The sequence below is a fragment of the Ziziphus jujuba genome, chromosome 1 (assembly GCF_031755915.1).
Source record: "Ziziphus jujuba cultivar Dongzao chromosome 1, ASM3175591v1".
Taxonomy (NCBI): domain Eukaryota; kingdom Viridiplantae; phylum Streptophyta; class Magnoliopsida; order Rosales; family Rhamnaceae; genus Ziziphus; species Ziziphus jujuba.
Genome location: NC_083379.1, coordinates 13548744 through 13620832, shown reverse-complemented (window position 1 = coordinate 13620832; position 72089 = coordinate 13548744). Strand labels below are relative to the sequence as shown.

The following is a 72089-nucleotide window of genomic DNA, read 5'->3' as shown; positions in this document are numbered from 1 at the left end:
AGACTTTAGGCTATGATACCAGATTATGTTACAGCTAATCCTAAAAGTTTAAGCTTATAGGAAGGGGACTGACACAACAGAAAGTTAAAAAGTTGAATTCAGGGCTGTTCTACGTCTGTGAAATTGAAGTAACTTCGATGGTGGTTATGGTTGGTTGAAGGTAGGTAGAAAACAGCAGGCGTCCAAGAATTTCATGAGGCTTGAACTAAAACTTTATACGGCTGGAACTAAATTAAAAAAATAAAATAGATGCATAAGCAATTTTGTACAGAAGTCATGGGAAAAAACAGAGACCCTCAAACCAAGAACCAGCAGACCTGGAAACTAAGATTACTCTTTGCTCGTAAAATTTAGGAAACCACAACTTAAACACAATTGGAAGCTTCCTAAGGGTTGCAAACATAAACTAATAGAGTTAGGGGCGATTCCAATTAGGCCCTAGTTTGGATCTGAATTTTATTTCTATTTTTCTTAGCCCTTTAAATGCTCAACCATTTGTTAAATAGTTTACATCTCACCAGAAATAAATCTCAATCAAAAGCAAGAAACTAACACACAATTCCCATCCCAAAGCCTGGAGATGACATTCAGGCATTCACACCTTTAGACCTCCCAAGTAAATTAGGAAAAGATCAGAAGATAGAGAACATACCAACATTCGCCTGTTCTTTTGCCAGTGCAATAATTGTTCCTGCTGGGTCCTTTTCCGTGCAGTAGGCAGGTTGGAAGGATTATCATTTTCCAACACAGATTTAAAGTTTTTTCCAACTCCCTGATCATTCTCACTAAGATTCGGAAAACTACTACAGTCCAATGGTTTACACAACCCAAAATCTGAAAGCTTCATATGGCCATATCGGTCAAGTAGTAAATTATCAGGCTTGATATCCCTAAAAGAAAGAGCAAATTTATAATCATAAGGTGATTAAAGTAAACTTATCAAACAGGTGTATATCTGTACACAGTATACACAAACACGTTCATATATGGCACAGGGCAGAAATCAAACACAAGCAACACATACAAAATTAGAACCCAACAGCAAATTACAGGATTGTACAAATACATGATGATTAAAAATATAATAGGATAATTATAAATTACCATAATTTTACATCTTAATTTATCACCATTCATAGAAAGAAATACCAGACAAATAGACTGAAGTAATTATCCAAAAATAAAATAAAATCTGACAATGTAAATAAAAGACAGATGTTTAAAAATCAAATAAATTGTAAAATATACACAATACAAATTGCAAACCGTCATACTACCAGGAATATCTCCATAAAGTTATCACAGAATTCCATAAGATTAAACTATTAGAAAGTATGTCCAACAATATATGTCAAGCTAAATTTTAGTAGAAATAGAGGCCATTGAAATTTCAATTCAGGAATAAATATACAATCAAGAAACTAATGCCACATCGATTACCATCAAATTCCAAAGCTTAAACTACTGACAATCAGACCTAACTATTCCTATTGAACTAATACAAATGTATGATTTTTTTGTTCTTGTATTCAAATCTTTACGACCTAAGTCTAGAAAACTATTGTTCAACACACGTACATTCATTTCCATTGATTGGGCCTGTAAGAGAGAGGAGTGATAGTGTATGCTACTATTGGCTTGATACAAAAAATCTGGGTCCACTTGCTAACAACTGAAGCTTTTGGGATTGTTAACAACTCATCAAGTTATGCATCACAGTACTATAACGTTGTAGCTTGTGGAATATCATAATTGTTGTCTACGATGTTTAATTCATAATACAGATTTAAATCAACACCAGCATAAATAAGTGATATATAACCTGTGGATGTAATTGTGTTTGTGAATGGACTCAATTGCAAGCACAGTCTCCCCAACATAAAACCTGGCTTCATCTTCAGTCAATATATCTTTGCGCATTAGTAATGTCATCATGTCACCACCAGGAAGATATTCCATTATGAGATACAAAAATTCATCATCTTGAAAGGAGCAGTATAGCTTGACAATGTAAGCACTATCAACCTCAGCAAGAAGATTTCTTTCAGCCTTAACATGTTCCACCTTCAGAGACAAAAGACTAGTAGTATGAAAATGAGAAATATACACGAAGATATAACCAAGTAGTTCCTTAAGAACTTCTTATTAAAATAAAAAAAATAAAAAAAGAAAAGAAAAAAGAAAAAAAGAAAAAGAAAGAAAGAAGGTGGTTTTCGAAGAACTAGATAAATTAGAAGTATAATTTCAGCATGATTAATATGACAGTCATACTAAGGCAAGGAGCTGCCAAATTCAATAAGAAAGTCATGCTCTTTCAATATAGCTGCATATTTACAATTCGTATCTTGGAATTTTCCAGAAAAAAATGAGTCACACTACAGCATGATACAAAAACCAATGGAAAATTTTTACCAGGCTGCTTTGAATAACAATGTCAATCATTTAACATGCAATGTATCAAACAGTAACACTGGCCAACCCTGAGTTGAATATAAAGTTTCAAGCAGTACCTGGCCTCTGCGAAGCATCTCAGATTTCTTAAGCTTTTTCATGGCATAAACATTCCCTGTAGCTTTTTCTCTGCAAAGTCTCACCTGCATTATTCATTTATTGAAGCAAATAGGTTCAGAATACTGCCATTGTGGTATTTAAATAAAGGCAAAAGATTAATGATTGTTCAGTTTTCTATGTTAGTGATAACGAAAGAAAAAATTTACTTCAACTTCAGACAATGTGAATTGTTATGACACTGGATGGGTTGCAATATCTTAGGTTTGAAAGCTTGGAAACAAAAGGAATAAAATAATTACAAAAGGAATTACTGACTAAAGAATCAAAATTGAAAACATGAGTAAGGCAAAACATCACATGAGGAAATTGTAAGGAAAGTAAATTGATAAATTTATATTAAGGAAGCAGAATAGAACCTCCCCAAATGCACCCCTTCCTATAATGGTCAAAAGTTCAAAGTCTTCAACTCCCATTTTGTGTCTTTGAAGACGCATGTACTCTGTCTCTTTCTGTTCTAAATATTTGAGAATATTCATTTGCTCTTCCTCTGAAACATCAGCATCAGCAAGCCGCCTCTCCAAGATCCAACGTCTATATTTAGGGCAAAGAAACAAAAAAAAAAAAAAAAAAAAAAAAAAAACAAAAGGATGTTAAAACCATGGAAGTGCTTCAAGAGAGCTTGCACTAAAGTCACAGTGATTCCTAAAACTCAACTATTATGATGCTAGAATCCATCCTTGATTTGCTTAATTCTTTTAATCCTAAATCACACCTATGCGCAGCTGAACATGTAAGGAAACATACTGCTCTAGCAGCAAGAAGATTGCAATAAAAGATTTAATTTAATATCAATACGGCATTTACAATGCACATTTCTACACAAGCCAGAGATTCATAAGCCCTAAGAACCAAAAATTGGCCAGAACTTTTACTCAAATTCAGAAATAAACTTTAACTCAAATTCAGAAATAAACTTTAACAAGCATATTATTGAATTTTACTTACTATTTTGCATCTTGAGAAACCAAACATTTAGACGCTGTAATTGCATAATTTTCAAACCTACCGCATGAACCCAAGTGAGCACATTAAGCTTAAAAGACAAGCAAACTCATACAAGCTCAAGTCCTTGTCGAGTTCCTGCTTTGCTAAGAGTGTATTCCAAAAAAGATGCAGTTGCATTATGTGATTATAACTCCACAGTTAGAATTCATGTTTTTCTATTAGCAACTTTTTATAAGTTGATTTATGAATATTTTATCACACCCAACAGACCAAACCACAAAGAAGAAAAGAACATGCATTTATAAATTTTGTTCTCTTATCAAATCAACTAAAAGCTTAGTGGATAGAAAACAGGCTTAGGAATGTTATTCAAAATATTAGAGCAAATATCCACAAGTCAGATAGGAAAGAAGGCTGTCATCTATATTAATTAGTAATATAACATGCCAAACAATCAATTACCAGCAAGAGGAATTATTATGTTTGAACTCAGAATGGTTTTCCTTGGCATGATTCACAAGCATAAATAAAATGAATGATGTACCATCAAATTCAAATTGTATTTAGTTTGCCTTACTAACCTCTCCTTCCTATCTTGCAAACACTTCATTTGAGCTTTATAATGGTTTTCTATATACTGCTTGGCTGCAGCTACCTTCTGTTTTGTTACATTTGAAGGTGCATCATCAACAGGAGGCTTACTTGCATCCTTTACATTTTCTGCTTCCTTCTTTTTTGTGGCCACAGGCTTTTCTCTATGTTGCAATTTATGAAACCAACTTCGTGCTGAATCCATGGCTACCGCTCAATCACGATCATGCATTCTTCTCTATAATTCTACTAAAAATATATAAATTCAATACTCATTCTTCATGTCCTGGTTCCACACCGACAGCTAAAACACCTATAAATATAGTAAAATGAATCAATTAGCATATAACAAATGAAGCAAGAAGCTTGTAAGCACAAGAAGTTACCACCAATGCTCAACCCTGCAAATCTCAAATGATAAAACATTCATCGTAAACTATAGCCATGTGATACAGACCAAGGTTTCCAGGATAAGAAAACACAAAAGTAAAACTTGTATCACTCATAAAACAAATCACAATCTTCTCAACTCTTTTTAACACTTAATAAATCTCAAATAAAGTTTAAAATCTACTAGCGCTAACTTTATATTCATGAATGAGAAACAGAAGAACAATAACAAGAATATATAAACTGAGTAAAAAAGTAATAATAATAAAACAAAATAAAATCACACAGCACATTTTACGCTCCTATATCCCTTTCTTTTATTCCAAAAAAAAAATCTCTTTCACTAGCAGGAACACTTTTGATTCACGATTCCTCAATTTTCTCAGTTCAAAAATCTGAATTAAGGAGAATTTACCACATAACAAACGAGATTGCTCATAATTCAATCAAATTTAAAGTAAAAATAAATAAATAAATAAACGATCTAATTCACCAGGAAAAAAAAAATTCTAACAAAATCTTGATCAAACCAAATAAAACAGAACAGAAAAACAAGTTCTAATATTACTTACAGAAACCATTATCAAATTGAAATCGTAACTAACTACCAAAACTCAAAGCCTAATTTTATGAATGTTCCTTAACTTCTGAAAAACAATACAATTTCAGAAAAAAAAAAAAATTTAAAAATGCCGAACGATCAGAAACAAACACAATCTGAAAATTGAGAATTGGAAGTACTACCTGAAACTTACAGAAAGATCGCAGACGAACAGTTACACTCTTTTTTTTTTTTTTTGGGGGGTTTGAAAATAGAGTTCTCTCTTTTACTCTTTTTATCAACCAGAGCACCTTCTTTACTCCTTCCTCTTCGGGCTATCCCTCTCCAACAAATTTGTTTCTTTTTTTATTTTTATTTCTATTTAAATTAATAATCGAACTTCAACTACGAAAATATCCTTCCTTTTTAGGCGAATTAAGGGCAATAATTAAGGGGTATTATCGGAAATTCGAACATTCCCTGTGGTGATTAAGCATCGTGCAGGACACGATGACGTTGACGCGGAAATAGCCATCGGGCTAAGTTGCCTCTTGGCAACCGGCGATTCCACCGGCATCCAGACAAAGGAGTGTGATAGAATAGAGGTCATGACCGACACGTGGCGGTCGACGACGGGCATCAGCCGGCACCTGATACAAGTGGGACGTGATTCCACGAATTTGGAAGTGGAGTTCGCCACGTCGGATGGGCACAATGGCGCGCAATTTTTAGTATTTAACGCGTTTTTGGGGGCTGGCGAATTGGAACGTCGCACGTGTCGGTGGAGTTGTTTGGTTTTCCATGGGTTTGAAACCGTGTGAAAATCTGAAATCACAGTGAAAGAGATTTATGGCAATTAGTATATAATACCGTAAACTTTCGAGCAGTTGCTTAGCTACTTTTGGAACGGAAGGCAACGGTAGCCTAGCTATTGGACCAATGTTCTACCTAATTTTTAAGAGCTACAGAATGCTTTTGGCCTTTTTTTAAATCAAAGTAGGAAATAAAATTACAATAATATGCCTTAAGCATATGTTACAAAGATGGATGAACAACATTTTTAATATTAATTTTTTGAGTAAATTACATTTTGCCTTCCTAGTTATTGTTTCTTTTGCACTTTGCTTTTAAAAATTTTAGTACATTTTTTTGAAATAAAATTATTTTCATATCTATTAGGGTTGTACATAAAAACCAGCTAGCCGAAAAAATCGACCAACCAAGCCGCACCAACCAAGATTTTCTAGTGACCAGCCACCATTTGGTTGGTTAATTGCACCTATGAGAAGGTGACAATCAATTTTGGTTTTCCGTCTTGCAAAACTATCAGTCCTCGAAATCGATCGAATATATCACCATTTGTTCTTATATTAATTATGCCTTAAGGTACAGGTTAGAAAGTATCAAAATTGAAAGAAAAATTAATTTTCAAAATTTGCTTTTGAAATTTTTAGTACATTTTTTGAAGTACAATTATTTTCATTTCTATTAGGGGTATACATAAAAACTAGCTAGCCGAAAAATTGACCAACCAAGCCGCACCAACCAAGATTTTCTAGTGACCAGCCGTCATTTGGTTGGTTAGCCGGCACTTGTGAGAAGGTGACAATCAATTTTAGTTTTCTATCTTGTAAAACTATCTATCACCGAAATTGATCGAATATATCACCATTTGTTCTCATATTAATTATGCCTTAAGTTTCCATCTCCATTGCATGACTCACCAAAGAGTAGAGACACTAAGAATAAGCCTCTGTTTGGCAGTTTTTTCTTCTTCTTTTTTTTAAAATTTTTTTTTATATTTAAAAGCTCTATTTAAGGGTCAAAAGCTCTTTTATAAAAAAATAAAAGTATTTGGCACAAATTAATAAATACTTATCCATTAAAAAATGAGCTTTTTTAAACTGTTTTAGATAAGCCTAAATTTTGAGCTTCTCTAAATTTTTTTTTTTTATACTTTATATGAAAATTTAATAAGTATTTATTACAGCTTAATAAGTATTTAATGCAGTTTTTTTTATTTATAACCAAACATTTATTAGTTTTTTAATAAAAATTCTTTTTCAAAAATATCTATTATATAAAGCTTTACAAACTAAAATTCTATTCTTATCAATTATACCAAATGGTCTCTAAGAAAGAGAGCAAAGATGTAGAGAAAGGGATAATGAGAGCGTTTTAAATTTGTCTTTAAAGAACATTCACAATCACTTTACAAGTCACTATTAACCTTGTTTGATTGTATATTGCGATTCAATGCATATATGTTATTTGATGTCTTTGCGTTATTTGGATTCATGATTTGCAAACAAGGTATTTATTATCTTTCTATATAACAAATAATATATATGTATTTTTCTTTTTTTCTTTTTTCTTGATAAAGAATAAAAATAGAAAGCTAACTAGGTATTTATCACTCTTTCACTGTAGAATAGAATCCAAGGCTTTTTCTAAGACCATTACTTTCCTTTTCTCATCTCTCTTACTTCAATTTTCTCCTCGTCTCTTCATTTTCTTGTATTGCAGAGAAACAATTGAAACCAACCGAATATACGCCGATCAGTTTATGAAACTTAAAAAATGATCGTCAGTGATATAATTGATCAGCTGATTGCATTTGTTCACTAATCGAAATTGACTGATGAACACCCCTAATATCTATAGTCTAATTGGTGATGCATATTTAAAATAGATGATGAAAATAAAAGATACACGCATATCATTTTCTAGATATCATTCAAATTGATTTATATGTGTATCTTAAAAAATAATATGCATATATCGTTTAGGATATTTTGGGTTCCATTGCCCGGGAGAATAGAATATATAAATGTAACACATCTTTTTTTAATATATATATATATATATATATATAGATGTATATTTATATTGTGTTTTTTATTATTGTTTATATGATTTTATTTATTTAGGAAATTATATATTAGTTATTTATTTTGTTTTACTAATTTAAGTTATTAATAATAATAATAATAGATTATTATTATTATTATTATTCTTTTAGTATTAGAGTTGGATTAGGGTTAAGAAATCTAAGTCTATTTTTATATATATACTTAAAGTGGGAATATAATTTTTAACCGTAAGATTTAAGGTATGTAAACTTTCTCTTTTCGTTTTAGTAGTTCTAAAGAATTTATTAGGGTTCTAACTTTTAAATTTCTCATTGATTGATTGTTTAGAATAATTTAATTTTTCCTTTGATATTGGAGGTTCTAATTGATTTTTGGGTGCTTATAGTGTCAAGAAGAAGATTTAGAAGTTTCCAAGGATTTATGTTTATATGTTTATTGGATCTTTTTAGGATTTATTTGGGTTATAATATAAGTTCTAGGGTTATATTAAAGTTTAGATTATCGAACCCCTAATATGAAATTTTTTGTGAGAATCTGTACAGCATTATTGTTCAGATTTATTTTAAATATCTAAAAATTTTCTCTAACTTCAAAATTTTTATGGATGACACTAGAAATCTTCATGAATATGTACAAATTTATTGAGTCCATTGGGATCTGTTTTCAATTTATTTTGCAATTTTGAATTTTATATTTGGTTTTTCCATGCAGCAGCAGTATGGTCGAACTATAAAATTTAAAAATACATCCAAACAAAGTTTTTTTGCTTGAAATTTTATATTGGTATCCTCTATTTGTCTAATTTTACTGTGTAAAAATTTGGCTTAAAATTCCTGATATTTTATCTGGAATGATTTTCTTAGTGATGTGTGTTTGCTCTCAGGTTTTATTTTCTGGTCAAATCTATTAAGAGTAAAAATTTATTTTAAATTACTTTTTGGTCTTTAATTAATATAATAATTTTTATATAGTATTTCTAGTATATGTAGTGTAATTCTGTAAAATTTCACCTTATTTGGTTTCATATTTTATTCATAGGGAATTTTTCTTTAAACTAAGCTACCTGTGAACCTCTGTTTTTCAGTTTCTGTCAATACGATATTACATTAATTTTAATCATGTTTTCAGTCTTTTACTGTTCTATAAAATTTTAAGTGAAATGATTTTTTTTTAATGAGATACGGATTGAATATTTAATGTATGTTTATAACAAAACTAATATTTTCAATATTTTTTTGTCAACTTTTTAATAAGTTTTGAATGGATTTCATTTCATTATTATTTTGACTTGAAATTTTCAGTACAATCACTTATGCATGTGTATAGTATCTTCATAATTTTTAGATTTAGATGATATTGTTTGATTAAAGAATTAATTCTTGTTTAGTGGCTAGCTTATGATAATCAGGTTTACAATTAAATTTTGGTAATATGATTATATGATAGAGGCTTATGATTTTATAGTTAGTAATTTATAATTTGCATATAGACCTTACAAGGAGTTTTGAAAGGTCTCCAATTGTTTTAGCAAGTGAATATACATTTTGATGATTCATAATTTTATCTTAGCTTAGAAGAGAGAGTTAAAAGGTTATTTGGGTTGCCTATTATTATGGTTTTTGCTTTGTTGGATATGTCATACTTATATGATATTTTTAAACTTGTATTATAGATTGAGAATCAGTATTGGAGTTTATTCAATATTTTTCTTTGTTCTTTGATCACGTACAAGGTAAGTTCGTTAGACTTTTTTCTTGAACCATAACAAAGCCTACGTGTTTATTTGATAAATGTTTGTTTTGTAAATTATTTATATGTTTGTAAACAATAATCATGTTTTGAAAAGTGATTTTTGAAACTTTTTGTTATGTTTATGAGTTTGAAATATTTTTGTGAAATAGTTTTTTAATATTTGATATGTTATAAATTTGTGAAGTTATTGATATGAATTTTGTATGGTTTTAATAGTTTGTTTTATTGTACCTAGTAGGAAAATTCGGTGGTGCTCAAAAATCAGGTATGAGAGTTCAAATTCCATCTCCATATGAAATTAAGGAAAAATATCTAGACATGTAATATAAAGAGATGCAACAGCATATTGAAAAGTTTAAAGAAAGCTGGAAGACATATGGTTGTACAATTATGTGCGATAGATGGACAGGACCAACTAAGCTGTCCATATTGAATTTTATGGTCTATTGCAAAGGGTCATCAGTATTTCTTAAGTCAGTTGATGCCTCAGATAAAATAAAAAACTATAAGTATATAGACAAACTTTTGAAGAATGTTATCAATGAAGTGGGCAAAAATAATGTTGTGCAAGTAGTCACGGATAATGGTTCTGCATTCGTAAAGGCTGATAAGAAATTGATAACACAGTACAACTTGTATTGGACACCATGTGCTGCGCACTGTATTGATATTATATTTGAGGATATTGAAAAGCATAAAAGTATTGTAAGGATCATTCAGCGTACAAGAATGATAACCAATTATATTTATAATCATAATTAGTTACTTTCTTTAATGCGAGATATATATAAAGGAGACATCGTTCGACCAGGAGCAACAAGGTTGCAACAAACTGTATTGCTTTAAATAGTCTCCTTAAAAAGAAAGCTTCTCTAAAATATGAGCATCAATTGAGTCGAACAAAAGCAGGTAAAGAAGTGAAGAAACTTATCCTTGATAATCGTTTTTGGGATTCTGTTACTCACGTTGTTAATTTATATGAGCCATTATATAATATTTTGCGAATTATTGATGCTGAGTTCATACCTACGGTGCCAATATTGTATGATTGTTTTCAAAAAATGAAATATGCAATCAATAACCAAAGAGGAACTCAGTGGATTATGGACATCATAAATGCTCGATGGAACAATATACTTTCTCATCCTCTCCATATGGCTGGTAATTTTATGTCAATTACTTATTATTAATTAATATTTTGTCTTATAATTTATATATTGGATTTAATTTTTATTATTATTTTGTAGCATACTTTCTGAATCCACGGTTCCAGTATAAAGAAGGAATTGGCACTGATTCAGATCTTGTACAAGCTGTTCATGATGTCTTTGCAACATTATATCCAAATTCGGATCGTACATCTCAATTTGAAAATGAAGTAAGATTTTGTTTATTATTTTTTTTAACTAACATAGTAATAACGTTTTTTATAATTTTTTTCATTTTTACATATAGATAATATGCTTTAGAGATGCATGAAAAGGATTTAGTGATCGTACAGTAATTGCCGCCCGAGCGGAAATGATACCTAGTATGTGCATTTCAATTACTTATTATAAAAAAATGTGTGTAATATCAAAAATTTTATTAATATTTAAAAATTTTTTAAAATTTAATATATTTTGATTTATAATGTTGAAATATACAGTTGAATGGTGGACAATGTATGGTAATAGCACCTCAATGCTCAGAAAATTGGCAATGCATATTTTGTCACAAACTGTATTATCATCCGCATGTAAGCGTAATTGGAGCACCTTCGCTTTAATACACACAAAACAACGAAATAGGCTCGCATATGAAAAACTTCAGAAATTGATTTTTTGCTACTATAATATGAAATTGCGGATACGTGATATGGAATTAACAAATCAACCGCAATTAGATTCTGATTATTTGGATCTTCTTGAAATTGGAGCTGACCCTGGTGAAGATGAAGATAATCTTATTATCCAATGGGTTAAGAATTTACACTTAGATGATGGTGAAGGCAATCCAGATCCTCGAGTCGCAATGCATGCTTCACAATTAGGGATAAATGTTAACAATGTTATTGCTGAAGAAGTTATGAGCAATGATAGTGGAGGAAATTATTCATTTGAAGTAGTGACAAGGCCTTCAACTAGACGATTTAGTCCTCGTGTAGAAACATTTGGTGGTGGTTATTCTCAACCAAATGAATATGAGGATGAAGATGATGATGATGATGATGGTGGTGGTGGTGGTGGTGGTGGCAATAGAGGAGTAGGATACAATAAAGGTGGAGGTGGGAGTGGAACATACTATCGAGAACCAAGCCAACGACCATTAAGCTCATTTACTGGTGAAGATCAATATACACATGCAATACAGGATTTTGATCATGGAGCTCAAACAGCAGGTACGAGTTCAAGAAGGCACTATGGCACTTCGATGATGAATCAACATGATGAAGATTATCTTTCTAACTCTTTGGATGCAATGAGTTTAAATACACAAGTTAATTCTCAATCTGGAAATTCTGAGATTCCAATTGTGTATCCAATTGGTCAAATGAGCTCACATAATCCTCATAGAGATTACGATGTTGATATCTTCAATCATCCCATGTCTCAAAATGAATATTATACTCCTCATTAGATAAATCCACACTATCCTCCACTTGGACAATTGGTTGGGATTGATAGAGAAAGATACACTTGGCACATCCACAATTACATGGAAAATTTCTCTAATATGATGAGTTGGAATGCCTATTGTTATACACGTGAAACATCAAGATATGATCAATAATTTGAAAAACCAAGGATTATATTTGAGAATTTCTTGTATCTTACTATTATCTGTTAAATTTTTTATATTTTGGTGTGAATTAACTTTATATTTTATTCACTTATAAATAATTTGTTATAGTTATAGAATATTTTATGATTATTGTATTCTAATTAATTATCTCATATATAAAAATTGTATTCTAAATTAAAAATTTATAGTTTCCGTAACTTTATCGATATTTTTATCGATATCGACATTTCCATCGATATTTCCGTAAAATCATATCCTCAACATTTCCATCGACATCGATATTTTCTTCACTGTTCCCATGTGATTCATATATGTAAGTATCTATGTATCCATATGATGAGGTGAATCATGCTAGGGTCTTCCTTAATGATATTACGGTTTTTCACCTTTGGATATAGACATGTTGTTATACGTGGTAGGACTTACTGATGATTATAGTAGGGATTCAACTTTTACCTTCGGCCATAAGTGTTTGTCTATTTTAAAAAATTCATGAATTTCCCACTTGAATTTGCCTCAAATATGTTGATTTTGTTATGTGTCATGAAGGAGGACTATTTGTTTTGAAAGTCCTACTAATGATAGGACCGCTTCAAGGCCTTTACCGAGTATCCAAGATGGCTTAGCCTAAGGAATTCTACTGAACCGGTGTCAAGAGTTCAATTGGACCTCCTCGTAAATTGGATATAATTTAATAGCATAAAAGAAAAAAATAACTGCTTTTAATAGAAATTTTAAAATGATAGTATATTCATCAAAGGTTCCAATTGACGATAAAGAAAAATAGAAATAAACATAAATATTAGGTTAATCCACTATAATATATTGAAAAAAGAGAGTAAATAAGTCCAAAGATAAATAAACAAAATATATAATAGTCTCATAAAAAAAAAAACAATACATAAACAATGGAAAGTTGTCGAATATGAAGATACAATAATGATGAAATATACGAAGGTCATGATAATGAATCGGTTTCCAGATGTAGCACGCACCAATTATTAACTGAGATCTAGAGAAAACAGTTTAAAAATACAAATATGTGAGACGAACTAAGTGAGTAAACAAGTATGGTATTATTAAAATAAATATTATTCTTAAAATTCATTTACCTCAAAACCTCACTTTCAATTTTTGAAAGTTATTCTATTTTGACAAATAGTTTTCACAAAATGTATAGTTATCTCCAACACGATAATTTCATAAATCATAGGGTAAAGAAGTTAAAACCACATAATATCTGCCACCTTATAAAAATAATATTTTGATGAGTTATTATTTAAAAATATCGGTAATCAAAAATATAAATAACCATACATGAAAGAACAATAACTTTATGTATCATATGTATTACCATAAGCTGTCACATGACCACATTGGCATCCCAGTGTTTCATCGAATATCGAGGAAGGGGAAAATTGTCAAAGTAACCCTCGGCGTCACATAGGCATCGTATATTGGGACTTCCCATCCAATCTCAAAAATCACGTGATCAAGTAATAGATGATCAAATAAGTGCACGTAACCTTAGTCCAATAAATCCATATCTACAGTATGGTACACAATAATCCACAACTCAATATATTTATATAACTATTTTAATAATATCCATAATCATCTTATTAAAATATTCCCACATATATCAACATAAACATATATATATACACTTGTATAACCATAAACCAAATATTTAAGTTAAACCATTCTTTTTTATATACTATAATATGATAAACTAAATAATTATTTCATAGTATGTGATAAAACATATAATTCAAATACTTTAAAAATAATAATATTAGAGTAATTTATATCAATATAATCAAACACATAATTCCTAAAACCATTTCAGGAAATAAGACTCATAAATCATACTTCAAATTAGCTCCTCCATCGAATTGCCTCCAATATCAGTCTGGATGCCAAAAATAATAATAAAATATTCTTTAAGCTCTAAAAATTAAATCAAAGAAATTGGGTGTATACCAATGTCCTAAAATAACTATAATAACTGTAAAATTTCTAAGATTGAACACCTAACAGTCTAATTATACAGTGAGCTCTAAATACCTGATATCCAGAATTGAAAATTTTCACCCCAAGACCAATTTGTTGGAATTACACCTTCTATTAGATCCCACTCACATAATTACACTAATCCAACTTTAATTTTCTCAAAATTTTCAATTATATCCAAACACAATTCAAATTTATCCAATATTAAATTAATTAGCTCAAAAATTAAAAAAAAATTATTAAATGACATTCAAAATTTACGAACTTTATAATGGAAAACTTGTGGAATGGATAACAAGATTTTAAGATCACCTTGGTCAAAAAAAGTTGCCAGTGGCCATAAAACAGATCGAAAATTTTGACTAAACTGGATATTGATGAATCTCTTAAATCATGAAGAATTTCGACAAACCAAGGGTAACAATGGATTCAAAGAGTCCAAAATATGAGGGAATGGGGCATCTTGGAATGGTAGGAAAGTGGCCGAACTCTGGCAAATCTAGCAGCCACTATTGCTCGATTGGATGGCCAATCTCGGCACGTCCGAGGATGATCGGTCATGGGATTTGGCAATTTTGGTCGCTTGGACATGGTTAATCCCAATGGATGGTATGTGCCATTGTCCAATGGTTGGATATCGCTCAAATTGATATTGAATTGGTTTGCCGTTAAACAAGTCGTGAGTAAGCTTAGGTCGAGTTTGTGGGGTTTGGATTGAGCCTTTTTGTTTTTATGTATTTTGTAATTTGTTTACTGTTTAGTATGCTCCCTAATGCATAAATATAGGTCTAAAATCCACTAAATGACAACATCTAAGCCTGGACTAGACATAGATAAATACTGATACTTAAAAACTTAAAACTTGCTAATCGTATCTCAAAATTAGATGTACCACCAATATACAAACTTGTATTGATGAACTCTATGTCATGATGTACCAATCAAAGTAAAATTCTTATCCAATAAAAAGTCAAATTTAGTACCCACTAATAGTCTAACTAGTCAGTCTCAAACAAATTAAATAAAATTTGAATTCGAATTCTAATTTTGGGATGGGTCATCACAACTAAGTATTCGATAGTAAGATAAATATGAAAATATGATATCTTAAGTTTTTAAAAATAAATATGCATGATTGTTTCGAATAGTTTTGAGATATTTGACCTATGAATTGTTTTTGCATGTAAGATTATTTGTTACGTGTAATGAACTAATTGCATTTATATTAAGATATGTTTTAAATGTGTTTGAATGTTTGGTTTGTATGCTTATAAGTATATGTTTCTAGTTATTTTATTATGTAGGTAAAACCTAGTGGCTTAATTAGTTATCACTCACTTAGTTTTGTTATGATTCTAGATACTCATTTGTTAAAGTGACAAGTAGACAAGGACAACATAGTTTCAGACTTCTTTCAGTTATCCCTATTTTATTTTTGGTTTAGGATTAAATTTTTACTACATGTCTTTTGTTAGTCTTTTTTGAATTTCGATTAGTATGCCTTCACATATTGATAAGATACTTTGATACATTACTATGTTTGAAATAAAGTTTTTGCTTTCATAATTTTGAATTCTATCATAAAATTCTTTTTAAGATGTTCATTCACATCCCAGGTTCACATAATTTAGGATGTGACGGTTTTGGTATCAAGGCAAGATTATAAGATTCTGTAGATATTTAGATAGAGTCATGGGGACAAGTTACTCTTTTTCTTAATAAGTTATTGAACATTAACTTGTCCATATAAACCATGCTTAAATGGAGATCTTAGTACTAAAAAAAAAAAAAAAATGGAGAAGAAAAGCAAAGTTGGATTTAGATGGAAAGACATAGAAGATGGATAGAATGATTTAAATGATAAGAAATGAATAGTGTGAGAGTCTAAAAGAGATTTATGTCAAAGTTAAACAATCCAATAAAAGATAATCACGGTTGTAATTGTTTTTAGAAAATTATAATAGCATTTAAAGATATTAATTCTTTTTGGTGAATCATTTAAAGATATTAATTTCCATTTAAAGAAACATCTAAAATAATACAAGGGTATCCTATTTTTATTTTTACTTAGTTATCTAATATTTCAATTTTTTAAATTATTTTAAATATTTTAAAATATTAAAAAACATTAATATTCCTTAAAATATTGGACCTTATGCCATTGCACACCAAGTCCATGGTTCAAAGCCAGCCTTGATTTAATGTCAAATCCTTAAGACTTCTGTTTTTTGTCTTACGATAGGGTATTTGTGCATATCTTTTGTGTATATATGGTCTATTTTACAGTATGCCTCATCGTGGTAGAACATTAACAATCTTGAACATGCTTCTGATGCTAATCAAGAGAATATGCACCAGCACCTCGAGGAAATGACCCTGCAACTATGCTTCAAAACTTAAGGCAGGCCAATGATTAATGCAGATGAACAGCCGTATGTGGCAATAATGGTAATCATAATGTAGTGGAATAATTTTGAAAATTACAACCATCATCTTTTGAGGGATCAATTGATCCACTAGCTACTGAAGATTGGACTTGAGAATTGAAAAAGGTTTTTCAGATTAATGGAGTGCATTGATGCACAAAAAATGACTTGTGCAATTTACATGCTTAAGATGAGTGCCATTCATTGGTTGGAAATGACTAGTAGGGCATGAGATGTGGAAAATAATCCAATCACTTGAGAAAGATTTAAGGAATTATTCTTTGATAAGTATTTCCCACAAACTTGGCGAGATAATAAGAATGCATAATTTATCGAGCTGAAGCATTGTGAGATCCCACATCGGTTGGAAAGGGAACGAAGCATGCCTTAAAAGAGGGTATGGATATCTTTCCCTTGCAACGCGTTTTGACAAAACTATACGGGCTGGGCCCAAAGTGGACAATATCGCATGCGGGTGGATTGGGCTGTTACAGATGGTATCAAAGCCAGTACCTGGATCAGTGTGCCAGCGAAGATGCTAGGCCCCAAGGGGGGAGGATTGTGAGATCCCACATCGGTTGGAAAGGAGAACGAAGCATGCCTTAAAAGAGGGTGTGGATACCTTTCCTTTGCGACGTGTTTTAACAAAACCGTGCGGGCTGGGCCCAAAGCGGACAATATCGCATGCGGGTGGACTGGGCTATTACAAGCATGGTACAATAACTTCAGAGGAACTTTCTAAATATGCACCCAGCCTTATGAACACTAAAGAGAACAAAGCTGAGAAGTTTGAGAGAGTCCTCAAGGATGAGTTGAGAAGGTCAATTGGTCAATTTTTGCTACACCTACGAACATATAATGAGCTACTTAAGAAAGCTCAAATACTAGAGAATGATGTTAAGATTACTGCTAAAGTTGAACATTAAAAATAATAATAATAAAAAAAAAAAAAGAGAGTCCATCCTTTAAAAGAACTAGAGATAAAAATAACCATCAAAGTTTTTGCAGAAAAATGGGGAACAAAAAGGACAAGGAATGAAGATGATAAAAAGTTCACCTTTCATGAATGTGAGACTTGTGGTGAAAGACATAATGATATATGTTATAGGAAAACTAGTGCATGTTTTGATTGTAGGAAAGTAGAACATTTAATAAGGAATTATCCTAAATCAAGAATTCATGTACAAGAACTTGACAAGCATATTGATAAGTGAGATTTTTACTCATTATTTGACTCTTAATGATTGATTAATGACTTAAAAACTCAAGCTTCATTTAATGTTTAATGCTTTTATTTATTTTATTTTTTTTAAAGGTAAGCTTTAGATTGGAGTTAATTATGTGTTACTGAGAAAAAGACCTAATATGGAGCAATTTTGGCAAACATGAAATGCTCCATGCTAAAATGGAGTAAACCCAAGGTCCACGCCATTTTACCATGCCAAAACCAACCTTCACGCCTTTTTTCCTTGCTCTATGTCAAAATAAAGTAAACCCAAGGTCCATGCCATGCTCTATGTCATTTTTCCCATGCTAAAGCAAGCTCCATGCTCTTTCCTCATTGCTTCACACTAAAATGGAGTAGACCCAAGGTACACGCTAAAATAGGGTGAACCCTTATAGCTCCATGCCAAAGACAAGCTTCGCCCTTATTTTTCACAAATGCAGTAGAGTTGCCTCACTCCCACATACTCGTTATGCTTCACGTCAACTTCAAGGCTAGCACTAGAACTCATCACTTCACAGTGAACATGGCGTCAGGCTACGCCAAGTTGGCTTATAGCCCTTAAAGCTCCATGACGCCCTCATTTTCACTCTTCATTATTTTTCCTTTCTCTCACATGAGCATAAAAAAAATGAGGATGAGATGTTAAATGGGAAGAGATTTTAATTAAACTGGAGGGTGGATTTTCCATTTTTAGTAGGGTTTAAGAAAGGAAGGAGCTAATTTTTGGAGGAATGAGAAGAAAGGAGGCACAAACATCAAGGAAGATTTTAGAGAGAGAAGAAAAATAACTAGAGAGAAAGCTTGGATTGAAGGAGATTGAAGCCTTTCAAGATATTAAAGCATCAAGATATTTCATCTAATTAGTTTTTTCTCTTCTATCTTTTATTCTCTAAGTTGTATTGGGTTTATTGAAGATTATATCTTCTTTTATAGATTTTTATTTAATTTTGGTTATGGTTATTACTATGAACATATGTAGCTAAATTTATATATACCTTTTGATGGAACCTCTACTTTGATTATATTTGATTAATGGGTTGATTTTTATTTTGCTTTTATCCAATTTTTTTGTGTGAATCTTGTGTTTATTATTTAATATAATCTTGCATTAGGGAATTTACTTAGGTGTTGGGTCGATTTACTATTTTACATTTGAAAAAGTTTGATTTAGTAAATTGGTCACTAGATTTACACAACCTAAGTCTTTATTGATATTGGAAAGTTTGATTAAGAATTGAATAGTCACAAAAGAGAAGGATTAGGGCATGAAAACTTAGGAATTTTAGGAAGAAATTTCTAATTTTCATTAGAAACTTATAGATTCTAATTTCAATTTGGAAAAAAAGATCAGATTAAATTGAAAACTTTCTAGGCTACAAATTCGATAAAATTTGATATTTTATTAACATACTGAGTCAAATATAGGGAAGGTAGAGAATACATCAAAATCTTACACTTCTAAGTTCATTATAATTCCATTTTAAGTGTTTGAATTGTATGTTTGTGACTTGAATTTCTTTTCTCTCATTATTTATTTGGGTTTAGTTTACAATTCCATTGTTTAATATTTTGTCTTGTTTTTAATTCAATTGTCTCATATTCATTATGTGTTTAGATAAAAACAATTAATCAAAATTTTGATAATTAGTTAAATATTAAAATCAATTTTTGTAAGAACGTTACTCTCTCATCACTTTATTACTTGATACGATCCGTATACTTGCGAAAAAATCGATCATCACATATCTATAGATGCATATATGCCACTTCAAGAAATAAGAGAAAATTCTAAAGATCAAGATTAATTAAATTTAGAGCATGAAATTTCTTTGAAAGAGGGGAGTATTCTAATGCAAGGGCTTTTTTTTTTTTTTTTAAATATATATATATATATATTAATATTTTGTATTTTATGTGCTGTTTATATACAGGAAATCATAGAAATCATATATTAGTTTTTTGTTTATTTAGGAAACTATTTATATATGTTTAGAATTTTATTTTTTGGGGGAAAATTATATGTTTAGAATTGAAATAGAAACTTTAGCCATAAGATTTAACGTATGTAAGTTTCTCTTCTCTTCTTAACAGCAGTAAAGAATTTTCAGAATTTTATTTTTGAGATCTTTCGTTAATGGTTTAGATTAATTTAGTTTTTCCTTTAACATTGGAGGCTTTCATTGATTTTTGGGTGTCTTGGAGCATAAAGAAGAAGATTTAGAAAATTTAAGAGATTTTCAAGATTGGAATTTTAATGTTTATGTGTTTATTGGATTTTTTTATAATTTTTTTAGGTTATGAGTTGAGTTTCTAAAGATTAAATTGAAGTACTTCAATCATTCAATAACGTAATTCAATAATAAAACTACTGAAAATATATTTATTTTCAGATCCAAGGTGAAAATCCTTAAATGAAAATCTTATCTCTCCATTATGTAATTAAAAAAAAAAAAATTACCGATACAGTTACCAAAAACTTTTCTAAATAAATTTTTACCAAATAATACAATAATTGATCCGACAATAGTCTTTTTTTTTCTTTTTTTTTTTAATTTTTTGGATTGGGAGAATGTTAATTATCAAAATATTTTGTTTCGAGGAATATAATTATTGCAAATGGGCCCATAAAAAATTAGTCCTCCGAAACATGTGGCCCAACTTCACTTTGCATTCAAATTGGCCTGACCCACTATGCAACCTAACCTAATAAACGTACAATCACGTTGGAATTATAAAAATATTTATTAAATTTATTTATCAAATAAGTTAACAGTATTCAATTGGTTTTTATATTAAAAAAAAAAATTAAACATTATATTATTTTATTTTTCACTTATTTTATTTATATTTTTTTGGTTACATTTTAATTTTTAAAACTGCTTTTAGTATATTTTTTAACAGTTTTGAGTCAGTATCACATTTCTCGAACATGATTACACAATTAAACAACCCGACAAGACTTCTATATGCTATATTAAGTGTATTGCACCATTTATACTTCAAAAATGTTAAAAATTAAATCAAAAAATAATTTTAAAAATTAAAATGTAATGGAAACTGAAATTTAAGGATCAAAAGTGCCATAAAAAATTTAAAAATCAAACTGCAAATAAAATCTAGATAAAGACTAATGGAAATAATAGTCCTATAAGAAAACAAAAAGAAAAAAAGTATTGCAGGATTAAGCAAAACATGAAAAAGCTTAGGGTCCAACAATACGTGGATAAGATTACTGTGAAAAAAGTAGAATGTTGCAGAGTTTAAGATTACTGTTTGTGTAGGATGAACTCAAAAGGCTTTGGCACATACTAATTTATCAATATAGGATGTACCTTTCGGGTTGAAGGAGGAAGCAGTGTTTCAATTCATAAAAAAATTTAAAATTTAAAATTTTAAAAAAAAAAAAAAAAAAAAAAAGGAAGAAGAAGAAGAAGAAGAAGAAGAAGAAGAAAAGATAGAAAAAAAGAAAGAAAAAAAGAATATTTTAACAAAAATATTTAAGAATTAAATAAAAATAAATAATATGTATGTATAAATATGTAGCGTAGCATAGAGACGTTGATGACCCACGTGCAAAAGGCCACCTGCTAAATCTGGCAAGAATATTAAGAGGGTATTGTGATTGATGAAATCTCAAAGAGTAGACAAAAAAGAAATGAAATGACTCATTGGATTTGACAACATTGACAAGATTTAACATTGCAGATTGCTTCCGACTTCCCCCCTTCCCTACCCTAAAGCCAAAAACATCGATCCAGAGGTAAAAAGGCAAGCGTCCAAAATCTTTTATCTTTCACAGGCTATCTGTTGCTATGTTCTTAATTATTGTTGTTCTTTTTTAGGTTCTACTTTTCTATTTTTGTTTGCTTATTGTGGATATGCCACTCTTGGCAAGCATTCATGTTAAGTGTTTCTACGTTCTTCTTAAGAAATGGAAAGTGATTATTGTTAGTTATTACTTTGCAAATGTTTGTTTTTTACAACAAAATCTTATATATATATATATATATATATATATAGATTATGAAAACAATTAGGTTCTTCCTTCGGGATAATTAAAATATTAATCAATTAATATTTTAAACATATAATCTTTATTATTATTGTTATTAATATTATTATGATTATTATCATACAGTTTTGTTATAAAAAAATATTAAATTTATTTTATAAGATAAGAATTTAATGTAAAATATTGTTTCAGAAATATCAATTTTATGTTAAAACGAACATTTCTTTATGAAACATATATGTATAGTAAACTTGTCTATTTTATACAAAATTGATCATGCTAAAATAATATTCAAAATTAAATTCTCACTACAAAATAAATTTGGTATTTTTTATAACAAAACCATATTATTATGATGTTGTTACAACATTTTATTTATTATTATTATTTTTTAGATCTTGGTGGGTGAAAATCAGGCTTGGCTTTCCTACTTTATAAATAGGGATTTTACTAGGATAAATTTGATGGTTATTATTATGTTCTTCTTGTTCTTATATATATTCAGGTTGAAAGTTTTGAATTCAGACTGTTGTCCCAAAAAGTCATGACGTCTAGTTAGTGCATATATTAATGCTAGAAAGTAAAATACTAAATTGCAATAAATATGTTTGCCAAATCTTATTTAAGGGGTCTAATGTACTAATTTTGTTTTTCTAAAATATTGTCACTATCATTTTTCAAGATCAGTTGATGCAATTAATTTGGTAAATATTTATTTAAATATTTTCTTAATATTATATTTTGGTTACAACAAAGATTTTGCAATCAAATGTTATAATTTTGTAACTTTTTGTATTTAGAAAGATGTATATATTTATAAAAATTTGTTATAAAACATAATTATGTGTATGATATCAAATGTGTGCACGAATAATTACAAGTATTTGTTATGATTTACATATAACCGAATAGCAAATTACATGCAATTTGGTATATGCATGCATTTGATACCATATGCATGCACACATTTTATGATAAAACTTGTATTATAATATATATATATATACATATATAATTTTGCTATAATAGAAATTTGTCCAATACCATACTAAAGGCATCTAACTTTAAATAATTTGTTATCTGATAAAAGACTTTAATGATAATAAATTATCTTACATGTAAAAATGTTAAAATGCTTATATTATGATTGAGAATATACACCCACTATAATGAATATAAATATATAGTTTAAAGTGATAAAAGTGGAATAAGTAATACAAATTCAATATGCATGCCTTTAAAAAAAAAAAATACATTATCCATGTTTCAAGCATGAATTAAAGGATCAAAGAATAAAAAAATATTATAAATGATAAAAACGAAAAAGAATAAAGGATGTAACATTAGTTGCCATATTCATTTCTTTGAGAGAGGATCTATAACCTATTTTCATGGTTTATATTGGGCCACAATTGTGACTTGGTATAAGAGCGACCTACTATATGGCTTTATAAATAAACAAATAACATATTTCTACACGGAAAAAACTATGAATCTTCGCGCAAGTCAGCAAATTAATCTATCCTTCGTATGAATATTAAAAGATGACTTTAGATTTTTCATCCCCTTTTTCTATTTTCATCTTTATCTATGGTTGATATAATATAATATAATCATTTGATAACATCAACAAAGAAATACTTTTATCATAATTATTGATTGGTTAGAAATGAAATTATTAATTGGATCAGTAATATAGACAGAAAAATAAAAACAAAAGATCTTCATCTTATATCTTATATAAATATAAAGGAGCAATCCAAATGATATGTGATAACTCACCCCAAATCCTGGGTTGATCAGCCTTGGTAAAATATAAAAGAAAAATAAGGTGCTTTCTTTTTAGTTTTAATGATCTAAACATTAATTCTTGGTGTATTTGCTTTTGATTTTATCAATAAATATTTCTTCTCTTCTTGCATTAACGTAGTCCTAAATGTTTACATGTCTTTTTCTTCTTCTTTTTTTTTTCTTTTTTTTTTTCCCCCTCATAACGGAAAAAGATCTCGGAGGTAGAAAGATTTGAATTTGATGAGATCTTGGCTATATATTTGGCTTAATTTGTTTGGAACTTCTTGTTCTCTAATCTTAACCATCTATTCCTTTACCATTTGATTTAATATGCCCAACGCTGATGACTCATCATGCAATCTAATTTATGCCTAGAGTTAGATCTAATGATTCTTGTATACTCGTCTTCGTAGCCCTTGATCACTCTACCACTTAATCAAATGTCTAATACTTGCACATTGTCATACTCAATGTATTTTAAAGATTGCACCTATTATACTAATTTTCATGTTAGAGGTGCTTTGAACACTGAATTGTCATTTGAAAAAATAATTATTTTGCAATTAGACTATTTCTTTTAGCCACTAGATTAACCACTAAATTGTCCTTACAAAACTAATTGTTATTAAAAAAATAAATAAATAAAGAAAAGAAAATCAGCAATAAAAATGAAAATGATCAGTAAATAAAAGTTGATGGGCTGGCAATATTGTTGAATTAGTGGACAAATTGTTGAGATTATTGGTGAAAAGCATGTGATATGTGGGGGTAGCGTGAATTCATGGGAAAATAACATTGGGCCATACATTGAACGTAGAAGTAGTGGGAATAGGAGGTAGTAGCGCATAATTAAGGCAGTGACTTCGTAAAGTTTCTTTTATTTTATTTTTTTTTTTGGCTTTTGCAGCACCGGAATTAGGTCACCAAGAGGTTTTCCAAACCAGTCACCTCAATTCCTAATTATTAACTTCATTGCCCCATATGGTCAAGTAGCTATTAGCAGCTAGTCCACTGTTCATGTCTTTCAGGACTACGAATTATGACTTCAACTTCTCCAATCCCCACAAGCAAAAGCAAAAGCTAAGAAAGAAACAAACAAACAAAATAAAGAAAGAGAAAGTGTAGAGAGAGAGAGAGAGAGAGAGAGAGAGAGAGAGAAAGCAGGGGAAAAAAAGAAGAAAAGTATACAAGACATGACGTTGTGAAGTGATATTCAAACTGTCATCACTCTCCCGACGTGGGATTTCTTTGCATGGGTCCCTCCTTTGTCTCCTTCCTTCGTTCACTCATCCTCTTCATCGATCCCCTTATAACTCCCTCCTCCATTTTCTCCATTTCTCCTCTTTCTCTATCTCTCTCTCTCTCTCTCTCTCTTTGCACCTTATATCAAACAACAAATTATGAAACTTTCAACTTATTATTATTAGAACCCAGTGTTTTAATTAGCACTCGATCGGAGAAGCGAAGTAGGTACTAGCTATATATAGTTAATTACCTTATCAAAATCATTAAAAATTTTACCAACAACAACCAACCAACCACCCATGTCAGCAGTCATTGCAGCAGCTGCAGCCGTAGCAGCCGGGAACTGTAGCTCCACCGGATCCAGTTCCGACAACCAATATCACCAAGCTTACAACAACAACAGCGGCAAATTATGTATCTCACCAATTCCGTCTGCGGTGGCCGCGGCGGCGGCTGCAGCTGCAGCAGCACCGCAGCAGCTTAGCCGCTACGAGTCTCAGAAAAGGCGAGACTGGAATACTTTCGGACAGTACCTCAAGAACCATCGCCCGCCGTTGGCGCTATCCCGGTGCAGCGGAGCTCACGTGCTGGAATTCCTCCGGTACCTTGACCAGTTCGGGAAGACAAAAGTTCACACCGACACGTGTCCCTTCTACGGCCACCCGCATCCCCCGGCGCCTTGCCCTTGCCCTCTCCGGCAGGCTTGGGGCAGCCTTGACGCGCTAATCGGCCGGCTTCGGGCAGCTTTTGAGGAGAACGGAGGGCAGCCGGAGACGAACCCGTTTGGTGCACGCGCCGTGAGGCTGTACCTGAGGGAAGTAAGGGATTCGCAGGCCAAAGCAAGGGGAATAGCTTATGAGAAGAAGAAGAGGAAGAAGCCGACTACACAACAGCAGCAGCAGCAGCAGCAGTTACCGTCTTCATCATCATCATCGTCGTCATCAAGTTTGAGATCAGATTATGGAGGTATTGGAGGTGTTGTTGCTTCTGAAACCAATGGTAGTTTGCTTGGAAGGGCTCCTTCATCATCATCAACTGGTAGGGGCTCTATGAATATTCCTCTACCGGTACTAAACTAGGCCTTGGCTAAGCAATGTTCTTTTATATATTTTGGGCAAGCTCAATTTGGTGTAATATTGTTGTTAGGGTTTCTTTTTTTTCTTTTTGTGTGTGTGTGTGTGTGTGTGTGTGTTTATAATGGTGTATGTTTGAGCAGTCTGTGTAGCTCTACAATTGTATTGCACTTTTGGGTTTTTCAGGAAAAAAAAAAAAGGAATTGGACTTTTGGTTGTATGTATATGTTTATGAACCGCTTTTTATGTTTCCTCTTGTTGATGATGTTTTGAGGCAATTAAATGTTGCATTTCTTCCTTAATTAACTCTTTTCCTTTGTCAAAAGTTTGTTTTAATATATAATATATACTGATTTAGGCATCAAGATTCTAGGGTTTATATCTTTTAGCTATTAGCAATATTAGTAAGGTGTAAAGGGTCAGTTTAATTTCTTGGTTTTTCTTGCTTTTTTTGCTGGGATAAACTTTACATCGATTTTCGCATATGAAACTGTTTAGTGTTTTGAACCCATTATATGTTTCAAATAGTAGATAAATCCAACATAGACCTTAAAAAAGGTGCTTAGTTTTTCTCTGAGTACTTGAGCTTTGGGTTTGGTTTCCTCTCATGGCCTGATTTGTCATATTCAAAAAGGATTGGTGTCATATTTTGTGTGTCTCTATAAGTTTAATTTCATTTGACACATAATTTATGTAACACAAATTATTGAATCTGTTTTACTTATCAATTTTAAGAACGGATTTAACATATATGTAAAATGATAAACAAATAAACAGTTTCCAAAAAAGAAGACGAAGAAGAGGGGGAAAAAAAAAAGGAAAAAGAGTCCAACATCTAAATTTATAAACCAACCTCCATGTTCTAATAATACTCATATTGGAGGTTGGTTTACATAATTAATCCAAACATTAATAAATAATATGATGTAGGTTTTTTCTTTTTGTTTTTGTTTTTGGAGAAGGATAGGGAGAAATATTTCCAATCCACATCTTCATAATATGCATGCATTGTGGATTCTATCGTTAAAAAAAAAAAAAAACCTTTATAAAAATAGAAGTTGTTGTACATTAGTCTGTTTCAAATGAGGAAAAGTTAGATATTCAGTTGCGTTAGACCATGATGTAGGTATTTTTTAGTATTATAACTATGTCAAACCTAGTCAAAAACATCTATTTACATGAAATAAATTTGGTAACTAATTAATTAGCTGAAAACTCGTCTTCCTTCCATTGTCTTTTTGGTGATCAACCTTTTTGAACATTTTCCTGAGCTTCTCATTGTGAATATGATTAGCTAGATTACCAGACGATCAAAGACTTAGCGTATAGCCTAATACTTTCTTCTATTTTGTCAACTAATTTTAAGTTGTCATTTTTCAAATTTCGGGGGTATAACTGCATAAAGGAAAATCTTAGCCCACCTCAGAATATATATATATATTTTTTGTTAATAAATATATCATTCAATATATGGTTAGTTGTACTTTGGTATATTTGATTTATAAAATTTTGTGATTTATGTCCTTAACTTTTAAAAATTTTCAATTTAGTCAAACAAATTAATAACAAAATTGTCCAAAAACTTTTGATAGAGTTTATGTGGAAAAATAATAGTGTTGATCAAGGAAAAGAAAATAACTTTATGATTAAAACTGTTTCCAATTTATTTGGCCGAATTGGAAATTAATTTGCGTCATATTAAAAAATTAGGAATTTAAATTGCATAATTTTAAAGTTAAAAGTATTAAGTACAATGAACCCGTGATAATATACTAAGCAATACCTAAAGTAGTGCCTTTTGCACAAATATTAGTAATTATTCAACTTGTGACAATTTTGGATGAAATGATGGCAATTAAAATTAGGTTTTTCTTGCAGCCAGGTGTATATGCAAATTTGGTTCCGTCTGCTGCCAATTTTAATGTAATGGATTTGTATTGTAACGGAAAGTGACTAACAATATAAGGTATCAATAATTTGTTTCAAAGCATACGAATCCGATTGAAATGGCATCAAACTTTATAAGTAGGGTGTGGATAGTGTATTAACTCTTATATTTATTAGCTTTGACCAAAATTTTAAAACACCATATTATTAGTAATAATATGATTAAAAATTTTTTTGTAACAAACATTTAAAGACATAATTTAAATTTAAAAATATAATATTTATCATGATTAGATATCATTAAAATAATCTAATAATTGACCCTATAGAAAAGATCTCGATATTATAGCATTTATTGTAAAATCAAGTCTCATATAAAGGGTAGTACTCTAGCTATTAAGTTAACCTTTTCAAAATAATACCATGATGAAACATTTAGACTATCAAGTATCAAAAAGTGAATTACCATAGACTTCTTATAGAGCCAACCTTAACCTTTAATCATAATCAAATAGCTAACCCTACCGTAGACTAGGAGACTATCAAATAGTGTATTACAATAACTTTTATTTTTTCCCCTATCTTTTATATATATAATATAATTTAATCATGAGATACTCTTTCCTTGTTGTTGTTGATCGTTTAAGGGATAAGATATAAGGGCTGTCACTTATAGTGAGACATTTTTCTTCGTCCACATATTTTCTTTAGGGAGACCAAAACCTCACTTTCTAATCGTGGTCAAGTAGTAGTGGTTGAGAGAGGTTTAAAGTTATAAATATGCTTTTGTTAAGCCACATTTTCTCCCTCCCTACAATTCATTCTCCAACTTTAATCATGACTCTAGTGGTGTATTTTTTTACCACTATATTATTCCATTCCATATCTCTTTAATTTCTTTTTCCTGCACAAATTGCATTCCACCACGCTCTCATCATGCATATAAAAGTTTGCAGCACAGCCAAAAGAAAGTCCACCAAACGGAGGCTTTTTTTGTTTTTGTTCGGAAAGAACAGAAGATTTTGGAAATTCCAAAAACCACCCACTACATGGTGGTTTTTTTTTTTTTTCCTAAAAGGATGGGATTCATAGAAACCAAAAGAAACAAGCCAATACAACACAGCCTAGAGTCGGGAGGCTTCATACGGTATACTCTTTAGAGTCAATCAAAATAAAAAAAATAGCGCCAATCAATTTGGATCTATAGGCCTATATATCTCTTGATTTGCCACCATTGACAAGTTAAGTGGGCTAAATTATTCATACATCTAGGGGTCCAAAAGTCACTAAAATTAAAAAAATTATCCAAAATTTCTTTACCAACAAGCTCTGCAGCCCAGTGCAAAGTGCTGGTGTCATTCTTCTTTAACGCATTGATAGCTGATAGAGCATCTAATTCCACCTGCACATTACTCGACATAAAATGCTTGGCCAACTGTAAAGCTTTTAGAATAGCTTCTAATTCAACTTCTGGAATAGTTGCTTCCGATTTGTAGGCATGGATAGGAGCACCTTTCCTTTATCATCTCTCGCAATCACTGCTAGATGACTCCTATTTGTAAGCGAATGTGTCTTATATTATTACAAAGTTAACATTGGACTTTAATACATCTAGGTCATCTGAGAGATTAAAAGATTGGCATATCCCTCATATTATTATTATTATTTAAAAGTTTTTAGCACCCATGCCCTTTTAATAGTTGGATTTTGCAAGTTGGTGACCAGGATTTTTTTTTTTTTTTTGGCATTTTGCTCCTGTACTTCAGTTATTAATGCACTGTTGGCTTTTAAATTATTTTGTAATCTAATTTTTAGCATTTTTAAGCGTGGAGTGAGTTTGCTACAATAAGACGATAATAAAATTACAAAATTAGATAATCCTATAAAACCTTGTATGTTATATCAAGTGCACCGCATTTGCACTCCTCAAAATTGCTGAACCATAAATAAAAAATAGTTTAAGAACTAAAATTAAAGGCTAAAATGCCATTAAAAAAAGAAGTTCAAAGCCAACGTATAACTATAAAATAATTAATTAAGAGTGCTGTAAATAACTATAAAATAATTAATTAAGAGTGCTATAACTTTATTTTTTTAGCACCCATGCCATTTTAATAGTCGGCTTTTGCAAGTTTGTGATCAGGATTTTTTTTTTTTTTTTTGGGGCATTTTGCTCCTTTACTTCAGTTATTAATGCAGTGTTGGCTTTTAAATTATTTTTTAATATAATTTTTAGCATTTTTAAGCATGCAGTAAGTTTACTACAATAAGAAGATAACCAAATTACAAAATTAGATAATCCTATAAAACCTTGTATGTTATATCAATTGCACCGCATTTGCACTCCTCAAAATTGCTAAAATGTAAATAAAAAATAGTTCAAAAACTAAAATTAAGGGCTAAAATGCCATCAAAAAGAAGAAGTTCAAAGCCAAAGTATAACTATAAAATAATTAATTAAGAGTGCTATTACTTTATTTTTTTTAGATTAATTACATTTCTGTATCTTTTAACTTTAAAATATTACAATTTAAGCTTTTGATTTTAAACCCACCTGATTAAGCCTCTTATGTTCCACTTAAACCCCTTTTTTTTTTAAAAAAAAAAAAAAAAAGGTTTGTTTTCAACCATTATTTGTTTGTATTTGGATCATATCATGCTTGTAATGAGCTTATGTCATGTTTAGCACTTTCCACCTAAGAATTTATTTGGAAGTAATATAATTAAAAGGTTAATTACACTTTATTATCTTATATTTTAGAAAAGTTGTATTTTCAATCTTCAAATTTGAAATGTTTCAATTTTAACACTTAAATTTTAATTTATTATATTTTAGTCCAATTAAATTTTTAACTATTAGTGATTAATATTTCTGTCATATTTAATCAATATTAATATACAATTTGTTGCACATTAGGTTTTTTAATTTTGTTTTGTAGCAATTTAGACCTTTTATTGTCAAAAAAAATTGTGTTTTAATACCTTGAATCATTAACAATTGTTTGTCAAAAAACTAATTGAATTCAAATAAAACAAATTACAACTTGTTTTAAATCTGAAGACTAAGTATATGAGTAAGTTCAGAATTCTAAAATAAGTAAGTTCAGAATTCTAAAAAAATTGATTTGGTTAGCATTTTTAGCTGAAGCTAGATGGATCTGAGGAAATTCAATAAAGATGCTCAACGTGTGTTGTTCTAAGCATAGTGTCTTGTATTTAATTTGTGTCGGTTTTGTGTTTGCCGTATCTTAGAAACAAATATGTATAATGATTATGAATATGAAAAATTTTATTTAAACACTTTGAATTTTATCTTAATTACAGTTAAATCCAAATTTATGAAAAATTTATCTCAGAACTCATTTAATAGTTATTTCCAATTAATTTTTACAATTAAAAATTTTAAATGTAATTATGTCAAAATTGAAGAAATATAAATGAAATTTACTTTTATGAATATAAAAATATTAAAAATAAATTCTTAGCAAAAAGAAAAAAAAAGAAAAAAAAAAACAGTAAAACTAATACAGTAATTAGTCTACGTAGGCTATATGTATTTATGGAAACAGATGGTACCGTTTTCACATATATAATAAATTCATATTACTTGTTTTTCTGTGTTTTAGTGAATATAAATTCATGCAACTTGTGTGTGTAAAAAAGCCTGTAGAGAAAAATGGATGCGCTACTGTAACATTGACATAACTTTTTGTGTACTTCGTAAATATGTGATGGATGTGAAGGAACATGTCCAATCGACCGTGTCGACAAAAACTGAACAAAAATAAATACATAAATAAGTACTCCAAATCTTTTTGGTAAATTAGGTACTTTGATAAGACCAAAAAATAAATAATTCCAGTATGTATTTTTTTTGGTAAGGATAATTCTAGTATTAAAGATAAGGAGATTAGATCCATGAAATATGGGTCTTTGTTCTAACTTTAACAACCTAAGGAGGTGGCTTGTCTCTACAAGAGAACTCTACCTAAAAGATATAAGATCAGCCAAAGATCTATGACGTTATACCAAAAATACAAATGTAGGGATTCAAAAAAACCCAATAAATGGTCTGGCCTACATCCAAATAGGACTTCTCTCAAGATTTGCTAGCAAACTATGCTTTGCTGAACCATTCCAACTCGGAGTCATTTTTTCTCCTGATCTTTTTGTGGCTGAATTCTTGAAGTTACTGATTCTTATCAATGAGAGTTGTTAATTAGCAACCATACTTTACATTTCTTTTTCTTTTGTTTTTTGGTTTTTTCACATTAAACAACTGAGTATAATATAAACTCAATCCAAAATCTTTTAACATCACCTTCCCCACACAAAACACTCTCGTTTTCATTTGTTTCTTTTTTCCTTTTTGCGCACATCCACAATATGAAGACATCAACATAACAAAACACACTAGGCTCCTCCACGCTATGAAATGTATACATTTCTTTTTTTTTTTAGAGTAAAATGGTTACTAAGAGAGTAAGCCATGATGGATATGATTGCCTCTACTTCTTGTTAAGAAGATGGGCAAGATTGCGTAGTTCCTCAAATGCATGCATTGTTTCTGCATCAAATCCCCCGGCAAACTGCATCAAGGCAAGAAACATCCTTAAAATTCTTATACAAAATATACTAAAGGAAAACAACCTCTACTAAGTTCGGTAGAATTTTCCAAACAGTTAAATTATTAGCTTCAACTTTTACTATATGTTCGATGAAATAAGAAAAAATACAATTGCTTTTTGCAATGCAAACCTGGTGGATTCTGAAAGCAAATCTCACTCCCTGAAGTAACATGTAGTCCATTGCGGGATCTTTTTCGTGTGCTGCCTTGGAATGAAGTTCCATAGCCACCCTCTTCATGTACATTTTCGCTAATTTGACCGAGCCAAACTTTATCTGCAAGATATAAAAATTTCTTAAATCAAATTTTTAAGCCAAGGATCTTAGAAAAGGCAAAAAGAATAAAAATAATGGGCATCTGAATTTAAGAATTTTCAAGGGACAGAGTCAAATAAGAGGTGCCAAATGAAACATAAATAATTAGCTCTAGAATTTCTTGGTGTCAAAGTTCTAAGAACCGTTCCCTGGCCTTGAAGAGCTTTCATGTTTTATTAAATAAATTTATGCGGAAGTAGGACTAAATTTATAAAAATAAAGCCTCAATGAACTAAACCTTGCTTATTATTCCATTGTCAAGCATCCAGTCTGTGGGTATCTGGAATTCCTTGCAGTTACGCATCAAAAAGTCTCTTGTCCGGTGAAGGTTATAGACCGTACGTTCCATCCTGCAAATGGTATAGAAAAACTCTTAAGCATTTGCCACTTGAACATAATGAATTACAAGAAAAGTATTGGTTGGATAAAAAAGCAAACGTTTGGGACAATATTTCAGGTCCTTACTTCTCAGACAAAGCCACCATTTTCTTTAGGGCAAGATCACAAGGCAGACAGAGATCATCCTTGTATGAAGATACTTCAGACTCCAATCTTTTGAGATCTCTATACCCAAATGCTGCTTCTCGCAATGTATCAGCTTTCTTTTCAGGCCAATTGAAGTGCTTTAAAACTGCCCTTTCATCCACCTTTTTATAAGGACACAAGCATAATAAGAAGAATACACAATGAGCAAATTAGTTGTTTCATAATCATTCAAAATTATGGCTAAGAAGAATCTTCCAAGTCCACAGAAAAGAATTATATTATAAACCCTGCCATCCAACCCAATTCTTATTGTGCTATCAAGGACAATGGGATACTCCCCAACAACAGGGGCTTTGCACGCAGGACAGTGGATTTTCACAACTTGAGACAGATAGCTTTTAGCATTTTTCTTCTATTATAAGGGAAAAATAAATAAATCCTCCTAGTGAAGAACAGTAATACAGGTAATTAACTTACGAAGAAAGGCACGAAACTATATGAAAATCTTGCACAAAGTAATTAGTCCTGCTGTATTTGTTCTTTAATTAGTGACAACCATTTTGTTTCATCTATGTATTTGGTGTACTGAATGCTTGGTAAAGATCTACCAATTTTAATCAAACCAAAGTTCAAGTTATTTGGCAAACAAAGTCTAAGGAAAATAAAATGACTATGGAGGTATGGAAAGGGATCAAACTGGCAAGAAAGCAAAGTTCAACCATATGCAAATATTGCACAAAGTAATTAGCCCTGCCATATTTGTTCTTTGACCAGTGACAATTATTTTTTTTGGCCTATGTGTTTGGTACACTGTGCTTGGAAAAGATCTACCATTGTTAATGAAACTAAGTTCTTCAAGTTATTTGGCAAACAAAGTCTTAGGAAATCAAAATGATTATGGTGGTATGGAGAGGATCAAACTTACAAGAAAGCAAAGTTCATCGTCAAGCCACTTGACAAATGCCACAACATCTTCAATGTTCTGATAAACTGCATTATTAACCTCGCGTATCAACGAATTTACAAATTCTCCTTGAGTCTCAACATCTGCCTTTATCTACAAAAGAAATCAATATTGTTTAGAAATTAATTTCTTAAACCAGTTTAAGAGGGATCCTAAGATTGATTTGAAACATTAACTGACTTCATTTGCAGCTAAAAGATAAGAGGAGAAACAACAAAAGCAAAATCATAGCAAAACAAAACAAAACAAGCAAAAATAACTTTAGGCTTTTCATATAATATATAGTTACTCCAACGCAACATAATAAGAAGACTACTTTCTTTATTTCCCCATCCCATCACTGCACCCACAGAGTTCTAAAGCCTGAAAAAAACAAATTGTAGAACAGACAAAGCAGCACTTACTGCAAGCAAATGGGACGATCGGTTCTCAATTTCTCCAATCATGCTGCTACGAACATTTGCAACATCCGGTGCATCACAGACTCCTCCATTTGAAGAATCCTTCCTAGAATCTCTCTTCATAAGAGAATGATAAAATTCCACTACTTGTGGTGCTCTCTGTACAGTTCCTGTGGTACTCCTCAGTGCAAACTTTGGTGGAGGTGGAGGAGGAGGTGGAGGCGGTGGTGGGGGACATTTGGTTGAGTTTTCATCTTTGGTTCCATTAAAAACTGAGCAGGAAGGCCTTGGAGGTGGATTTGGAATCCTTAAGGCCCTTTTCTCAACATCCATAGAAGCAGAAAATTTGCTAGTTTCATGGCAGTTTCCAAAGAAGTGGGATCTTTGAACCATTCCCAAGTCATATTTTTGAGAAGAAAGCGGCTCTGCTGCTTCCTTGTCCATTTCTACTGCACATATAAAGCCATCAGACTGCCTTCTCTTACTTGGAACCAACTCTTCTGGACAGCATTTTGATCCACTTATGGAGTGTCTTCTTCTTGGACTCCTTACTTCCTCTCTATCAACCCATTGTTTATCCAATTCACCATCTGGGCACTCCATGTTTGTCAAATCATCATCAGTCAGAGGCCATTTCTTCAACTTCTTTATCAGATTTAATCTCTTTGCACTACTATAGTCCAAGTACTCGTTGCTTCCACAAGACAAAGACTCAACAGATTCACCACCACACTTTTCAATAGAAGGTGGGCTTGATGGTTTTTCAAAATTCATATTGTTGGAGCACGAATTGCGCAGCTCGTTTCTTAAGCATGAATTCACCCACCTCAGATACGCAAGCTCCTCAACCTCATTCAATCTGCTCATCTGTAAACCTTCAACTTGTTTACACAAATCTTCATTTGTGTGTCTTAGCATTGATGCCTCAGCTTTGATCTTTGCAACAATGTCATTCTGATATATAAATATAAAATATTCAACTAAAATCAACTTTTGAAATATAAATATATAAATTCTAGCAAATTAATCTAATTAAATGAATTTGGAAGTTGGAACTACAAACCTCTGAAGCTTTTGGTAAAGAAGCCAACTGGGCTTCAACGGAAGAAAGCCTGCAAGCAAGATTTCTCTTCTGAAGCTGTAGCTCCTTGTTCAGGCGCCTCAGTTCAACAACCTCCATTTCCAGACTACTCTTTGACGACGGTGCCATTGAAATCACTTCGTGTTCTTCTTCGTCTCTTTTAGGCATTATCTCCTCGCTTTTTTGTTCAGAGATGCTCGATTTCTCTTCTTCAAGGAGTTCGACTTTCCTCAAAAGGCCAACGATTTCACTCTTCTTCATCTCAAGTTCTCTCTCCAGATCAAGAACTCTGGGGCTTCTCTTATATTCAGCCAACTCTGCTTGGAGCTTGAACTCCCTTTCCTTGGATTCTTGGAGTAAGCTTCTCATCTGGTCTAGCTCCATGAACAAGTCCCGGGATGATTGTCTCTGATGGTGGGTCTGTAACGATTGGGGATGAACTTGACTGGCATTCGCGGAGCACGACAAGTCTCCGATAAGCGATCTCTTCACTCTCGAATGGGAAGGTACAAATGGGTTCTTCTGGTTCGCCATGTCCGAACCCATAAGCGGCTGTTTCTTGACAGTCACCGTCGCCGTAGTCGCCTGGAGCTTCGTTTTCTTGTCTCCGGCGAGTCCTTTCACAATCTGAGAACCCCATGAAGAAGCAGACCTGAATTTCGAAGAATTGCTGTTTCCTTTGGAGTTCTGATGATGGGGTTTCGGTATTTGATTTTGGTCGCTGAATTTGGATGCTTTAACTACTCTGGTTTCTGATAATGGGTTGTCTTCTCTCATTTTTGAAATGTAAGTTTTTTTTTTCTCAAAAAGCACCGAAACAGATCATGGGTGGTCTTAAATCGAATCGAAAGCTAAGATTAACAGAGACATTTCATGTAACAACACTGAAAATTCAGAGGATAGAGACTAAGAAGAAGAAGAAGAAGATAGTGGAAGAGAGAGAGAGAGCAGTGAAAGGGTTTCGAAGATTTGAAGTGGGAGATGGAAGATATTCATTGAGTGAGTGAGGTTGAATTGAAATTGGAAAAAAGGAGTAAAAAAATGTGTAATGAAAAAGCTCCGATTCCAAGACTCAGAGAGTGAGGAAAGTGGCAGCTTTTTCTTTATTGCTTATTTTGCTATCTATGTTCTTTTTTGAATTTTTGAAATTTGAATGCTGCTTAGAGAGGACACCCGTTGGGTATACAACGGTCGTATTTCGTGCCCGGTGGGTCCCACACTAAAACAGGTTTTGGAATTTTTTATTAAAGATGGAAAATTTTGGAAAATTGTACTAATTAATTGCTCTAATAATCACTTAAAGACAAAAAGAAAACGAAAAGGAAAAAAAAAAAATAGTCGAGAGTTTGGTACCAAATTACCACTAAATTGGAAATAATTATCATGCTTTAGAACAAAAAAGTTTTTACTTTTCATTATGTGTTTTCCTTTTCTCTTTTCTTTCTATAAACGTGAACTTTAGAGTTTGGACTAATAATGAAAAATTTGATCCTTTTTTTCGTATTTTTTTTAAACTTATATGTGCATAAAATTCGATTCTTTTTCAAGAATTTTGTTTACTAACATGCTAAAATATACGAATAATGTATACGGCTAATTTTGACATATTTATGATAAAAAAAAATTACATGATTAGACTTGACTGAGAAAAAAAAAATAATGGTTCAAAAAGTAACATATTTTGGATGGTTGGAGCGGAAAATGCTAAGAGATATACAATTCATAAGGAGAAAATGTAATTGCACCAAAGTATGCTAGATCATGATCTTGATAAAATAACATATAGATATATATATATATATATATATATAGAGGAAGAAGCTACAATGTAATCGATCTATATGCAAATTCACATCAAAATCAATGTTTTTTAAAATGCTTTTTTTAAGGTTAATATTTTTTTAAAAAAAACATCAGTTTTGATGCAGATCTATATAAGAACATATCGCATTGTAACCTTTATATATATATATATATATATGTTATATATACATATACAACATATATACCAAGGATGCTAACTTAGATGAATGAAATCTCTCAGCCTTTACATCTATGAGTCCGAGAGTTAACATTCAAGGTTTGACAAGCTCCGTTACTATCTCGGATGATCCTATATCGCATGGCGCAAAACTATAATCTTTTACTCATGAAACTACCATGAGGTAACTTTTTATTATTCACCAAAAAATATATATATATATATATATAACCATTGAGCAGTAGAATTTCTACTAGGTAAACATTATCATAACAATTTACTGAAACTTCAAATCAGAATCAATTTGGGTTCTGGAAAAAGTTTCTGTTGGCTTAATGTCGGCGACTATTACACCAGTCCTACAGACTTCTTTACAAGATGCTAAAACATTATCCAAAACGGGATTCGGGCAGTCTCTTCCCGATATAAGAATGCTAATCTCATGAATTAACCGAATAAGACTATCCTTGGAGAACCTTTTGGAATCTTCCTTCAACAGTTTCAACCAAGCCTTCTGCGAGAACTCCTGCAAGTTGCCCAGATTATGATAGGAAATACAGGAAATGGCAGCAACAACGTCACCTTTCTCCAGCTTCAAGCAAAACCTTTCTTTGATGAGAGGTGGTGGTGGAACCCGAGCAGCCTCCGTCAAATGGATCCAAGCCATGTCCAGCAGCTCACCCTGAAAACCATGCATGATTCCAAACAGTTAAAAATATTAGAAAATTTATATGGAGAGAGAGAGAGAGAGAGAGAGCATTGGCACATAGACAGAAAAATAACATGTTCAGTAATTTGCAGTTCATATATTTTATGTTGTATATTGCAGTTCATATTCAATGAAATGCAGGTCATCACAATATCCATGCAAATGCAACACCATGCAGGCATATAACATGAAAAACATTAAAGAGAAACAAAAAAAGACATACCTTTCCAGCTCTGGAAGCATCCAATATCATCCGAAGATGTCGTTTAGCATTGAAGTGAAACCCATGATGCAGCATCCTTTTGAAAACATACTCAAAGTCATCCCACCTCTTCTCTGCAGTGCACGCATCTAACAAAGTATTGAATGTGTAGATATCTGGTATCACCCGAACCTTATAATCAGATTTACTGCTGATATGATTACCATCTTCTAACATCTCCAGGAACAGCTCTTTTGCTTCTTTGAACATCCCGTGTTCAAGATAAGCTTTCAGCATTATGTTACAAGTAACAAGATTTGGGGAACAGAAGTCCTTCATTTGGTTGAATATATATTCCGCATCTTGAATATTCCCAGAGTCCAGACAAGCTTGAACTAAACCAGTATATGTTACCACTAGAGGTTTATTTGCAACCTTGCAGATCTTCTTGATCTGTAAAAAGAATGAATGGCAATAGATGTAATCTAACTTTAATATACCAGTAAAAATGAGAAAACTCTGTTTTCATTGTGGCAAAGTTGTAGTTCAGACATTGTGATTGCTGTAACCATTCTAATATAATCTTTTAGCTTTAGTCAATTTGTTGCACATAAAACATATTTTCAACATGGCAGGGAGAGAGAAGGGGGGGGAACATCAACATACTAAGGATATTTTGGTATTTCCAGGTAGACATACGATTTGATAATTACTTATCAACGAATGAACTCTTTATTGAGCTAAGCTTTCAAGCTTTTCTTAGAAAAACTCAACAAGTATATGCCAAAATGCCATGCTGAATGCACATAAAAACATCGCTACATGACAACAACATAACTGTAACAGAATAAGCACAGAAACTACCTGCTTTAATGCTTCTTGACACCTTCCAGCACCGCAAAGGCACCGAGCTAAGTCATAATATAGAGCGGCAGAACCTACTACTCCTCGTCCTTCCATGTTCTCAACAGCCGATACAGCCTGATCTACTTTACCTTCTTTCCAAAGGGTATTCACAAGAACTGTACATTCAATAAGCCCTTGTTATACTAAAATTCTGTTTGGTAATACACTAAACAGTACGCTAAATTGTAGTCCAGAATTATACCTCTATATGTCAAAGCATTTGGTATGGAAGATTTCTGTACTTTTCTGAAAAATTCATGAACCAAGTTGTACTTGCCGCATGCAAACATCACCTGCTCCAGCACTAAAATGTTTCAGGGATATTATTTGTTTATACTTTTTATAACTTGCGTCAGCAGTTGGCAATACCGTCAAATTCAAAAGAGAAAAACAGCTATGTGAACGTTCTAAACTTGGGATTTGCAACTGAATGTTGCTTAAAAGTTAAAACTACTATAAATTAGTGATGTCACAATACCTCCGCCAAACAAAAATATATCAGGCTACAATTTGCACTGCCTAAAATTTACTTCAATCATCATGACCAAAATGTGAACAGAGCAAAAATGAAGTCCCTGGAACTACAATGCAAAATGGTCCATATCTAATTTTTTGGGTAAATTAGTTAACCACTATTTTGAGATGTATACTACAATAAAATTATATGAGAAGTCAACCACAAGTTTTCAATAAAATAGAGGAAAAATTACCTCCATAACTAGTCCATATGTTGTCGTGGAAGGGTGAATGCCTTTTTGCTTTAATTGCTGCATCACCCAAAATGCCCCTTCCCATTGTTTCCGCTGAACACAAGCATTTAGGACCTTCACAAACAAACATTACACTAAGTAAATATACATACAAAAATATAACATATAAGATAATCTATGATTGGTATTTACATAAGATTGACAGAGTTTCACCCATTATATCGGGGATTTTGAAAGAATTAAATGAATCAGCAGATTAAGAACCCTTTATATGACGCACCAAAAATATCTTCTAAAATAAAGAAGAAAAAAACAAATCCAGCTTTTACATATTACCATTCAGAGGTAAGTGCAGGTATAATTAATATTGATTAGTAAATCTAACAAAGTTGAGAAGAAGTGAATCCCCAACATTTTCTTAATTGTCAAAATCTTCGAATACATATATGATCCCATTAATTTATGTAAAAAGAGTAACTGCCTAATAACCTTATCACGATGGACAGAATAAGAGAATCTACGTAAACAAATATAAAGCATACAACCTAACTACTTGACTTGCAATGCGAACAGCAATATGATTAAAGTTACAAGTGTTAGACAATATGAATATCCAAACAGAAAAGACATAATTCCACAATGGTTTTACAAACCTTTCAATGAATTCAAATTCACGTTGAAATGTTGAAATTTAACAATCATTAATATGAGTTCGTAAAGTACTACGCACCGCATTGTAAACAACAATATCTGGTTCCAAGCGAGGGTCCCACTTCTCAAGTGCTCCTTTCTTGAACTTCTTCTTGGGAGGTGATTGCATAGTATCAATCACATCAAAAAGTTCCTTCATATGCCCCGCTTGTCCAAGAGTGATAGCAATAGAGTGATAAGCTACTAAGTCAGGATACGAGGACATTTGTTGCTGGTGAAAAGGGAAACAGAGAATTATGGCCTAAGGTCAAACTTCATTCATCCTTAGAAGAAGCATAGCTTTTTGTTTTTACTTTTTTTTTTTTTTTTTTTTTTGAAAATTAAAATAAGCGTATCTCAAGAGCAAAGAGCATGTGTAGTACAAAATAATAATAACCAATGTGAGTTACCTGCATGGCATGAAATACATTGAGGGCCTCCACAGGTCTCTTTGCCTTTCCAAGAACATTAAGTGCAGTTGTATATATGAATCTAAAACATAAAGAGAACAAAATTCAAGAAACGATATAGAAATGATCTTCTCAAATCAATCAAGAGGCTATATAATATTTCAGAGAACAGAAATTCGAGAAAATCAAATAGAGAGAAGTAACAGGCACCAAATGCTTTCTAACACCTAAAAACCAACCAATCATTCGAAGTACAGTATTTCAAGAACTTACAAGTTGCCATAATTCTCGAAAACAAAACAAAACAAAACGTTATCCATAATTGAACATTCGATAAACACATTTGACAGTACAAGGAATCCTCAAAGGAACAAAAACATAACAAAACAAACTAAAACAATATAAACGAAAAAGAAAGCTAACACTGCATAAATTTACTGTATTACAATCAAGCCCAAAAGCTTAAGCTGTTAGTAAGCGAATAAAGATGCTAAAAGGTGACTTGGTTTATGGTCATTTGGACGTAAACAATGTAGCTTCATCTTGAATTCTAGATTTTATAAGAAGCTTTAAGCCACTGCCAGAAAGCACAGATACAATTATGTCCTATTAGTTTTGTACAAGGCAAGATTAGGAGATTGAATGAGAATGTTGTTAGTGAAGATTGTTTGTTTGAAGAGTTCCAGAGTGAAGTCATCCTATGTAGCATTATTGGGTAGAAAATAGAACCTTATTCCATGGAGTTTTAGTTCGCACTAACAATAGGCAATTAGAGGGAGGGTGGTGGTTATTAGATGCTTAAGAGGTGAGATGAAAATGTGTTCCATTCCATCTTCTACTTCATTACCTGTTGGGCAATTGCTCCAGCAGATAAGAGCTTTGGGGATATACTAGTACCTGTACGGATTGTGCTAGTTGATGACAGTATTGTTTTATTCTCTACTTTTGAACAGTCATGGAGCATTGCAGAGAAAACCCCAAGAAAGCCATTTGGAAGGCAATTCCATTATGCATACTCTGGTCCTTATGGCTTGAAAGGAATCATAGAGGTCTAGAGAAGGTAGACCATTTTCTAATGGAGTTCAAGTGTCAATCTTTGAGATGCCTTAACACAACTACTCTATTCAGATTTATTTTATACATCTATGTTTGCTTGTATGTGGCAAGTCTAAATCACCCCCTTGAAATTTTTTGAGTGGACCTTTTTGTTACACATAAATTCAAAAACAAAATTAGAAAATGAAGAAAAACTTCTGACTCTTCATTTAAAACCAAGGGACCTCTACCGTCAACTGTTTATAGCTTATTAAAATCGCACCTATGCCAGACTGCCCCTGTCAACTCCAGCTGCAAAAAAAAGCAAACCAGCATGCTTTGATTTGACATTTTCCAATTGTTGCCTCATATGTTTCAGTCAACAACATTTTTTGATTGCCTGCTCAAAACTCTTCCGACACCTACATTTCTTGCATCTACACTGATCATTTACATAAGCATGTTGCAAAAACATTTTGGCAGTTACCACTACTTGCCAAATAAGAAGAAGAAAAAGGAAAAATATAAATTTGAAAAGTTAAGATAACCCTATTTTATGAGCTGCATTCAAGAATAGTGTTTCTAAAACAAAAAATATAATAATAATAAAATAAAATAAAATCTATACTCCAATTGACTCAAGTTAGGTTTGGATTTATAAAGTTTAGCCCATTAAATGATAGAAATCTATAAAGCTAATCTCAATGTTAAAAGGGACCTGAAGCTCCATGCAACTTGTTACCCGTTTCATAGAAACTGAGATCTTCAACATTTCCACTAGTCAATAGTATAAATTCAAAAAGTCATCTAAAGTTTTCTAGCAAACCAAGACACAAAAGTAATAAAATAAATACCTCAGTTTATGCGATTTGAAGCGTTCACGCATTTGAAGCCACTCAATGACTTGTAAAACCCTCCTCCAGTTCCCTAGTTTTCCTAATAACTGAATAACTCTCAGTATAGAATGATCTGTGAATCTGATTTTTGCACTTCGCATCATCTTTGAAAACATCCACTCAGGCATATCAATATCTGCACCATTCAACCTGATAAAATAAATTACTTTAACTTGAAGAGAGACCACAAGATAATTACATCATGACCACTCTCAATAATAAATTAATACTACACACGAGATATCAAGTTACATAAATCACACAAAAATGAAGACAGATCTAGGACAAGACAAGCAAACTCACCAACTAAGGTGACAACAATAATTAACTTAAGAACAGTAGCCCATGTAGATCTAACTAGAGTCAAGAAAAATGCCAATTAAATCACAAAATTATCTAAAATGGCAATCTTCATGACTGCTTCAAATTTATATAAAAGACCACAAAATTTAATCCATAAACCCATTGTTACATTTCTGGAGCAAAGTTTTTTTTATGAGTTGAGACAAAGATACAACTCTAATCCAATTAATTAAAAAATTTTCCCTCAGGATAAGTAATTATATTTAAGAGAATGTCAGCTACAGTGAGTTTCACAATATTGGAAGTTAATTCAAAAAAATAAATAAATTACAGATTCTGAAATGAGGCTGAAGAGAACTTTTCGAAATCAAGTTGAAGAGACTAAAGTGACTAATCAGCTAGCAAAGGAACAATTCTACCAATATACAAGGTAGGCAGTCGGGAAAAAAGATGAGTGGAAGACTTACAATTTTGCTAACTGCTGGATTCTCTCCTCCATTGCCATTTGTGAAACACGTGGTTGGTCCATGATATTATTATATTCATCAAAATTCCTGAAGGCTTCTCTTTCCACCGTCGAACTCTTATCATCAACTCTTTTGAGGAAAGCCTCATTTCTCCTTGTTAATTTTCCATTTTTTGGTGCAACAACTTTATCAGTTATTTTCTCTTCTTGTAGCCAGTTCCTCTTAAGGCCTCCATGCTTTTTGTCACCTTGTACGGCCATATCATAGTATTTAGTTTGCAAGGGATCCCTTAATCTGGTGCTCTTTTCTGCATTCCCAGTACTCTTACTTGAACTGAAATCCTCCAACTCCGCTTGCTCCCCACTGCTCTGATATCTCGACGATCTTTTACCACTTGTAACTCCACCTTCCTGCTTCTTGACCGTTCTTTCCTTGCTTCTAAATCCTTCTTTCAGTTTCGAAATTACTTCCATTTGTCTTTCCTTCCCATTCATGAAAACATCAATATTTCCGACTAACTCATTGGTATTTTCTGCATTACCTTCAACTTTATCCTTCAAACCTTTCATAGACTTTTGTTCCTTTGAACCAATTCCTTGATTCCTGTCTTTAACAGTTCTAACAGATTCCATAACCTTCAAATACTCATCGAATGACGGCTTAAATTCAAATTCCTTTTCAAGAACCCCATCAGACCCTCCTCCTCCCTTCGACAGAACTTTACTAATCGTTCCACGCTTCAATACTCTATTCTTACAGTTCAAATCAACACCGAATGTAGGTCTCCAATGAATTGAAAACGCAGACAAAGAAAATGAATTCGGTTTAAAACCCGAATCCAAAATCCCAGGTCTCTGAAAATTAGAGATACCCATTTGCCCATTTGACATAATCATCACCACCATTTTTCAATTTACCAAAAAAATATCACAAAAACCATCTTGTAAAACTCTCCTAGAAACCATGAGTTACAGAGTGAAAAAAACATATAGTTAATAACAAAAAACAGACATTTCTAGCTTAGAGAAGAAGCAAGACAATGACCTGTTCTGTTAGGCAAGTCTAATAAAGCCCCGCAATGTGCTTTCCTTGATTCTGTAGGACTCAATTCGCCGCTTGAACTACGACACCGTTTTATTCACTCTACCGCACTGAACTCAACAGGGAAAATTCCAGTAGGGGTGATGGTTTGGCTGGGTGTTGAGACCTCATGTGAGAGACCTTTCTAAGAGGTGTTTGGAAAAGGGTGGTCCGCAGGCTGAGGAAAAAGGATTTGGGTACTCCAAGAAATGGCAAGCTGAGAGCAAACGAGAGCCAAATTGATCCAAGGAAGGCCTCAGCGAGGCTTGGAGTGCTTTTGCATGTGTGATAATTCAAAGATTTTTCTTCCTTTTTTTTTTTTTTTTTTTAACCAAATTACCTTTGAACCCCTCAAGTTTGATTAAAATATATCCTGCCTTGTAGTTTTAGTTTCAAAGATTTATGCAATTTTATTTTATTTTATTTAATGCTCGTATTTCATTGTCATCTTCCCTGTTGGGTATTTTGTTGCGTTTTTGTAAATGTCATTTTATATTGCATATTGTTAGGGGATAAATTGACATATTTAGAAATAATTAGGTACATCTTAATCAATAATATTATTATAGTTATGAAAATATTTATTAAATAATATAATAATATTTAATTAATATATTTTTTTAAATTTATTTATTCATTTAATATTTTAATTTTTTATATTTAAATTATATGAATATGTCAATTAGTAATATTTTAATAAATATTATTTAGTTAACAAATTTTGTAAAAATTTAAAATCTATAATAATAGTATTATTATGAATATATTAAAGTAGGATAGTTTGCAAATGGCAATCAATTGTAAATTATTTTCCATCCAAAAGTTTATTAATATATTGTTTGATATTTTTGACAAGTGACAATCGACAGTGAATTATTTAAATTAAATATTATATATATATATTTTTTAAAAATATGTGTAGTCTCAATATTTATTATGTAACACTAGATAACATTAATTATTAAAAATAGAACAAAGAAATTTAAATTGAAAAATTGATAATTATTTGTATAATCATTTAATATATCAAATATTATCTATAATTTTTTCAAAAATGTGTCAAGTTTCAAAATAGATAATTAGTAGTAGATAATATTATTGAAAATTGAACAAATAAATTTAAATTGAAATTTGATAACTATCTATAATTTTAATAGTATATATTAAATACTATCTAGAATGATACTTATTAATAATATATTAAAGTTAAATTTAAGTTTAAATTAAAAAAATTGATAATTATTTATAATTTTAATATTTAATGCTTAATATTAAATTATCTAATATGTAATATTTAATATAAAAGAAAAATGAAGATTTTCAGGAAAATTCTACAAGAATTCTTGAATTTAAGAGTTAAAAATAACAAGTACGTTCCTATTTAAAATAGAATAACAATTTAGAATAATGAAAGAGATAATATTGGATCTTTTTTTGGTAGATTCCGCAGTGAGGTTTTGGTAAATATGTTTCCAGTTATTTCTTTATCATTTCGTCTAAGAGAGAGAATTTTCCAAATTCTATAAAAAAATTTAGAATACATTTTTCTTGAATGTCATTCAACAAAACCTTGGAATATCTAGTGTGCCACCAATTAAAGGCATGATTTTATTACTCATGGATATACATATTTATATACAAGTTTGATTAAATATCGATTTTGTATAACTGATAAAAGTAGAGCTTTTGCTTGTAAAGTTTTGTATAATAAATTTTTTTTTTGAAAAATAACTTTTATTAAAAAACTAATACGTATTTGATTATAAATTAAAAAGTTACATTAAATGCTTATTGAATCTTCTATGTAAGTTTGAAAAAAAAAAAAAACAGTTTTTTTAAAAAAGATTGGATTTTTCTAAAATAGCTTAAAAAGCTAATTTTTTGTCAATAAGTACTTATTGATTCTTGCTAAACATCCTCATTTTTAGATAAAAAAAAAATTTTAGCCATCAAATAGAGTTTTTTAGCCAAAAAAAAAAGCCAAACGGACACTAATATCTACAAACTAAGATATTTTATATATAGTACAAATAATTGTAAATAGTAATAATCAATTGTAAAATGTAATAAAATTATATAAAACTTATGACCATCAATTTGAATTTGTAATTATGATCAGGTTCACTTTTATAATTTTGATTCAATCTCGATATTGATTACTATCATGTGCTGGTTTTATTTCCCTAACAAGAATGATAATATTATCAAATAATTATTTTACCCTTTGATTAATTATTATAATTATGTTATTATATTCTTGAATATAGAAAATGAATAAACTAAAATTAAAATGATAATTATTAAATTTAAAATTGAAATTGAAAAATTGATAATTATATATAAATATTCAATAGCAAATAGTAAATAATTTTATATCTAATATTTAATATAAAAGAGAATTAAAGATTTTTTAAAAAAATATGTCAATCCATGATTTTTACTAATCATAGATATACATGATTAATGATGACACAGTAAGATATTCTATGTACATGGTACAAATAATTGTAAATAAAAATAATAAATTATATAATATAATTAATATAATTGTTTTTTATAAGAATATTTTAAAATTATATAAAAGGAAATATTATAAGATTAAAAGAAAAAACAGTTTAGATAATGAAAAAGATTTAGAGGAATGCAATTATCTCATTTAAATCAAATTTTAAAATATAAATTTCAAGAATCAAAATATAAAAGAAAAAGATTGAATTTAAAAAAATTTAAATTTAAATTTAAAACCGTGTTTTATTTGGAGTCTCTCACTTTTCTAAATAGGGAGAGAAGCCAAAAAAGAAAAATAGTTTGGAAAAATAATGGAAAAAAACTAAAAAATACGAAGAAGGGAACAAGCTAAAAAGAATAGGTAAAAATAAAATAAAATAAAATAAAAAATAAAAAAGAAGGAAGAAGAAGAAGAAGAAATGAAAATTATAGAGGAAAAAAAAAATACTAACATAGGTATTAATGCTATAGATATTATGAATGAAAGTTTTCTAATACAATTTTATTTTGAAATTATTTGCTAATATTTTAAATGTGGTTGAACTTCATAAAAAATGAGTTATATGGTAAGTGCAAAGTTGATTGTGCAGTGAGTTATACAGTACCAAGAATCTTGTAAAAAGATAAAGAAACTCATCAATATTGTGCTTTAAAACTTAGAGTATGCTTCATATTTATTTGTTTTAAAAATATTAAATGATAATCTTATTTGTATATATTATTGTACGAATTTCGAAATATATATTTTTTGAAAAAATAATCTTTGTGTACATTGTGACTTTTTATATGAGATTAATGGTTATCTATAAATTAAAAAAATAAGAATATATAATAATCATACTCCAAATATATCATGTCAAAAGATTTATAAATTATATTTATAATTTTTAAAATATACATACATTTATATTTAAAACTCTATTTGTAGAATATTTGATCATAACAATTAACTTTTATATATGATTATCGAAATCATCTATTACATTTTACACTTCTCCTTGTATATTCCATAGGGTGAATGCTAATTTTGTAAAATGTGCAACATAGAAGGGGATCTTTTAAGATTTACATAACAATTTATCCTTTTATTTAAACTAAAGGGTTAAACCTATAATTATCCATATCCTTTGTCTATACTATAAATGCGAAAAGAAGCAGTTTTTTGGTCATTTTTTCCTATTCATTTTGGTTCAAAAACGGCACTCCTCCGTACGTTTTGCCAACCTTTTTTCCAGGTGTCAAGACAAAATTGCACATCCTCAGCATCATCTAAACCACTGGTTTTTCTGCAACTTGACAGCCTTTCTTGTACTTACAACTAATGCAAAAATGTGTTTCGGTAATTGATAATTTTTTGTATAGCTATATATATATATATATATATATATATATATTTATAATCTATAATTACATATAAAAATACAAATTTTCGGGCTCCCCTAAAATTACCAAAATACCCATCATTATTCACTGCTCTCTCTTTTTTGCTTGAGGTGTAATCTGTGAAAACGGACTCTCTCTCTCTCTCTCTCTCTCGATGTGTGCTTCTCTATGGAAATGAAGAAAATGACTAAACAATACTCACACACACACACACACACACACATACATACACACACACACACACACACACACACACACACACTCTTTCTTCACTCTCTCTCTTTTCTTGGGTGTTTTTGGGCCATATATGTAAAATAAATTTTTTATTTCTATAAAACTGTTTATGATTGGACTCTTCTTTATGCTTTGTCTTGAAAAAAGATAATTTTATCACTCTGTCCTTGTTAGTACATAGACATCCATGAGTACCATAAAAAAAAAGGGAAAAATTACTTGAAGTTATAATACCCAAAAAATAAAATGAAGAAACACAAATTTGGTGAAAATAGAAGAAAAAAAAGGTCTGTTAAAGAAAGAAAGAAAATATTGATAGTGTAACTATTGAAGGCCAGGGAAATAAAAAAATTAAAAAATAAAAGAAAATGGAAATATAAGGCAATAGAAAGAAACAAAATCGAAATATCAAGTTGAAGAAAAGAAAAAAAAATAAAAAATTGCTTAGGCTGAGCTACCGAAGGATAAATCGATGCTTCCTTCACAAAGGGTTAGAGAGAGACAAGGCAAATGTATCTATTCAATGAGTCAAGGAAACAAAGAAAAAAATAAAATAAAAAAAGTATGAAAAATGGGAAAAAAACAAATCAGTTTCTTACTGTTACTTGTGCGGGTGAGATTGAGAGCATTCTTTCATTTGGGAGACAAGTAGAGGCTTTTATGTGCATGTATTTCCTCCTTTTTTATTTTTCCAAAAAGGTGGAAAAAAAGGGCCAATTAGCTCCATCATATTTAAACGAAATCATACGGTGGTCCCACAGATATGGCTTCTACTCAAATGGATTTATATGCTGCCATGAAATTTTGGGATTGGATTTGTACTGTTATGGTTTTAATTTTAGATTTTTTTTTTTACTGCATTGCTTCGGTTGCTTTCGTTGCTTTTCTGGAACAGAGAAAAGAATTCTCTGAAATATGGTTTGTGTATATCTTTGGTTCTTTTTTGAAATTTTGATTTCCAATTTCCATTGCATTTGTGGCCTTTAGATTATCTTTGCTTGTATATTCGGCTTCTAAATTGATTTGTGCTCTATTTTTTTTTTAATGTTTTTTCTTTTTTCTTTTCCAATTTTATTTCCAATTATATTTTTGATGTTTTGGTTGTTTCTTTACAATCTACTTTCTTCTTTTTTTATATATTTTTTTTATTCTTTTGGGTTAGTCATAGACAGAGAAAGTAAGATTTGGTATTTGACCGAATTTGGGTTTTTTTTTTAATGTTTTCTATCACTTTCTTTTCTTTTTTCTTACGATTTTAGTTTTGTTTTGTTATTTTTTAATTTTATATTTAATGATCTAATTATTATTTTTTTCTTTCTGATGTTGATATTTGGTTGTTCCTATACATTTTTTTTTTTTTTTGGGGAACTATAGATAGAAAGTGAGTTAGAATCTTTAAAGAATTCTAAAAAAGATGACTAAAAGATCAAATAGAAAAAAAAAAAAAAGTTAAAAAATGTAGAGATTGTTTGCTGGTTTTGGACAAACAAAACCATACAAAAAATGAATAAATAAAAAACCAAGGAAGAGACATGTTTTGGATTTACTGGGGTTTGATAGTAGGTTTGGACTTGGACTTTCATATGCTCACAAATCAAGCTCTCCATCAACCTCTTCGTTTTTCTATTAATGGTTAATTATGCACATACTTATAACCCACACACCACCCCAACACCCCCCCCCCCTTTTTTTTTATTTTGCTAAAACAACCACCCAATTTTCTTTGATGGGTTATGTTGTATATTGAATATATAGTCAATAGGATAGCTTATATATATATATATATATACATATATAGAAAGATTGACCAAATAACATTACTATAGTGGTATAAATTTAAGGAGAGTCTGGATATACAAAATCACAAGAAACATGCAAACTTAGCATGCAAATGAATTTGGTGGTTGTATCTAACGCCATTTACAAAGCACGTGGTGTTGTTGATGGATTTGTAGAAACATATGGGAGTGTTAGCTAATGGCTATTAATTACTTCCAAGTTCCATCAAAATATCCAGCACGAAAAATTAATTATATTATTTGTTTGTTTGTTTGTTTTATTTTTGTTTTGTTGTTTTTTTCATTTAAATGAAATTTACATTTGATATTATATTTCTATTCAAATGTTAGGATTTGAATATTCCTCAATTACTGCATCCTACAAAGGAAATTGTTTGAGTGGGCTTTCCTTCTACAAGAGTGGATGCAAGGTATTTGTTTAGTTAAATATTAAAGTTTCATTTTAATTGTAATATGTTTATATTTCAAATGTTGATATAAATGTTAAGGATTTCAATATGGATGAAGTTCTTTTTTTTTTTCTTTTTTTTTTATGTTGTCAATTTTTATTGTATTCTAAATTCAGTTTGGTTAGAAAATATAATAATTTTTTGTCATTTTTATTGAATCATTTGTATGCTTATACGAGATTATATAAATTGTAAAACAAAACATAACTTGTTTTATGTAGTTAACATCTTTGTAGGCAAACAATCTATTAGTTATTTTGAAGTCTATCTTTGGTCTTATCCCTTGATAGTAAACTAATTATGAATTGTTTTTGAAGCCTATCTTTGGACTTATTCACTAAGAACTTTTTTTTTTGGTTATATGTAAGACATAATTGCACAACCCAATGATAAGCAGTAAAGTAGCACTAACTTCTGCACTATATTGGGTAAGGCAATTATTGTCAGATTATGCTTATACGAGATTATATAAATTGTAAAACAAAACATAACTTGTTTTATGTAGTTAACATCTTTGTAGGCAAACAATCTATTAGTTATTTTGAAGTCTATCTTTGGTCTTATCCCTTGATAGTAAACTAATTATGAATTGTTTTTGAAGCCTATCTTTGGACTTATTCACTAAGAACTGTTTTTTTTTTGTTATATGTAAGACATAATTGCACAACCCAATGATAAGCAGTAAAGTAGCACTAACTTCTGCACTATATTGGGTAAGGCAATTATTGTCAGATGATGCATGAATTTTGTAAAATCTTTTAAAACTTTTACCATGTGAATTTCTAATGTGTATGTTATATCTATATATTTTGTTATGGTAGTAAAATCATTTAGTGACAAACATAAAATAGAATATAGATTTTCTTGTCAATACTGAATATTAACTATATAACATTTTTATATTCCTTTTAGATTTTCATATGATATATTTAAGATAAGAATTAACAAGCCAAAAAAAGTTAATATCTAAAATATTAATTTTTATGATGAAATCAAATAAGCTTGTCATACAACAAAAAAATTGAAAAATTGTAGCGTCATTGAAGTTATGATGACCATCTTCATTCTTATATAAATATCATAATTATATTCACTTTAAATTGCATATATTCATAATTATATATATATATATATATATATATATATATATATATATATTATATGCATAATTATATATATATATATATATATATATATATATAATATTTATATATACAACAATCATTTTCATTAGCATGAAGATATTCTCTTTTAAGTTATTCCATATATTTTTTAGAATAATAATTATGATATAACTCAATAAAATTCAAAATTCAAAAATTTACAAATTAAAATTATATTTTACGTAAAAAAAAATTTATGTAACACTATTAAACTATGGTCCACATGCAATGCACGTGGCCAACACCTAGTAAAAGTATATAAGGGTTAATTGCAACTAACCTATAGTTTGTGGAAGTTACTTTTTTTTTTTTTTTTTTTTCAAATTTTAAGTGTTCCATTTTTAGATACTTATATTTCAATTTCTTACATTATTTTTTAGCAAATGATAGTTAATGGCTTAGAATACTAAAATGCTTTTTTTCCCCGAAAAATAAAAAATTTTACATTTTAACATTAAAATTAAAATATTTAATCCCTACAAATTATATTTTAAAATTGATTAAATATTGATGGAATTATCATTACTGTTAGCCTTAATATATGATAAAGTTAATTTTTGTTTTTTTCAGTGAAATATAAATTAGCTCGTCTAAATTCTTTTTTATTTTTTGATAAATTTAGTCTCAAAATACTTAAATTTAACTATAAATTTATTATTTCAAAAAATATATATAAATTTATTAATTAGCTAGTCTAATGCTTTAGAGGTTATTAAATAATTATGTCATTCCAATCCGTGTATCTTTTTATTTTGTACGAGCCGGACTTGGGCTAAGAAGTTACAGAACAAAGTTGGGCTCTTATGGGCCTTCCTTTTTAAAACATGAAGCAGGACCTGGACTTCGACAAAATTACCTGTGGGCTATAAAAGAAATTATTGCAATGAGAAATTGATTATTCAAAATACTATAAGTATAAAAGATGATGATTAATAAGGTTTTAACAAATAATTATAAATAGAATTAGCAAGTAAGCTAAATAAAATAAGTGCTCATTAAATAAGTTTCAAGTGCAAATTTACATATATGATTGACTATTAAGTATTTCCAAATGCATATATATATATATATACTTAGAAATTCTATATTTTCAATTAAATGTTTGTTTTTCAATTATTTTTCATTAAAGGTGTTTTGTTAAATTTATGATTTGACTGTTGGCAGTTTAATGATCAAAATATCTTTGTATGCATGGCCCTGTTTGGTTGGTACGTGTGTCAAAGTTTGTGGGAATATAATATTTTTCACAAAAGTACAGTTTTTAGAAACAGTAACTTTTTTTTTTTGGGGAGAAAAGTTTATCTACGAAGAATTGATTCTCAATATTTGAAAATTGTCAGGACCTTTTTAAAATTTCTTACTGGAATTTTAGATAAGTTCTGATTCTAGGAAAATCTTATCGGATCTTTCAATGGAAAATTCAACAAAATCTCCTCTAAGGCTTGGACTTATCACAAATTTTCTGCACTGAAAACACATTTTTATATACACTACCTTATTCCTTCCACATTACTACAATTTGTTTCCACAAATTTACAACACTCCAAAATAATAATAGGGAATTAATGCGGTATTTAATAAAATATGTTCAATCCAGTATACAGAGTATTCTACAAATAAATATGAAATTAATACAATGTTAGATAAAGAAGCAATGCGAGATGAAGAGGAAAAAAGGAAGAAATGCTTCTTGGACTTTCGGCAATGAACTGAGACGTCCGGCTCGCCCCGGACAATCAATGTCTCCCAATCCTTGTACCTAGGGGAATGGAATTTAAAAATATGAGATGCTAATCATCTCAGTGAGTGACCCTATATACTGTACAATTATAATAGTAACGACAATTATAGTACATTTGATTAATTAAGAATAAATAAGTAAATAAATAATAATTAATTGAAAATAATATTTTCTCTCAAAACTCTCACCATTCACTCCGTTGGAAAAGTTCCCCTTTTAAAATATTTTTGCAAAACCCGTTATTTGTATTCCCCGAAAACCAAGGAATCAATTAGTCAACTAAATATCAAATAAAATATAATAAATCAAGTATCTAAAATTTATAATGAAAATAAAATAGGAATAGAAATAAAAATAATTTCATAACAATTACTAAATGATTAATAAATGTCATAAACAAATAATACAAAAATATTAATGAAACTTACATTAACGCAATTCAGGAAATAATAAAATAATTAGAATGAATCAATTAATTGAACAATTAAATAAATAAATAATTAAATCAAAATAAAACCTCTATTTAAAATGAATGGTAAAAACATAGTAAAATCACTTTAAAATCAGCAAATCAATATAAATAGTAAATAAATCATTTAATTAATAAAAGAAATACTTAAATCAATTTAATCATCTATTTGAAGTAAATGATAAAACTATAAAAGAATTTATTTGAAACCACCAATCCATTTAAATAGTAAAATAATCAAGATAAAATGCATTTTAGAAACATTGATTAAATAAATTATAAAAATTTCATTAGATACTTTTTTATTTTAGATACTCTTTAAAAACATTATTATTTGGAAATAATATTAAAAGCTATTTGACGCACCACACTATATACCAGTGATGTCCCACGATACCCAGCGTCCCGAGCATTGTGTAACGGGATGTTAAAGAGAGAAACTTGCATACGGTTGCTTCGACGTCTCAACAGCGCCGCTGCTTAAACCGTCATCCCGGCCATGGTGGGGGGGGGGGGGCTTATGGCCAATATCAAACTTGCCTGCCCTCGGTCCGATGTCAACTCATGGGAGATATTATAACTTGTGCGCTCATCTACATATACAGTACAAAACACCAATACTGTATGAGTACGTCTAAAACAGATAACCAAGTTTATTATTAAAATACCTAATTTTTCCAAAATTCACCGTGGGAATTATACCATTTTTCAAATTCACCATCCCATATTTTTCTTTAATAACACCAGCATAAATCCATCAATAATATATAATTTTTCTCATATCATAAAATCAACTAGGTAATATTTCAAGTGCTTAAATATATTTTTGAGAGCACCATAACTTAAATCAATATTTTTCTTGAAATCTTTAAAATCAAATCATACCAAAAAAAATATTAAAACCACATGAATTTCATATATAATTAATTCCACAAATCCTCAATACCATAAAATAATTTCCACAATACGTAAATTTATATAAATGCATTTTTTATTAATCAAAATAAATTCACAAATAAATTCTGTAATAAATCAAATAATATTACTTTTAAATATCAATTCCTCTCAATATCAAATACATAAAATATATTTATCAAATATTTAATTATGAAATATTCCAACAATGAAATTTGATAATAATTACCAAAATCTCAAATTCCTTAAAACCAAAATATTTTATAATGCACAAATATTTAATTCAATTCAATTTTGGCATCAAAATTCCAAATATAAATTTACAAAAGATTCAACACATAAAACATATTTTTCAAATAACCAATTAACACAAAATATATATTTTTTAATATCCCAAAATAATTTTGAAGGTGAGTCACTTACCTCGAGCACGCAATTAACCCAAGATCCTCCATGGGATAAATTCCACGACGCACACGTGCTCCTGGAACAACAATATTACACAACTCAAATAAATTAATATTTTATTCGGATAAATAATATCCGATACCCAGGGGGTTTAACAAAAACGTTAACCAAAATTTATGAGTAATATACCTAATTGAAGCTTGTGAAACAAGGATTAAGAATCTGGTCTTACTTCCCGGAGATCGAACCCGAGATGGGCGGAATCTCGCCGAAAAGCTCTCGGATTTCAAGTCCTCGATTCTCACAATCCGTTAAGAATTGAGGAAAGTGGACATTGAATTTGGGTTCAGAGGGTCGGAATTAGTGGAAAAGGATGGGTGGTGCAACTGGAAACTCGCCGGAAAATCGATTTCCCTACGAGCCGCCGTGGTCACCGGAATCTGCCACCGTCAGCAGCGCGTCTGGTGGCCACTAGCCGTGATTTTGGTGGGAAGGTAGATCGGGAAATGGGTGACTCAATGGGACCAACGGTGAGGCAAACGGAGGTCGGAATAGGGAGAAATCTGGGTTTGAAGTATCGGCGCCGCCGCCGGAAAAAGTCTCGATCCGGGCGTGTCGGCGATCAATTGGCCGTGATTTTTGGCTGGCCGGCCGATTTTCAGGTGGGCTTCAAGCTAGGGTGGTGCGTGTACTATTTCGGTGGCCGAAAATGGGTGAACGGCGGTGGTTGGTTGGTTTCTCTCTCTAGCTCTCTCTTTCTCTCTCTCTCCTCCCTTCTTTCTCTCTCCTCTCCCCGGCTCCTGTGTTTTGCCAAAATAAAAGCCACCCATGGGTGAAACTGTTCACTCATGGGATTGGTTGAAAATACGACACGTGGTACATACTGTTTACATATTAAAATATTACGGTATTTGGAAAACTTTACATGTCCATAGCTTTTTAACCAGATGTCCAATTTAAGCGTGCTGCTAGTCTATGAACTCGTATCGACGAGTACTTCACAACCATGCATGAGTCAAAGCTCAACTTTGCATGAACAAAAAGTCAACTCTGCACCCTTTGGACAGTTTGGACCTCAACTTGTTTTGCTCATAACTTTCAAACCGTAGCTCCGTTTTCAACGTGCTACTAGTCTATAGACTCGTGACAATGTGTACTTTTTAACGGTACCTTGGTCAATATGAAATTCCATCAGGAACAAAAATTCAATATTTGATCCCTTCTCGGTCAACGACAGTCAAACCTGGTTAACCTTGGTCAAATTTGAAAAATTTTCGGTGTATTTCGAGACGGAGTTTTACAAAATATTTGAAGGAAAGTGATTCTTTTTTTTCTTTCTTTTTGTGAATAAAAAATAAGCCTCCTAGTGGGTATCATCGGTTCAGAAGATTGAGAATTGTGGACCATTAGTAGCCATGGCTTAAACAACTTAAGAAGGAGTCCATATACTACCCAGTCCACCACCGCATGATTGCCCCAATCCCTCTCCCCCAAAGTGTATAAGTTTATCCATGAAGAATTTGGTTCTCAATATTTGAAAATATTTGAAAGGAAAGTGATTCTTTTTTTTTTTTTGGTGAATAAAAAATGAGCCCCTAGTGGGTATCATCGGTTCAGAAGATTGAGAACTATGGACCATTAGTAGCCATGGCTTAAACAACTTGAGAAGGAGTCCATATACTATCTAGTCCACCACTGCATGATTGCCCCAATCCCTCTCCCCCACAGTGTATAAGTTTATCCATGAAGAATTTGGTTCTCAATATTTGAAAATATTTGAAAGGAAAGTGATTCTTTTTTTTTTTTGGTGAATAAAAAATGAGCCCCCTAGTGGATATCATCGGTTAAAAAGATTGAGAACTATGGACCATTAGTAGCCATGGCTTAAACAACCTAAGAAAGAGTCTATGTACTATCTAGTCCACCATCGCACAATTGTCTCAATCCCTCTCCCCCACAGTGTATGAAGACACGTGGGGTTCACACTAAGGTGCTTAGTGGGATTGCTGGGACTTGAACTCATAACTATTGCAAGCAGATGTGATGGAGAGCCAGTTCCTGTCACTTACTCCACCCCCTTGGTTGTTGAAAGGAAAGTGATTCTGTCAATTAGTTATGTATGTTTTTAATGATATCTGACTATTATTTCTAATTTACATAACTTATTTTTTATTTAGTTTTTCTTTTTTTAAATGACATTCAAATCATGCATTTTCCTATTATTAATCAAATACCAAATACTAACAAGGAAAGATGGTTCCTTTAAAACTAATTTTTTGAAAACTAATTTTCGATAATAAGCTTGCAACATTCAAGATCTACACTTTGAAGAAAAGAGTTTTACATCAAGATGACAAAAGAAAAGGAAGAATACATTTAAATAACTCCATATTGTTTATTATAGAATTATTTAAAAAATAATTTGAAAATATATCAAAAAATTGGCATTGTAAAATTAGCAAATAGAGAATCACTAATTTTTTTAAAATTATTTTATTCTTGCTGAATTGTTACTTTTTTATTGGAAATATTATTTGGGAAAAAGAAAAAAGAAAAAAGAAAAAGGCCAAAAGCTAATGAAGAATCACTAATTTATGTTTTTTGATACAAAATTCATTAAAAAATGCTATAGATCCCTCCATCAATCAACGGACATGATAATTTATCATGTATCATTATTTTATTACTCTGTATTGCTTTGTTTGAAAAAGTTAAACTATAAAGTGAAATTAATTTTCAAATTTAATTTTTTGAAAAATAGTTTTCAAAAATTCAATTTTTTTAACATAATATGTAATTAGTAATAAAAATGTTAGAACTTAAAGAGTGATATGAATTCATTTATTATTTTTTTAAAAAAATATCATCATAACATGATATCTAACAAGACTCATTTCGGAAACCTTCTAGATTTCCGGGTGGTCCTGTCTAAAAAAGTTCTTTTAGATAATTCGTAGAGAAAATCAAATAAAATCTCACCCAACCATGGATATATGACGCATTACATCAATATATAAAATAGAACTATAATGGTATACAAGTCTACAACTGTAGTCAACATTTACAATCCATCATACTACAGGATACATACTAGTTTCATTACTGCATCCATACTTCATACCAGAGAATTTTAGAGAAATTATAAATATAAATTATACAGGTGGTACAAACGAGTCTAGAAAAATAAAGACGAAACAACAAAATATATATTATTACTACCGTAGGAAACATGAAACAATAAGTGATGTACAAGGTAGATTGTCTGCTAACTACTTGGACTTAGGAGAATACATTAAAAAAAAATAAAATATGAGATAAAAATATTTCAGTGAGTGGTATAGTACAATAGAAAAATAATATTTTATTATTGTAAATCTTTCTCTCAAAGCCTCTCATTCTACTTTTTTGAAAAATTATTCTTTTAAAACCATTATACAAAAAACCCAGATTTTTATCCTAAATCCATATCATAAGACAGATACTTAAATTTTACAAATTAATAAACCATTTAAATATTATAAATTGAATTAATCATGATTTAATTATTAAATATAAAATAATATAAACATATCCATAAATATAATTATGAAAAATACTATAAAACCACAATAGATCAGAAACTAACAATGTGCTAATAAAAATAAACAATGTACTATATGATGATCTAACGCTACCAAATGGTGCATGACATCTTGGAACACTAACAGACAGTAAGAGAAGGAAAGAAACCAGTGGGATGAATCAACCTTATGATCCTTAACATCTTGAAGGTATTGTGGTAATATAAAATCTTAGGATGAACCCAACTCATGATCCTTAGTATGTGAAATGTATCATGACAATAATGAACATGTGAGATGAACCAATTTTATGACCCTTAGTGTACTACAGGCATCGTGGCAAACTCAAGCATCATAATATAATACTAAACCAAAATACTAGTTCTGTATGAAATATCAATTGAAAATAACAGTACAATATTCATAAAAAAATGTTCTCAAGATTATACTTTTACTTTTTTTTTATCCAAACAAATAATGTACAATAAATCAGAATTTAATATTTAAAGTCAATTATTTATTTAAATATTATAAAAATTCTTAATCACTATTTTATGTCAAAACATAAATATTAACAGTGAGATATATATTACCATAAATCATTTTAAGAACTTTAAAAAATAAACACTTAAACATGCTAAAAATATATATGCAATTCCAATCCACTTTCTCAAAAATCAAATATTTTCCAAAGTGACTAAACCATCAATTTAATTGTTAAAATATTTAAATACCAAGATTTAAAAGTTCACCATGAACTCATTTGAATTTAAATTTATTTAAAACCTTATCAAAAGTCACATGAAATGATAACATATATGTAATATTTATATATGTATATAATAACCATTTATATCAAATCAAGTATATATCATATTATATATATAATGATGAAAATATCGGTATCGATGGAAATGTTGATATCGATGGAAATATCGATTAAGTTATTGAAACTGTAAATATTTAATTTAGAATATAAACTTTTACATATGAAATAATTAATATAGTCGAATAATATAAAAAATACAATAATTAGAATATAATAATAATAAAATTGACAGGACCTGCCCTAGGAACCCTCCCCAGGATCTCCCGGGTGATCCCGCCTAGGGAAGTCCCACTGGACAAACCCTAGAAAATATCCAATGGAACCTCACCTTAAAACGTAGATAATCAAACACCAGCATTAACTTTAATACCTCAATATATATATATATATATAAGCCCACAACCGGCCTACTGTATTATAGGCCATAACTACACACATGAGTACCATGGTCTCTACTGAGTCCCATAATTAAAATCAGAGCATTTTAAGAGTGTCAACAAAGTCTATGAGTACAAATAAGTAATAAATAAGTCCAGAAGATAATAATAGGTGAAGAAAAGATAAATACGGTTGTTGCAGTGGAAGGAAACAAACGATAAGCTATACGCGAGGTAGACTGCTACTAGTTGCCTGGGCCTAGGGGAATGAATTTAAAACAATAAAACGTGAGATAAAGAATCTCAGTGAGTGGCATAGTATAATAGAAAAGTAATGATTTATTTCTGAAAAATCTTTCTCTCAAGATCTCTCATTCCACTCGTTGAAAAGTTTCCCATTTAAAAATCATTTCACAAAACCCAAACTTGTACCCCAATTAATATCATAAAAATCGATGCTCAAAAGTATGAATGAATGATCATTGTAATATTATGAAATGTTTCAAATCCAGATATAAACATTTGAGCATAAACTATAATAATTACAGTTCCACAAAATAAATATGAAGATGTAGAAATCACCACAATATCTGTAAATCAACAATATATACAAACATATACAATGTACCATACGATGTACCAATATACAAACCGTGGGATACACCTACCCCACGACCCTCAATATATGAACGGTGTTGTGGAAATAATAAATAATCATCGGAACGTACCTAACCTCATGGTCCATGGCAATAATAAACCGTTGGATGATACCAACCTCACGGCACCGTGACAATAATAATAAACAGTCGGATAAACCCGACCTCACAGTCCGTGGTAATAATAGATAACCGTTGGATGAAACTAACCTCACGGCACCGTGGTAAACCCAACGCGCGGTAATATAATATAATGTAATACTGATCCAAGGTATTGGCATTACATGGTACATCAATTTAAAAATAACCAATTGTAAGACTATATATTTACATTTCCAAACGATACTATATCATAAATTATAATTTAACATTTAAACTTCCACCGCTTAATTAAATACTTCAAAAATCTCAAAACATTATTTCATATGAAAACTAGAAATACCACAGTGAAATATATTTACCATAAACCAATTTTAAGCACATAAAATTATAAAATATTTGATCATGCTTAAAATCATATGATTTTCAATCTGATTTCTCAAACCAAAAGAGTTTTCAAAATGATTTAAAATCTTAATTTAATTACCAAAATATTTAAATACCACAAGTCCATTTATGGACCCATTAAAATTGAAAATCACTTAAAATATTATCAAAAGTCACATAAAATGATAACACATATATGTGAAAGCAAATATTTATATATGCATAAAATAACATTTCAATCAAATGGTATATACGTAAAATATTTAAACCACATATATATTATACTATACGCCCAAAACATTTAAAAATGATATAACCACTCACAGTACTATAAATGCTCATTCCTGTTCCTCTACAGAATTTCCTCCAAGCTTAACTCGAGTACCTGTAATATAATAAAATATTCCTCAGGCTCCAAACAACTAAACCAGAGACACTTGTATAATCCAAATGTCTCAAAATAATTTACAGTACTACAAAATTGCATAAATTGGACACCGGACAGTCCAATTATACTGCATGTCCTTAGGATCCGGTATCCAAAATTGGAGATTTTCACCCAAAGCCTAATATTTCAAAATTGAACCCCCAATTAGGTCCTAATATTATCCAATTTCACTAATCTAACTTCAATTCTAACCAATTTAACCACAATCATCCAAACACAGTCCCAATTTCTCCGAAAATTAGCCAAATAACTCCAAAAATAGGAAAATTATCAAACGACCTCCAAAATCACAAATTATAAGTCAACGGAAAGCCCAAGAGACAAGAAGTTCACCAGTGGTCTTACCTTGATCCGGTGACTCCTCCAGTGACCGAAAAATTGACGTAAATGTTCGGCCGAACTTGAACTTGAGAGATCTCTCAAATGGTGGGGATTTTGAGCAATCTAACCATGGAAATGGACTCAGAGGGGTCGAAAATGATGGGATAGAGATATGGATCGAGCTGGGTTGGCCAGAAAACACAAGAAAAGAGGAGAGAGAAAATTTTCGGCCAAGCTCACCTCCATCCCCCGTTCCTCTGTAGCCAATGCGTGTAGCAAGGTGGTGGCGGAGATGGGTCGAACGGCGTAAACTCGGTTGGAGGTAAAAACGGTAGGTTCGGGCCCGTGGGTATGGGGTGTTTTTCGCGGGTTTTGGAGAGGAAATGGGTATTTTTGGGCTTTTCTTCCTATTTGGCACACTTACTGAGGCTTATATAGAGCCTAAATCACTGACAGACAAAAACTAGGGATTGGTTTGGACATTGATTTAAAACTTATGCTTAAAACTTCTCAGAACCATAACTTTTTATCCGTAACTCAGAATTTGGCGTGCCGCCAGTCTGTGAACTCGTATCGACGAGATCTATACAATGGTACCTCAGTCAAACAAAAAATATTGGTTATTGAAAAAGTCAACTTGATCCCATATATTATTCACTTGGTCAAACTTGTTTAATCATGTATATATATATATATATATATATATATATTTTTTTTTTTTTTGGTACGGGGTGTTACAAAAATAGACTATAAAAATTAAAAATTATTGTAAGTAAACAAAATACAGTGTTTGTTAATATCAAATATAGAAATTTTTTTGATAAATTCAAATATAAACAATAAATACCAACTATACAAATACTTTATCTTAATTATACTAATTGGATTATCCAACAACAAATATATCTTTTTTAATTAAAACAAAAAATGTACATTTTTCAATTATATTAGAGAAATATTTGTCAGCAAAAAAATTATATCAGAGAAATATTCTTTGCTTTTTTTTACAACAAAAACTAAATTAAAAAAAAAATAAAGGGAAAAAAAGTATGAGGAAAAGAAAAATGATTTTCCTTATTAAAGTTTTTACCATGTTTGGATGTTGATAAAAACACAAAGAAATTTTTTTTCTCTTATTTTCAATTTTTTTAATAAAATTTGTTTGAGTTTTTTATTTTAATTTCCTAATAGAACAAATTAACTTTTCACTTATTACCACAAAGAAAAAAAAAAAAACACAAAAAGAAGAAAGAAAGAAAGAGCTTGTCAAGTATTAGCCATTAAATATGGGTAATTGGGAGTTGTGAGATTACTAGATATATCATTAAAAAAAAATCAAAATTTGTCTTTATGAAAGGATATTTTAGTAATTATGTAGAATCACTCCTTCACCTTCGTTTCCTGTTCCCGTCCACCATCAAAACCCTCTTTTCTCCTGCAATTTTGACCTCACCTTCGTTTCCTGTTCCCATCCACCATCAAAACCTTCTTTTCTCCTGCAATTTTGATCGGCAGAGGAAGAAAAAACAGAAGCCACAGAGAGAGACTCAACCAGGAGAGAAGCCAAGCCCTTAACCACCGGGGAACTGATCGGATTTCCACCGAAAGACATGAGAGAGAGGGGGTCGAGATTTCTATCGAAGATTTCCATCGACAACCGGTATCTATATCGTATATAGCTATCCACCAAAAAATCGAAAATCCCATCGATTTCTGACGATGCCGATGACACCTTTCGACTCTGGTGACATTTCTCTGGCACTCCTTATAGAAATTTCCTCCCCTTGCCCCCCTATTGGTGTCACCGGTGACTGAAACATGAAATTGTCATTGATATTTCGCCTGTGTCGTCGATTATTGCTTCACTGTATATATATATATATATTGTATTAGTATGTCCAAAATCATTTATAAATATAACCATTCACAGAGACCATTGATGCTCACTCTTACTCCTTCGTATGGTCGCCTAGAGGTATAGTATGAGGACCTTGGTCTAAAGACGTAACTGGTGGCCGAAAAATGTAAGCAATGTATTGGGAAAATTCAAATCCTTATATCTCTCAAATGGATTGAAATTAGGTAAAATGAATGGCATATTCGAACTCAGAAGGTTCAAGTTTAGTGGACTAGGGTGGTCCAATGGCCTAAAGGGCCAAAAATCCAACAAGATCTACGTTGGCCGAAATTTCTAGCTTTCGCTAAATAATTTTCCAATCCCAGCTTGTCAGTGGTTGAAATGGGCTGAAGCTTTATTGGTTTGGTCAGAATTCAATGGGCAATCCAAATGTTTGGCTCCTATACCAAGATTGGCCGGAAAAATTGTCAAAATCCAACAAAACAATGAATGATAGTTGTCAGCTTTGGATCGTTGATCTGGACACATGTGTCAGCTATTCATCTTGAAATTTTGGTTGGAGATCGAATTTTTGGTGGGCAACATGGAGGGTTGGTGCACGTAGCATGCAATAGCTTGAAAATGGTTCAAATCTGGTCAAAACCATAGTTACATGAGTGGGGTTTATGGTCCAACAGGGTTGGGTTTGGGTCACCGATTTCCTTGAAATTTTTGGATTTGCTGATCTTAAGGCACAATTTCCAAGTTTTACATAAGCCTTTGGGTCAACCAACAAATAAAAATTAAGGAATGAATTGGATATTAATGTAAAAATAATGTTTATAACTTTTCAGAACTACAACTTTTTAATCATTACTTGGAATTAAGAATGTTTTTAGTCTATGAATTTGTGTTGACGAGTTCTATATAATGGTATAAAAGTCAAAGCAAAATTTTATATTCAAATAAAAGTCAAATTTTATCGCATTTAAAAGTTCAACTTAATCAAACTTGGTCAATCCATTTAAAATTTCAAATTCCGAATGCTTTTTTAGGATGAATTATTAAAATACATCATTGATTAGGAACAACTTTTTTATATACTATATCTAAATTAAAGAATCTAATTCTTGAATTCATTAAGTAGAACAACTTTTCTATATACTCTATCTAAATTAAAGAATCTAATTCCTGAATTCATACTTTTCTATTTACAAATAAATATTCAAATACAAAAAATTTATTACTTTTCTAAGGAAATTGAATTTCTACTAATTTATACCATTTACTAAGTAGAGATTCACTTATTTAAATTATTTGTAGGTTTGTATTGGCAGAAAAGACTAGCTATCAAGGTATGAACCTTCACATATACCTATTTACAAGATCCTAAACCACTAAGAGATCCTGCAGTACCCTCTATATGCTCGAATTAATGATCAATAGAAACATGTTGTTTCCTATATAACAAACTAAAGGAAAAACAAAAGAGATATGCATGCAAAACTGCGGTTTTCTTCAACTTTAAACGCACTTAAAGCAGGCATAGGATCTCTAAATAATCCCCAAAATACAGGCCCAAAGCCTATTGAATTCTTCTCATTGAAAGCAAAGTCATAGCTAGCACATGTGAAAAGGCCAGGTGGCACAATACCCAAGAGCTTAATTGTCCTTCCCCTAATTACTTTGATCACATCTTTGGATGACAATTAATTTGCACTTCCCCATGCGTAGTGTAAATTGTACATAAACAATATTATTCTAATAAACCCTTCTCTTGCTCATCTATTTTTAAATTGTTAGCCCCAAAAAGGAGTATATTTAAGATTACCTAGGTTAGAAGCACGATTGTTTGATACAACAAATTAATATATGTATAAAGAAATTAATGTTCTCCCTGAAAAAAAATCTCAATTTATAATAAATAATATAATAATGTGACAAATCAATATAAATAACTCCTCAATCAATAAATTTAAAACTTATTAGTTAGGATGTGACAATTCAAGATATTAACCACATCATCATACCGCTCATTATAAGTTGAGAGATTGTTTTTAAAACATTAAATTTGTATATAAATATATTAATCTACATATAAAAATTGGTTACTTAGAGAAGAAGCGCTATTTTGTTTAATACAACGCATATATTCATGTCATAAATATACAATAATTTTATCATCAATTTTATCATCGATAATTTATTTATCAATTTAAATATGAGATTAAAACAGAATTTTAATTTTAATATTTATTTAAACCATACTAAATCATTAATGTATTTTTAAATTTTAAAATAATTTAAAAATTAATATTAAAACTATCAAATCAATTAATAATGTGGTAGGTGCCTTATCTATCTATATGATGATGTAAATGTCGAAATTATGGTCCAACCCCTATAAACATTCCCATAGCTGAGCCTAGACATTAGGCACTGTGGTTGGTGGTAAGAAGCAAGAACCCCACACGGTCTCAGAAGAGACCACCCTGCGAAATCTCCTATAAGTTATGCTAAGGGCACTTGAAAATAATACACAGCAAGTGGGAATTTGATTTGTCATTCCACACGATTCCGTTGCTGGTTGGCCTTTCACCAATAACTGTAATTGTAAATAGTCCCCTCAACAATTAAGCCATCTAAACGGTAGAATATATAAGACCATGGAGAGCATTTTAACTTTGATGTGGACCTCCTACTTTGACATTGTCCATGTGGGTCCACATACACATATAAAAGGACAAAATAATAATAATAATAATAATAAAACTAACAGATAAACCTAAAATCATAGCCGTCTACGTAGACTTTGATTGACGGCCTTGATTTGCCTAACCGGTGAGATTGCCGGTAGAGTAATGACGTTGAGAGTCGTCAGATTGATCGAGCAAGTATCATGCTTTTGCCAAAACGAACAGCCTTATCATGATAATAAGCAGGACTGTTTGGACACATATTATAATATAAATTAACTATTATGTTTTGGGGATGGCATACACCTCATTTTGGGATTAAATTAATCAGACAAAAGATTGATAAGTGTCCACGAAAAGCCTTGGAAGGGTTTGGAATTAATTTTTATGGGGTTATTGTGGGTCATTCTCTCCCTCTCTCTCACTCTCTCTCTCTCTCTCTCTCTCTCTCTCTCTCTCTCTCTCTTAATGTGTACATTATATATTATATTTTGCTCTCTCTAAGACATATTAAACAAATGGCCTGCTTCACATGGCTGGTTGCTACGGATTCTTTGTGGGAAGACAAAAAACCTTGTAGAGTATTGCACAGAGAATCCCAGTTTAATTTTGTTCTTTTATGGGAAAGTGGGTAAGTGGGGAAGTGGGAGGCCTTGTCATGCAGGAACGTGGGGCTAGTGTCTGTCCCAAACCAATCAAGGTATAGAGATTCAGGGTAATATGTACTGTAAACTATATATTATATGTATATATATATATATATGTATGTAGTTTTTGTAGGATGGACCGCCAAAAAAAAATCCTAGTGAATTTTTAATAAAGACCTAAACAACCGGGTCATTGGAGTCAGGTTTTTTGATAAAGTTTAAGAAACTTGCCAAAGATCAATATCAATTGATGATCATCAACAATAATATAAATATATTAATTAAGCGCGTTTTGCTGCTAAATCTAAAATTAAATTTTGCTATCTAGATATCTAGGGGGTCACTAGCATTTAATTGGGCACCATCTTCATCATCTCGTGGAGAATTTATTAAGTTAGTAAAAGAAAAAGTGCACAATTAATTTTGTACATTTTCAAAATTCCACCTACCGTATGTGGTATATAGTGGGGGAGTTGTATATAAATATATACATACAGTATGAACATGTGCAAGGGAGTGTAAGAAATAAAGTCCCAAAAAGTAAGGGAAAATGGACAAAAAGTAATAAGAAAAATAGTGCAAGGATATGACTATTGGAATAGCAACAATGGTCATTTGAAGAATTACAAAGCCAAAAAACCAATGAAAAACCTTGATGTGCCCTTAGAAATAGTGAGAGAGAGAGATAGAGAGAGAATGGTTGTTAGGTTTGGAAGATTCTCAAAATGTCTAATCAAAGCATATATATGAGGTCGGTGATTCCCTCAATCATCATTGGCCAATTGAAAACTTGAATACTATCAATTACTTAATCAAAACCCACAACACCATCCCCACAAACTATTCTTATGCTTATTTTATAATATGTCACATAATTTATCTAAATATATATGTACACAAACTAGAAACGTTTCGAGATTTTCTTTTCGTTCTATAGAAACTTTAGATCGCAAAGCCATTAAATTGTCTTTATATTTGCAAAGATGTGATCAATCAACATGATTGAGCACCATCTTTGAACTGGTCCACACATATGGACTCCACAAAGAAGGGAACAAAAAAATGACAACTTTTGGATTGAAAGAAAAAGGCACGGTTTCTAACCTTTTACAACAAATAATAAAAGCTTATTATGAAAAGCAATATACTTTATTAGACTCCTAATTCCAATCTTTGTCCTTCATTATCCCGACATAATACATAATATTTAGACTCCTAATATATATGCTTTGTTCACTTGCATCGTAATCACCATTTCAAAAAGCTTAAACATCTTGAAAGATCCTTAATTATATTATTAATATTCATCGTGGGGTGCTAAGTTTTTGTTTTTTCTCCTCTCTAAATAGCTACTTAAACATATGCCTACATATATAATATATATTTTGAAAACTTTATGTTTGAAATATTATTATTCAAAAGAAGAAAACAATAGAAAGTACGAAAAGCTACCCTCTCTAAAGATGGTGAAGAGGGTTATTGAAAACTACATTTAAGGGAACAAATATAGAGGTGGCTTCTGAAATGGTTGAAATGCCAAGCAAAACATACACTCTCTCAATTCTCAACCGCAACAAGCCAAAGGGTAGCCAGAGAAGTCAACCCCTGCTGACTTTCAGTTGATTTAATGGAAACAATCAAGTGGTCCTCTGCGTCAAAACTGTATTTTAGGTAATAATATATATCATTATACACTGTCACACCAAAAGTCCATGGATGTCAATGGAGAAACATTCTCTTCTTTTTTCTTTTTTCTTTTTTTTTTTTCATATATAAATCAAACATTGTTTAAGTCATATCAATTAGTTATGAGGATTCAAAATATAATGTAAATGATTCAAAAAGAAGAAAAAGGTTGATAATAAATAGTTTTGAAAGAGAAATAGGCGTTCAAATGGAACTAAATAAGTAATCCAACAAGTGTAATGTTCTTCAATTTAGTTAAAATTAAGCATAAAAAATTGTGTTAAAACACAACCCTTCTTCAACATCCTCCGATGACTATATCTTTTATTTTTTGAAATACGTGGATTTGAAAAATATATATATACATATATATACAGATAGAGAAAGAATTAGGCTCATTTTATATCGACATAATGATTTAGCATAAGATTTTCCTTTATTAATTATTAAATAGCTTCAAAAGTTAAATTTAAAAATCAATTAATTATTTAATATAGATTTAAAAACATATTATTATTAAAGGAACATAAACTATGTAGAAATTCATAGACCATAAATATATTTTCAAATGTCAACTATTAAAATTATTCAATGGTTAATAAAATAAGTCATGAGGGTAAAACTATCATATCGACATAAAGTAAACCTAATAATATATATATATATATATATATATATATAAATCTATTATTAATCAATATTACCATTTAATATAATATATATATATATTTTTGCTTGGGACAATCTCTAAATTGGAATTGGAGATCAAACCTCATGATTTAGTATGAAAAAAATATATGGATGATCATTTGTGTGTGAATTGTCTATGTACCACTTATATGAAACATATCAAGTGTGATTGGATTTGACAATTAATTTAAATTTAACTAAATTTTATTAAGCTAGACCTAAATAGTCCATTTAAATTCATCATTCTCTGTGTGTGTGTGTCATTTTCTTTTATTAAAAAGAAAATAATATTTTTTTAAAAAAAATATTTGCAATAAAGTAACAAGTTCGTAAGCCAATATGAGGGGTTTGTAATGTAAGAGATAAAGTGCAAAAAGAAGTGTAACAGAAGGGGAGAAACTTATTTTTTTCCCTTTATTTTATATCACTGAGGATAACTAAATTGCTATGTTTATTAATTTTCTTTTGTCACTTTCATGAAATATTCTTTTACCTAATAATTAATTAATTCCTTGTTATTTTCACAGGGCAAGCTCTTAACTCTGTTTGGTAATTAGTAAAGTTAATTACGATTTAAATCCATTGAGTGACTAAAAACTTTTCTGTGTTTAGTTATTAGAAGATTATTTCAGGTGGAAAAAGTCATTTTCACCCATATATATGTCATTTTGAGTACCCTAAGAAATTAATTATGTGAATTTATAAAAAGACAAATTTATAATAAATTTGAAACAAAAACTTAAATTAATTAATTTCAAATTCTAAAATTTATATTACTAATCAAATAGAAAAATAATCTAATTCCTAGAAAACTAATTCATGGGAAACTGAATTTAAGAAATGGTATTTCCTTAATAGAGAAATTATAGAGACTATTTGATATATTGGCCAAGTTTCATAGAAATGCCCATAAATTAAGTAAAGTCAATGAGAAATCTATTAATAAAATGCTTTTATAAAAAGTAAAAATTGCCTTGGCATTCTAGTAGAAATTGAAGATCAACCTACAATAGTTTATTTGTATGTTTTTTTTTTAATAAAAAAAAAATTACCCAGAATAAGGTTAGTTTTCACCACAAAAAATCCCATGGATCTGGGATTATAAAGTTTTTAAACTTAAATCCACTTGGGAACCACATGATATGATAAGTTTTATATCCAGGGACTTTGTAGTTCCGGAAGCATGCAATTTTTGTTCAGCTTTCACTTCTTAAATATGTATTTTTCTGCTACATTTATAATATATACAAATGCATGTACATGTAAAAATTATCTCCTTGATAAATTACTGCACGCTAATATTAAGGAAATAAATTGTTGCTAATCTTATGTTGAATATTTTGTCACATTCATTTTGACTATTTAAATAATCTTCAAATACAATACCAATGTATATGTGATAA

The 72089-nt window shown here is 30.5% G+C and overlaps 4 protein-coding genes across 7 annotated transcripts in view; 1 reads left to right on the top strand and 3 right to left on the bottom strand.

The window, feature by feature from the left end:
• Positions 1 to 5398, bottom strand: part of LOC107433847 (uncharacterized) — a 9975-nt gene extending 4577 nt beyond the window's left edge. The window contains exons 1-6 of one of the 3 annotated variants that reach the window (XM_048479013.2): positions 5242 to 5398; positions 4098 to 4420; positions 2928 to 3102; positions 2511 to 2594; positions 1823 to 2064; positions 653 to 890 (exon numbers count right to left, since the gene is read on the bottom strand). In XM_048479013.2, coding sequence (XP_048334970.1) covers positions 653 to 890; positions 1823 to 2064; positions 2511 to 2594; positions 2928 to 3102; positions 4098 to 4312 — 954 coding nt within the window. In that variant the 5' untranslated portion in view covers positions 4313 to 4420; positions 5242 to 5398. The remainder of the gene's footprint in view (positions 1 to 652; positions 891 to 1822; positions 2065 to 2510; positions 2595 to 2927; positions 3103 to 4097; positions 4421 to 5241) is intronic. The other 2 variants (XM_016045213.4, XM_060819216.1) reach the window with 2 other exon arrangements.
• Positions 5399 to 25117: 19719 nt separating this feature from the next.
• Positions 25118 to 26486, top strand: LOC107433858 (protein LIGHT-DEPENDENT SHORT HYPOCOTYLS 4). The gene has a single exon (XM_016045228.4). It carries the CDS (start codon positions 25462 to 25464, stop codon positions 26239 to 26241), a length of 780 nt encoding a protein of 259 aa, XP_015900714.1. The 5' UTR covers positions 25118 to 25461; the 3' UTR covers positions 26242 to 26486.
• A 6080-nt stretch (positions 26487 to 32566) lies between these two features.
• Positions 32567 to 37109, bottom strand: LOC107408992 (protein CHUP1, chloroplastic). Its single transcript, XM_016016428.4, has 7 exons — positions 35978 to 37109; positions 34918 to 35868; positions 34475 to 34606; positions 33529 to 33710; positions 33302 to 33413; positions 32881 to 33024; positions 32567 to 32711 (listed from the first exon to the last, which is right to left on the bottom strand). The coding sequence occupies exons 1-7, from the start codon at positions 36770 to 36772 to the stop codon at positions 32631 to 32633; spliced, it is 2397 nt and encodes a 798-aa protein (XP_015871914.2). The 5' UTR covers positions 36773 to 37109; the 3' UTR covers positions 32567 to 32630.
• Positions 37110 to 38223: 1114 nt separating this feature from the next.
• LOC107433835 (pentatricopeptide repeat-containing protein At1g30610, chloroplastic) lies at positions 38224 to 45664 on the bottom strand. Of its 2 annotated transcripts, XM_025067229.3 has the most exons (10): positions 45349 to 45664; positions 44305 to 45258; positions 43493 to 43684; positions 41604 to 41685; positions 41234 to 41425; positions 40504 to 40617; positions 39996 to 40086; positions 39752 to 39909; positions 38909 to 39340; positions 38224 to 38658 (listed from the first exon to the last, which is right to left on the bottom strand). In XM_025067229.3, the coding sequence occupies exons 2-10, from the start codon at positions 45207 to 45209 to the stop codon at positions 38254 to 38256; spliced, it is 2571 nt and encodes an 856-aa protein (XP_024922997.3). In that variant the 5' UTR covers positions 45210 to 45258; positions 45349 to 45664; the 3' UTR covers positions 38224 to 38253. The 2 variants fall into 2 exon arrangements, with proteins under 2 accessions (XP_024922997.3, XP_048331068.2); XM_048475111.2 differs by having other exon boundaries at positions 44305 to 45664.
• Between the last annotated feature and the right edge of the window lie 26425 nt (positions 45665 to 72089).

Excerpts from the sequence above, each read along its gene's own strand:
- LOC107433858 (XM_016045228.4), top strand. The coding sequence starts at position 25,462 with ATGTCAGCAGTCATTGCAGCAGCTGCAGCCGTAGCAGCCGGGAACTGT.
- LOC107408992 (XM_016016428.4), bottom strand. The coding sequence starts at position 36,772 with ATGAGAGAAGACAACCCATTATCAGAAACCAGAGTAGTTAAAGCATCC. Across the intron at positions 35,869-35,977 it reads CTTTACCAAAAGCTTCAGAG|AATGACATTGTTGCAAAGAT; the intron begins GTTTGTAGTTCC and ends TTTATATATCAG. Across the intron at positions 32,712-32,880 it reads TTGCTTTCAGAATCCACCAG|TTTGCCGGGGGATTTGATGC; the intron begins GTTTGCATTGCA and ends GCCTTGATGCAG.
- LOC107433835 (XM_048475111.2), bottom strand. The coding sequence starts at position 45,209 with ATGGTGGTGATGATTATGTCAAATGGGCAAATGGGTATCTCTAATTTT. Across the intron at positions 43,685-44,304 it reads ATCCAGCAGTTAGCAAAATT|GTTGAATGGTGCAGATATTG; the intron begins GTAAGTCTTCCA and ends TTATTTTATCAG. Across the intron at positions 40,618-41,233 it reads ATATTGTTGTTTACAATGCG|GTCCTAAATGCTTGTGTTCA; the intron begins GTGCGTAGTACT and ends TTGTTTGTGAAG.